Source organism: Bidens hawaiensis, unplaced genomic scaffold (genome assembly GCF_021521415.1).
Source record: "Bidens hawaiensis isolate Kalapana, Puna unplaced genomic scaffold, B.hawaiensis_p1.1 tig00012279_1, whole genome shotgun sequence".
Taxonomy (NCBI): domain Eukaryota; kingdom Viridiplantae; phylum Streptophyta; class Magnoliopsida; order Asterales; family Asteraceae; genus Bidens; species Bidens hawaiensis.
Window position 1 is genome coordinate 457,508 of NW_027491998.1, and position 72,089 is coordinate 529,596.

General features: G+C 37.0%; 2 protein-coding genes and 1 pseudogene across 3 annotated transcripts; 2 read left to right on the top strand and 1 right to left on the bottom strand.

Moving 5' to 3' along the window:
• The first annotated feature begins 21,867 nt into the window (after positions 1-21,867).
• Positions 21,868-25,555, top strand: LOC143540562 (temperature-induced lipocalin-1-like). The gene is made up of 3 exons (XM_077033587.1): positions 21,868-22,281; positions 22,570-22,640; positions 25,399-25,555. The coding sequence occupies exons 1-3, from the start codon at positions 21,910-21,912 to the stop codon at positions 25,526-25,528; spliced, it is 573 nt and encodes a 190-aa protein (XP_076889702.1). The 5' UTR covers positions 21,868-21,909; the 3' UTR covers positions 25,529-25,555.
• A 13,282-nt stretch (positions 25,556-38,837) lies between these two features.
• On the top strand, positions 38,838-40,251 carry LOC143540563 (uncharacterized). The gene is made up of 3 exons (XM_077033588.1): positions 38,838-39,044; positions 39,770-39,793; positions 39,892-40,251. The coding sequence occupies exons 1-3, from the start codon at positions 38,867-38,869 to the stop codon at positions 40,191-40,193; spliced, it is 504 nt and encodes a 167-aa protein (XP_076889703.1). The 5' UTR covers positions 38,838-38,866; the 3' UTR covers positions 40,194-40,251.
• Positions 40,252-40,751: 500 nt separating this feature from the next.
• On the bottom strand, positions 40,752-43,533 carry LOC143540568 (uncharacterized; annotated as a pseudogene). Its single transcript, XR_013136612.1, has 8 exons — positions 42,571-43,533; positions 42,407-42,491; positions 42,200-42,295; positions 41,943-42,095; positions 41,635-41,742; positions 41,313-41,558; positions 41,132-41,215; positions 40,752-41,053 (listed from the first exon to the last, which is right to left on the bottom strand). The product of XR_013136612.1 is annotated as an uncharacterized LOC143540568 (transcript).
• Between the last annotated feature and the right edge of the window lie 28,556 nt (positions 43,534-72,089).

Consider the following 72,089-nt stretch of genomic DNA (forward strand, 5'->3'; position numbering starts at 1 on the left):
TACAAATAATTCACAAGTCACATGTATTCCAATCATAAGGTGAGACTGAGGTTCTTAACACACCCGACTCGATTAAGGAAACCGAATTATGCATTGATGATAAAAATCGGGTCTTTTGATCAATATAATGTCAAGGAATTGGTGAGGAGTGAACCTAGACATTATACTATACTAGATTACTTTTCTTGGGGCTCAAATTTCGTGATTTGGGCTCGATTAGGAATGATTCAACACTTAAAGCGAATTAACGAACCAAAATAACAACCAGATATGCACATGTACCAAGCCGCGCTACTTGACGAGGTTGGTCCACTCTCCCCAAGCGGTGTGGCGTGGGAGGGGTGTCCAGCACTTTTCCAAAATGTCATTTTTAGTCCTTGTGGTTCCAAAAATGCATTTTTAGCCATTTTAAGCAATTTTAAAGATTTCTAAGCATTGTTTGACAAATTTAAAAGTTATTAAAATATAAAATTAGTTACACAAAGTTAAATACTGACATATACAAGTTTTAATTTTCATACGAAAGATCCAAAATGTTACTGATCAGGTGTGGGGAAGCCACAAGGCTGGTTGGAGTCCAGAGTTTCCGGTAAGAAAGATATCAAGTGAGCGGATTCTCATGCTCTTTTGCATTGGTTGATTCAGGTACGTGTATATTATTTTTGAATTTGAACTTTTTGGGTGTACTTCACTATAAGACCTCACGAGACCTTACTCGTCCACCTGGGCTACCGAGGGGTTTAAAGGGCTTGTTGCATACGCTAAATGCAATCGTGATTCCTGCAAAAGTGAGTTAGGTCTTTTAACATTTGTACTCATTTAAAAAATTGAATTATGAAATTTATTTAACTAGGCTTGGTAATTAAAATTAACAGTTTTGCAAACCGTTTAAAATACCTTTTCAAATAATCGTGAGAAGCATTCTTCAACATTTTTGAGAGTTTGCATATATTGTTGAGTGATTTTAGGAGATAGGTTCGTAGGCCAGCCCGAGTGTATTTCAGTTACCTTTATTTGGTGATTTCATTTTCATAATTTGCTTTGTTTTGCTAGTTTCCTTATTAAAAGTGTAATTGCATAATTGTATAAATTAATATGACCACTACATTAAGCCCAATTTTAAAATTAATACACAGTAAATTTTAACCCCATCCTTCTTATTTTTCTTTTAAAAGCTAAATTTAGACATTAAGAACAATGTTAACCTCAAGTGTGGGGATGGGGGAAAGTTTGAAAATTTTTTCCTTAGAGTACCTTGATTGTGCGCAAAAGCCAAAATTATAACTTGCTAATTGATGTTATTAATGCCAAGTAGAGGTCTTTGGTCATAGTTAGTTTTTAAGATTCTCGAAAGTCTTCTTATCGAATGTTTTTCAAAAAGGAAAACTAAAATGGATTGTTTAGATGGGGATAATGAGTCATAGGTACGAGTAGAATTGTTTCATATCAGCAGCCCATTTCCTCCCGTGCTTGTTTGAGAGTTGCCTTATATATAATACACATATAATATATAGATATATGCACATGTCATTTGAGTGATATTAAGAGTGTAACCAGTATGTTCATGATATCTAGAACGTGTTTATCATATGCATGTCGAGATCTTAATACCACCACCTATGTGAAGAAATAGGATTGTAGAAACCCACATATAATGGCCTTTACATAAATAATACTCCCTACCTACATTATCCCCCTAGGAGCCAAATTTATGCATTTTCCCTTTCATTCGTGAAACCTACATTACAAGCTTTATTAGCCATAGCCTTTTGTTTTAACCATGTGTGTTGAAACCCGGTATATTAGAGATGTATATAATTAGTTGTTGAGCATAATAAACAATGTACATATGTCTCGAGTCAGTTGTTTGTACATATCTTAATTTACAAATAAAAACTCAAAAATAGTCAATGTTTGAAGTCAGTATTGGATGTAAATAAGAGTCAGGTTAGTAGTACGATTTTGGTTTAGTTGTTTGAATACATTGGGTTTCATCCACCATAAGTCACTAAATATATCCTATTGCATACCCGAACCTAAGCCACAGAAAAACCCGTAGTCATATTCTTTATGCAACCGATAGTTAATGGGTGGAGATATGACCGGCTCGCAAGCTTATTACTTTATGTTCATACTTGGTATAGGGCAGAGAAATACTAGCACACTTTTTGCAAGTCTGGATATTAAACCAAGAGGAGCGATATATGTTTGTGAAAGATGATATCATGTGTGTCTTAACCAGAAACAAAGTCACTTGTTTGGGTGGTTTCATTGTTGTTAAATTGAATCAACAAAATTATTTGGTGGGTTATCAATATTGAAAGTGTTAGTCTTGGGAATTGGGTATGATCTTATACTTTGCTAGTATTAATGATGATAATTGATGAACCATCAATCGAGGTCTATGTGTTTCATGATCGTTTTCTTGAGGGCAAGCAAAAGATAAGTGTGGGGATGTGATGTGTGGTTGAAATCATGTGTTTAAAGTATTTAATATCATGTGTTTTACTTGTTTAAATGAATCGAACACGATTACTTTGAGTGGTTTTATGTTTATCGGTGATCAGAGCTTAAAGGAGCTAATTTAAAACATTTAGGATGGAGTGAAAATGAAAGTAATGATATATTATATGATATAGAATTAAAATACGAAGACGTGGCCGCAAACGGTGAGGAAAACGGATTTGGAATGATGATTTTGTGAAGAAAATGATATATTGGTATTGTAGCCACCGTAGCTTATAGTGGCACCACCGTAGCTTACGGTGTAATTGGGAACCGTAAGGAAGTGAGTAACAACTGTATGCTACGAGTAGGCCGTATGCTACGGTGGCCAGGCCGTAGCCCAGACGTGAAAGTCATTTTTTCTTGTTTTTCTTCCATATTTAAGCCCGAAATACCCTACAATCGATTATCATTCATTCTTTATCATCTTGGGGCGATTAAGGGGTCGTCACACACCATCCTAACAACTACCAATCACCACAATCATCCATTTTCTCATCATCTCAACCAAGAATCAAGATTTCCAAGATTCTTATGCTAAGCTAAAGCTTCTGTGACCATCCCCGGGCGTAGGGTTGTGTTTGTGGTTAGACTTTTTGGTATATTGAACCTTAATATTATATTTGAATTTGGTAAATCGTTCGGTTAGTTGAATCTTTACATTTGTTTGTGTGCTTAAACATTTTTTCATAATTGAAAGCTTAAGATTGTTTCAGTTAATTGGTTTGAGGTCATCAACATTTGAGGTCATCAACATTTAGGATTGAGTTCTTATTATCATTGACCCATTTATCATTAACCATAACATTGATTTCATTCATCAGAACCTAAAAACCAATAATCAATTAGATTATTCAATTATGCCAATTGTTTGGATTAAGTTCTAATAAGCAGCAAAGCCAAATAATTAGTCTTTTTCTTATTGATTCAAACAAAGATATTTCCAAATAGGTTTAATTACATGTCCAACTTGCTTCACAATCTAAAACATGGAGATTGGTTATTTTCTCATAATTGTTTAAAAATCAAAGTAACATTGTTTTCAATTAACAAATATGTCGAATTGTTGACATCGTCTCTCCATTTAGTATAATATTCATAAATTATGAATTTTATTAGCACTTTCCATTGTTTTCTTGTGGATTCGACACCTTATTTTCCTTTGCTAATAAAGGCATTTTATAAATGTTTTTGATTGACCTTTCGACATCGATCAATAGAGTATTGGAATTATTGTGATCGATTAAGTAAATAAAAGAAATAGACAAGCACACAACTAAAAGAGGATTCCTATTACACGCTGCCACATCAAATATTTATGAGCAACCAAGCAAGTAGGTGAATAAAACTCATGGGAAGAAAAAAAAAGTAAGATACGAACTCAACCTCATATAGTTAAACCACCAAGCAAGCAGAAGAGTTAAGCAACTGAATTGAAGACAAAAGCTTCAGGGAAGAAGATTGAACCCACCTAAGAGGATGGTCGTATCATTGTGAATGATCAGCAAGAGGAAGATGGTTGCATATGAGTGAACGATCAAGAAGAGAAAGGCGGTCGTATATGTGTGAACGATTGAGAAGAAAAGTCAACGTTAATCTATGTGATTCATTGAATAAGAACAAAGTCAATATGTGTGATTCGTTGAAAAGAGAAGAAAAACGTCAATCTGTGTGATTCGTTGATATAGATAGAAGCAACATCAATCTATGTAATTCGTTGAAAGAAAATGTAGGAGCGTAAATCTGTGTGATTCGTTGTGATCGAATATGTGTGAGCGATCAAAGAGGACGATTTGTGTGACGTTAAGAAGATTCAAAGAACAGAATGGGTGATAATCCAAACAATGTTGGGAATGGCCCGGTTAGAGAAAACATCAACACATTTTTTCAATAACCAAGGTTGACAGCAACGAACTGCAACACTTGGAAAATTTTAATGGAGTCCGTTTTGGATACACAAGGGTTGTGGGAGACAATTAAGACGGTAACCGGTGGAGTCATTGATGAAAAGAAGAACAAGATTGCAAGGGCGATTCTCTATCAAAGTTTATTCGTAGTCCTTCAACTTGATAGGAATCGAAAAGCAAAAGACATATGGGAAGCTTTACGTGTAAGATTTCTTGGTGCTGACAAGATCCAAAGGGCATGTTTAGCAAGTTTAGGAAGAGAATATGAGCAACTCCGAGTGAAGGAGACTGGTACAATTGAAGATTTTGCTGGAAAGTTAGACGGATGTGTTTTAGTATTTACGAGTCTTGGTTCAAGTCTCGAAAATGAAGTGTTAGTGCGAAAACAGTTAGATTCAATGCCAAAGAGGTATCTTTACATTTTTGCTTCTATTTAGCAGTATTCGGATCTCGCCACCATGCCATTCGAAGTAGTAATAGGTAGGTTGAAGGCCTACGAGGAACGAATCAGAGAGCAAGATAAGATGGGTGATAACGCACAAAGTAAGTTGTTGCTTATTAAAAATAATGTACAGGAAAGTTCGAATAAATAAGAGGATATTTTTGAATGTTGTTGACGAGGGAAATGTGGCCATGGACGTGATCGAGGTAGAGAACATGGTGTTGGAAGAGGTAGAGGTGATCGGTTACAACCCAATAAAAATCAAAAGGAGAAAGGTATGGGTCGAGGTAAAGCTCATACCAGAAGCTATAATTGTCTTGAATATGGCTACTTTGCATATGAGTGCCCCGGGCCGAAACCGAAAGAAGAAGCTGCTAATTTGGTTTGTGAAGATTTGGATCCAACCCTATTTTGAAGATTATCGAGTCCATATCAAGATTAAGGGGTGAATGAAGGATTAATCTTGATAACAATTTAAAGTTTAAAGAGTTTGAATCTGTTTAGTTTTTTAATTAGGAATAAGTTTTGGTTGTTTTTATTAATTTATTTGGTTTCCTAGTTTGAGTCTAATTGGTTTCTTTGTGAGCAAGTCATAGTTTTAGTATAAATAGATGGTTTATGGTCATTGTATTGTGTGTGGTTTTCGTTCTATAATATTGAAAGAATCGTGAGAAGTTCTCACAAAATTATAAGTGTTGTTTGTGTTGCTCGACCCAATTAAGTCCAACATTTGAGAGATCGAGGGTTAATCAAAAATATGATTTTGTCCCTACAGGTGGAATATGCAAGATCGTTTTCCAATATGGAAATCAAGTTCCATATACCCGACATAGACTTTGAATGGGGTAGAATATGCCAAAACTAGAGGTGGCAAATGGGTTATGTTGGGTCGAATGGGTCATGGATCGAAATGAGTCATAGGTCGAAACAAGTTTGGATTAGAATTGGTTAGGGTAAGAACGAGTCAATTAAAAAAAAAGTTGTTTTGGTTTGGGTCGGAATAACGAGGATAACGGCGGAAACATTTTAGTTTTTTTAGATCTTTTGTTTTTAATTTTTATTTTGAGTTATGAATTTTTTTATTATTATTTTCTTTAACTTTTTTCTGAGCGGTTTTCTATTAAGATCGAAACCTCCTCAACAAAATATTCAAAAATAATAATAAAAAGATCATAACTCAAAATATAAATTATTAAAAAAACATATAAAAACTAAAAGTTTTCCTCTGTTGTCTTCGTTCCATTAGGAAAACAAAACCCGCCAAAAAATTGAACCGAAACCGAAAAAATCGACGAAAATGAAACAAAAGCCAAAACCTAACAAAAGCAATCGAAAACGAAAAAATTAATCAAAGCGAAACTAAAAAAATTGAAACCGAACAAAAACAAAAAACCAAAAACGAGTCCGGAATTGACCAAAAAGAAACCAAAACCCAACTCGTCCTGTGTGAAAACCCGTGTTAGCTTGAAACCTGAACCTAACCCGTTCTAATCTGAAACCTGTTTCGTGCTGAAACTTGTCTCGTGCAAAAACCCATTCCGATCTGAAACCTACCACATTTCCTTATGACACTAACCCACATCGGCCCATTTCTTTGAATTTGTCGACCCATTTTGACCTAAAAATAACAAGATGGAATTTCAAATGTCCCATTTAGTTAAAATCTTTGACCTAAACCAACCCATTAAATTTTTAAAACAACCCAAACTGACTCATTTGAGATGGTTTGGGTCAACATTGTCACCCCTAGCCAAGACATATTACAAGAATGTAAAGCCATAATCACCCTTCTATGTAACGCTGACGATTCGGACTTGAACCTCCACCACGACTTGGTGAGAAGTGTGATATTTGCATCTCTAAGTAGGGTACGACCCTAACTGCCACCTCTCGTACGCTGTGTTTTCGAGTTCCACTTAAGGAAGAAACAGAAATGAAATGAAAGGAAATGTAAAATAAAGTGTGTTTCTAAGTTTTTTTTTTTAAGGAAAGTAAGGAATTATAAAAATATTGTGTTCCCAATATTAATTTGAGAGGAGATAATAGAAAAAAAAAAAGGACAAAATTTAAGGTTTTAAAGAGTAAGTGGTTCCCTTTCAATTTGGAAGGAACTTGATTGAAAGAAAAGAAAAGAAAACCTTTCTTTTATTATGTCAACTCAGGAACACAACGGTAAAGTAGTAACCGGATTGCAGCTAACAAAAATTATTTTCTTTTTATCTTCATTAGCTTCCCGAAAGAAAATTCTTCATATCGCTTCTAATTGATCAACGATATTACTCGGGCATTAAAAAGATAGAAGAAATAAACAGGGAGGGTTTCCATCACCAACTTAAGAAGCATCAATCTTCCCCTACCAATAAAACTAACGCCTTCCAATGAGATAGTCTCTTATTAAACGTTCCAAAAAATATTGTCGATTGGAAAAGTGTTAAAATAAAAATACATAGTTTTGTAGGAAGAGTATAAAGGGCATAAAATTTAGAGTTAGGAAACTATGTAGCATAAATCCTTGATCCTAGGAAACTATTTGCTATTTTGAAAACTATCAATCTCAACCACTAAATCCTAGATCCAAGGGCCTAGATTTATTCTTACTCTTCCTAGAAAACTATTTCTTTTTATTATAACCCACCCATTGTTGATTGAAAGCAAAAAAAATCTCATCGGAATCCAAAAAAAAAATCTCTTCGGATGTCAAAAATAAATTTCGTCTGACAACAAATTAAACAAATCTCGTCGGAAACCAAAATATAATCGTTGGACGTCTAAATAATCTCGTCGGCTCCAACGATTTTTTTTCTTGAAAATAACTAGCGACCCGGTGGTTTTTATATATGACAAGCGACGGAATCTAGTTGATTAAAAGTTTCATTGAGTACTGATTAAAAAATGATCACATGAGAACTTTGGGTGGATATTTTCGATGTTGATTGATTAAATGAAAATTTTGTCAACATTTACCGATAAAAATGAACAATTTAAAGAAAAAAAAACAAGCTCTCATTTATATGGGAGAGACATATTTTATTTCTTTGTAATGTGTGAAACGTCACCATATATAATCAAATATAGTCTCACCACGAAATAGGGGTATCCAAATCGATTAGGTCAGCCAACTGGTTACTCATCTATGGTGGATTTTCTTCGGAGGGTGGTCTCCGGGTTACTCGGGGAATGGAGATGATCATGTAGTCAGTTCCCGTGACACTAGTTACCACAAGTTTTCTTTTGAAATTTGGATAACAAAAATGCTCATCTGTACTTTGAACATGAAGATATAATGTTGTTGTATATCAATGTACATCAGTATACAACATGTAGATAGTTCTAACTGAAAATGAAAGTTTTTGAATAATATGCAATAATTGGAAGGTAGTAATTCCACACACACTTTCTGTATCTCCTAATATTTCCCAGCTAAAGTAGGTAGCACTGTCTCCCTCATTGTTTTACTGCTTGGTGAATCATCATCGCACTCATGTTTTAATAGTTGACGGGAGGTTGACAATGGTTTTATGGACGGTTTTTTTGCATATGATATTATTATTCTTTTATGTAGGAAACATGCTATTAGGATGTCACCTTTTGGTTTATGCAAAGCACATCTGCAGTTTCTATGGTAGGGTCTCCGGTCCTTCTCTATGTCCGATACCGATAGACTTTGATGCAGCGGTATAAACAAAACGAAGATCGAATAATGTTGATTCAGTGAATACCCGTGATGAACTTCAAAACTCCCAAATCCCACCCAAAGGTCTAGGGAAAATGAAGAGAAAAACGAAATTTATTAATATTCAAGTCTGATTGTTCATCTTACATCACCAACATATAAATAAGAGTTCTAATACGAAATGGGCCTAAAACGGGTCATGGGCCAAACACAAACCCAAAAATAAAAACATAAAAAGTGCTGAAAAAACAATAAAAGGCACATAACTTTATTTAGGAGTCGTTTTTGGGCTTCAGACAGGGGCCAAACCGCCGTAGGCGTTTGCCACAATATGCTCCTCGTCTCAAGCTTCGATTCGACTAGTAATGGGCCTGAAACGGAGCTTCGTGGGCCAAGTTATGGCCGTTTTCGTGGGCCACCCTTTGTTGCGCGATCTTGGGCCTCCAGAAACATAATAGCCCGGTCTTCAATACTTGGGCCCATATCATTCCCCCCCTGGATAGAAAAAATTCGATCTCGAATCCGCAACATCTTCATCCTAGAAGTGTCCCCGTAATAAGGTAGTAAATGCTTCACATTCAACACATCAGAACATCGAACGTGACTCGGTAGTTTTAAACGATAAGCATTTGAGTTTATTTTCTCCACAATTTCCACGGGTCCAATCTTCTTAGCCGATAACTTGTTGTAGTCCCCAACAGAAAAACGATCTTTTGTCAAAACAGCCCAGACAAAATCACCTTCTTCAAATTCAACATGTCTTCACTTTTGATCAGCAGCTTGCTTGTACTTTGAATTGGCTCGAACCAGTTTGTCATGCACATCTTTATGAATATCATGTAGCCCTTCAACAAAATCCTTCACCTTTTTGGGTACAGAACCAGGAACAGGGGGTGACATCAGGTCAAGGGGACCCCGTGGCTGAGCAGAATAGACCACCTGAAAAGGACTAAACCCGGTACTTCTATTGACAGCATGATTATGAGCAAACTCAGCTTGACATAGCTTTTGATCCCAAGACTTCACATGATCACCCACAAGACAACGTAAAAGATTACCAAGTGACCGATTAACAACCTCCGTTTGCCCATCCGTTTGAGGGTGATAGGAACTACTGAAGTTAAGCTGAGTGTTCACCATTTTCCATAGGTTGCGCCAAAAATGACTCAAGAAACGAGTGTCCCGGTCAGAAACAATAGAAGTTGGCAAACCATGCAAACGATAAATATCTCGAAAGAATAATTGAGCCACATTAGCTGCATCTGTCGTCTTCTTGCAAGGAATAAAGTGCACCATCTTGGAGAACCGATCAACAACAACAAAGATCGAATCGTTACCCTCTGAGTCTGAGGTAACCCCAACACAAAATCCATACTAATGTCAGTCCAAGGCTTTGAAGGGACTGGTAAAGGCATATAGAGACCCGCATTAGTGGCAGTGCCCTTTGAGACTTGGCAAATTCAAAACCTTTTAACATAACGATCTACCTCTTTCCTCATAGTAGGCCAAAAGTAGGAAGACTGCACCAAATGTAAAGTACCGTCACGACCAACATGACCCTCCCCATGTAACTCCTGAATAATTTTCAACCGAAGACTGGAGTCAGGAATACATAGCTGATTCCCTCTGAACAAAAACCCATCATGCAAAAGAAAGTATGACTTCTGACCCGCTTGCACATCATGCAATACAACTGAAAAATACGGGTCAGTGGTTAACTGCTCACGAATAACATCCAACCCCAACACATTGATCCTCACAGCAACAAGCAGATTTCCCCTCCAGCTCAAGGCATCAGCAACACGGTTTGAAACACCAGTTTTGTGTTTGACCACAAAAGTAAAATTTTCAAGAAAAGCTAACCAACGCCCGTGCTTATGAGATATCTTGTCTTGCGTGCGAATATTCCTTAGAGAATCATGATCAGTGAATAAAACAAACTCTTTATGAAACAGATAGTGACGCCAATGCTTTACAGCTTGGACCACTGCATAAAACTCCAGGTTATAAGTACTATATCTCAACTTTGCCCCTGTTAACTTCTCACTAAAATAAGCAATTGGTCGACCCCCCTTGACTGAGGACCCTGCCAATCCCAACCTTCGAGGCATCAGTATGAAGTTCAAAAACTAGTGAAAAGTTAGGCAATACTAGAATTGGTGCGGTAGTGAGTTTTTCCTTGATAACCTGAAAAGCTAACTCTGCTCCCTCTGTCCATACAAACTTCTTTCCCTTCATGCAATCTGTCATTGGGGCCATAATGGAACTGAAGTGTGGAATGAACCGCCTATAAAAGATGCAAGTCCATGAAAACTTCGGACTTCAGTAATGGTGGTAGGAGTTGGCCAGTTTTGAACAACTGCAACTTTAGATTCATCCACCTGTATCCCATCACCTGAAATAACATACCCTAAGAACAAAACTTTAGGGGTCATGAACACACATTTCTTTGTTGCTGCATAGAAATTGTCTCTACGAAGCAAGGCCAAAACCTCCTAGACATGCACGACATTCTCACTGAAAGAAGCACTATAAATAAGAATGTCATCAAAATATAACACCACAAACTTCCCAATAAAAGGCCTGAGCAACTGATTCATCACACGCATAAAAGTACTAGGCGAGTTTGATAAACCAAAAGGCATCACCAACCACTCATACAACCCTTCACGAGTCTTGAAGGCTGTTTTCCACTCATCCCCAGGTCTAAGACGAATCTGGTAATAAACACTCTTCAAATCCAACTTTGTGAAAACAGTGGCACCACTAATCTGGTCAAGTAAATCATCAAGTCGAGGAATAGGAAACCTGTACCTCACAGTAATCTTGTTAATGGCTCGACTATCAACACACATCCGCCAGGTACCATCCTTCTTTGGAGTTAACAAAGCAGGAACAACACAAGGGCTCATACTTTCACGAACATGACTCTTAGAGATCAACTCCTCAACCTATCTACGCAACTCTTCATGCTCTCTCGGGCTCATCCTGTAATGTGGCCGATTGGGAAATTGTGAACCAGGCTCCAAATCAATATGATGTTGGATGTCACGCAAAGGTGGCAGCCCATCAGGTAACTCATCAGGGAAAACATCGGAAAATTCCTCAAGTAAAGGAATCATAGCTTCAGGAATCTCAACTTCCTCGGCCACTGGCTTCCCTATCAAAACAAGCACATTTTCTGCCTCCACCAACTTATCTTCAAACTGACTAATGGTCAATAGGTTACCCGACTGCTTTGTGGCTATTTGCTTGGGCTTGCTTGGAACAAGCGTTATCTTTGCCCCCACCAAACATGAAGCTATAAGAATTTGACCGTCCGTCATGTTCTATACTTCGATCATACTCCCAAGGTCTACCCAGCAACAAGTGACACGCATCCATAGGAACCACATCACACACAACATCATCTTTATATGTGGTCCCAATAGAAAAAGAAACAAGGGCGTTTTTAGAGACCGTTACCTCTCCCCCCTTTTTAAGCCACTGAAGCTTGTAAGGCTTGTGGTGACTCTCTGTCTTCAAGGCTAACTTTTGGACTGCCTCTTCAGAAATCAGATTGTCACAATTCCCAGAATCGATAACAAACGTGCAAACATTCCCCAAAATGGTACATGTGGAGTGGAAGATATTATGTTTAAGCCATCCGTCTCCATCAGCCTTTGGTGTATAGCAAGAACGCCTAACCACCAAATTCACCCCCACATCACCGGTCACAAACTCCTCCTCGTACTCAGGTTCTTCATCATACTCTAGGGCCTTTCATATTCTTCATACTGTTCATCTTCGGATTCAACAAGCAGATGACTCTTACCGTTTTTTTCAAAGGTGGAGAGAATGATGTGGGGAGATCAAAAGTTTACCAATTAATGACGACATGAGTTATGGAATTACAAGAGTTTATAATTAATATTTCATGTCTTTTGGTTTAATTATTAGAAGCCCAATAGTTTTCTATTGCTTTTAAATAGTTGAGATTTTGTGATGTAAAGAAATAAGTTTTGGAAAATATAAAAAATCATTTCCTCTCTATCACAGTGTGTGTTAGTGTGCGAAGGACCTGATTGTCGGTATTCTTTATGAATCAAAAATAGTTGGAAGAATTGATCCTGGTATTCGTGTGAATCAACAGGTTCAAATATTTATCTTATTTACGATCTACGTCTTTTTTTGAGAGTTTTGGGAAGTACTTCACGGGTATTCTTAGAATCAACGTGTTTGACTTCCAAACTTTATCACCACGCTGCATCAGACTTCCTTCAAGAACACAATGAAGCATCATCTAGCGGAGGCTCGTTGGTTTATTTCGACACTGAAAATCTGGTTTTAATGTTTATGTTTGTACGAGCTGGTTACGTTTGATGTAAGGAGATTCTTGTGTGAATTTGTTTACCCAGAGTTAACGTGACTATATAGTACCAGAATATGAATATTTGGTACGATGTGTAGGAGTTATCTAGGTAAGTTATAAAAGTATCTCGAGGATTACAAGAAAGATTTGGCAGAGATTCTACATTTTAGTGCAGATTCCGTTCAAAAAATAGCGGTTTCTTCTAAGAATATTTGTGTTTTTGTAGTTGTACCAATGGAGATTCTAATAGACATGTTTGTTTTTGGTTGCTGCTGCGACTGTAAACAGAGTCAAAACAAACACAAATTCTTGGCTTTAATATATTTTACTAAAAGTCCATCCTAAACAGCTTGATCTGGTTGATACTTTCTAGAGGAATATTGATGAATCACTAAGGCTAAGGGTATGGCTTATTTTAGCCATTTCTTCTCATTTATATAGCTTTTTTTCTATTATTAACTTGTTCTTGAGTTTTTTAACCAAGTAAAGAAAATGAAAGGAGAAGGAAGGATAAGAAAGGGAAGGAATTTTTTTTTAGTTAGGTGTGTTTTTGAGTTGGAAGGAAATTAGAGGAAAGGGAAGGATAACTATTTATCCTTAGTAATTAGCCCATTTTTTAGAGGATAATTTATTGGGAAAAACATCAATTTAATCCCTCCTAACTTCTCCTACTCATTTCCTTTTCATCCTAAAAAAACTCAAGAACACCCATTTTTTAACTATCCTTAGTTTTCATTTCCTTTCTCTCCTTTAAAAAAACTCAAGAAAACAGAGCGTTAAACTTCACCCTTTAACATCTGGTATGGATCATTCTCCTCATTCTTCATCATTCTTCACCGGTCAATAATATAAATAAATGAAAGGGAAAATAAAAAAGTACAAAAAACTATTGGTTGGTTTAAGGGGGAACGACCGGTGTGACTGTCCTCTTGTTGGTCGCGTCACACGTTAAAGGAAAGGGTGGTCCTCTAAATGAGGCAATTTCATGAAATTCACTCCACTTAGACCATTTTCATTGGCAACCCAATGACGGGTTGGATTGCCGCATAGCATTATAGAAAATAAAATATTAATTTTTATAGGTGATTCTTATCAAACTAGTTCATCAAAACAAACTAGTTTGCAAACATTTTTTATGTCATGTGTCATGCATTACTAGTTCATGTTGTTTTTATCCATTTTCATTTTTTATTTGTTAACAATTAATGTAGTATATAATTTGGTTTTTGTTTAGTAACTTAAATTGTTAGCTTTAAAATCTAAAAACACAACCATGTTTTTTTTTCTTATTAGTTTTCAGATGCAACATTATTGTTTCGTAAAATTATTATTTAAAGTTTTACTTTTTTTATATTTAAATAATCATAAGTTATATATCTATATATATATATATATATAACAAAAATGTTGGCTGATGTTGGGTTGTACATGAGAGTGAAAATTTAGATTAGGTTAGATTATGTTTGTTGATAAGAGAAAAATTAGTTTTTTATTAAAAGTTTGAGTTAAGTTGGATTGTCAACGGGAATTGCCTTAGACCGTCCCCTAATGCCCTCGGATGTAGTTGGTAGTAGTCGGACCCAGATAATCATTAAATTCAAGCCATTAATTAGCGAATCATTTTATTTTATCCATGCTTTTAAATTGTGTACGTCTTCTATTCACGTAGTTAGGTTATGTATAAAAATAATCATCAAACCAATTTATTTATTTTTGTTTTTGTATTGGTTTAACTATATGTTGGTAATATGATATACACATTTGCAGGTAACCAACATTTAAAATATTTTTTTATTTTGATAAATATGATTATAACATTTTATTTTAAAGATTTTCTGTTACAAGTTTTATTGTTTTACCTAAACCTCTCCCCTGTATAGGGAGGGGAAGAGACTAGGCAATTTCATCTTAAAATTAATAATATTTTAGCAAATGTATAATCCTCATGTAGATTTATATATCAAATAATCAAAAATATTGAAAAAGAGAAACAACAGTGTTAACCTTATTGTCTTATTGTCTTGTATACTTGTGTCACATTTTAATGCAATAACACATTGTGCGCATCATAAGATCGTCACATGAGCCATGTATGAACACGTCACAATCGGCAAAAATTAGCAATTAATGTAACTGTGATTACGTAAATAAAATAATATAATAAACAAAGGATATAATTTTAGTACAAAAACTCCAAAAATATTTGAGATATATTTAATTAAGTTTGAAAAGTCATATTTTGTCGCCTAGCGAACACTGCACAAAATGATCTCTGGTGACGACTTAGAAACGGATAAAATCCTAAGCATGTTTAAATGGTCTCGAAAAATCAAATTTTATATTAGAATAATAGAGATAGTATATAAACTTAATTTTAGAATATTCGAATCACGAAAATTTGAAAATAAGCGAACAAAAGCCAGTGCAGGGCACCGTATGAGCCCGAAATCAACTATTTCCCAAAATTAATTTATTAGGCTTCTATTAGTTGTAATCCAATTTCGTTCAAAGTCTGACAAAAATTATTAGAAACGGGATTCGTTTGATTAGCTAAAGTTCGTTGGACGTTAAAACGAAAACTTAAGATTATTGTTTAAACACCCACTAACCAACCCAGCCCAAAACCATCCCACCCATTGTTTTTCTCAAAGCCGGCCACCCTTCCCATGGTTTACCAAAACCATCCTAGCCCCGTCATTACCTACCTTGTGTGTTGGTGAAGCCATATTATGTCACCACATCACCTAGGGTATTACACATCAAGCCTACTACCCACCTCACCACCCTACCCTCCTCCTTCCTTCTCTTTATAACCCACGGCCACCACCACCTACAATCCCACCACCATTCTCACCTACACTACATTATTGTCAAACCATCTAGAATCCATGGAGTTCTAAAGCTAAGCTAAAGAAAGATTTGAGCACCATACAAGCAACCACCCTCAAGAACATCATCATCTTCCCAAAACCCACCTAAACCTAAGATAATCAAGTAGTAGGAATGCTTATCTTTTTGTCAAATCCTTAATATTCAACCTTAAAATATCTCACACAAACACGTAAAATGATTAAGAGGGGATGTTTGATAAATATGTGTATGTGTGTGATCAAAACTATGAGTATGTATGCATGTGTATAATATTACATTATACATATGCATACATATACATACTCAGATAATGTTATATATAGATGTTTGAAGGTTCATGTGAGCATTCTCGATTGATTATTATGTGATATTAAAATGGGTATAGTTTGCTTGTTGATGATTTCAAACTGTTGTTGTGCTTAACTTGAAACTTGATGTTTGATGTAATATGTTCATGTTAGAATAACTAAACATGTTTATAAGCATGTTAGTTATGTTAAAAAAAATAAATTAAAATGAGTTAATATGTGAAGAACTTACTAATAAAGTAAACTTTACGAATTGGTGTATATTGTTTAAATAGTTTGACTTGATTATTGAATACATGGGTATATGATTTATTAATGACTTATGATTAGAACTGTATTAATAAAACATTATTGTAAAAATTGTTGAGTTGATAAGATAATCATTAAGTTGTTGCTTGCTAAAAATAGAAATTTTGTGACTTGAATAATAGAAAGTTCTAAAATTTAAATAGCACAATAGGATGCATGAAACCCTATCAAACTAGTTGAATGAGATCAACATGAGCCATATTTGATTGTAATTGAAAGCTTGAATTGAATGAAAGTTGTGAATATAACCAAGTTGCTAATTATGGAAGGTGTGTTGTTTGAAGTGTTAAGGATGCTATTATTAAATGATGATGATAGGATGAAATGACCATGTTATAAGTTGCTATGATCTGGAAAGTTTGATGCATGAACACCATATTGACATCTTGATGACCGTCGTTCGAGTCAATCAAAAACCTAATTATTCTAAATAGTTATAGCAAGTAGGGTATCATATCACAAGGAGTATGTGATCAATGTATTCGTGTAACAGATTTCTAATTATGAAGTGAATGATTTTTAGTGCTGATCACACAAGCAATAGTTTGAATTTAAAGAAATAAGCAACGAACAAGTAAACGAAAATTAAGCAGTTAACAAACAAATCACACCCGGGAATTCAAGTAAGCAACCAACAGTTATCTCATGCAACCTAACAGATTAATTATTAACGATTAACTGAAAATTGATCAATCAGACAAAACCTTAGACATCAACAATCACTTTACACACGACACTGGTTATCAAACAGTCCTTGTCAGTGTGACTCAGTTAAGGGCAATCGTATGTTTTATCGTATTTAATCTAACCAAACAGTTATATGACTAATTATCTAGCAACTGGTAACAGATCGTTCAGACCAACGTAAACCTAAACCGACCAAACACTCAGAAATACCAAATATCAATAATCATATATCAATCATCAATAATAATACACAAGTATTCTTAATCACATGAGAAAAACAGTAAAGATTACAAACTATACATCCCGGGCATGATTCGGAGAAGACTAGCCAAGCATCGTCATCGATATATCTTCAATTATGATGAGGAAGGCCATTAGGATTGATCAAGAGATGATTGGTAGCCCTGGAATTCACCCAAAATCGCCTAATAGCTGCTGCTGGTCGTCAATCTCGATTAGGGTTCGGAAAATAGAAGATATAGGTCAAAATCCGTTTTTTCACGTTTTTTAAGACCATCGCGTATCGCGATGGCCATAGACCCTACCCGTCGCGTACCGCGACCTAAGAAAACCTCATATTTGGATTCCTCTTGTCGAGAAACCCAAAATTCATATATTATAGGTCCCGTAACTCATTTTCTAGCTCAATATATGCTCGTTTTACTTCATGGTCGCATTTTGTCAACCAATCTTGTTCAGTTTTAGCATCGGCTTATGATTTCTCATCCATGCTCCTCCCGAATCCTTGTAACACTTTCCAATACATAAAATCATGCTTCGGTATTCCCGAGATATCATTCCATGCACGTATAGGTCTCCCATTTAGCATCTTTAACGATCAATTACCTGAAATACAAAAGCACGTATGAAGTACCAAAGTTCTAACAATATACTCAATAAAACTACATAATTAATACACTAATATATATACAAAATACCCGACCATCACATATTAGAAATAACATGCTCATGTGTTGTAGAAACTTGAAGTTAAAGCTTGAGCATGTTTAGTTGAGAAATTGGTTTAGTGTGTATATTTGATGCTTTATGATCAAACATGAAGGTGATGGTGAATTACTTGTTATTATGTGTATATTTGCTGTATAAAACGATTTAGTTTTGATATTATGACTTACATAGCTTGTTGGTAACATTAACGGTCGAAAAATTTGACTTTTAACGTGAACCGACATGAGTTTTCGGAACTGTTTTGAAACAGCTCCTAAAGTCATAAAATTCTTATATTTAGCATAAGTTAAAGTATAAAAAAAAAGGGTCAAGATAGCAAAGCTTGAACCTACACGGTTCGTGTCGCGAAAACCGACACGAAAACGTTAAAATTGACGTTTTTAAGAAAACAATAACTAAAATAAAAACCGTATCATTCTTATTATAAAACTAGTAAAACTTAGTTAAAATCATAAAAAGTGTTTTTAATAATTTATAACTCCAAGTTTTCACGAAAAGATAACTGGTTCGTTTTAAAAACACGAAACTAACAAAACCAGCCAAAACTGACAAACGACACCATAATCATAATAAGAATAAAACTTATAGTTTTATAATATTCCAGCAACTAAAACATATTTACTTAAATTTATATATATTATTAAAGAATATAATGGTTTGCTAGAATAATATAAAGTATGATACTCCCTCCGTCCCATTATAAGTGTCCTAGTTGATTTTTCAAGTCTTTCTTATTTAACTTTGTCCGGTAATATTTTTGTTTGTGTTATATAATACTTGATGTAAAATATATGAATGGATTGGGTTTCAAATGTATTTTACATTAATATAATTTTCATCAAGTATTATATGGCACGAACAAAAATATATACGGTCAAAGTTGCAAAAAAAAGACTTGAAAAGTCAAATGAGGACACTTATAATGGGACGGATGGAGTATTTGTTAATATTTTGTGTTTACTTGTATACATGTATATTTGCTAGTTGTTAATTAAGATAAGTATATATATAAGTTAGGGCCTTGCGTGCTTGTGTAAAAACGTAACTTGGACTTTAACAAACTAAAAGTCGTCAACGGATCGCTCGAACTTGAACAAATAAAAAGATAAAAATAAACGTTAAAAGAAAACTAAAATGTTTGTGTGAAATATTCTAAGTTGAGCAAACAACTTAAAATATACATATATATATAGGGGGAGGTTAACGTACAAATGAAATTAACGTGCTAAAAGTGAAAATAAAGTATAGTAATTATATATACAAGTAGAGTAATTATCATAGAGTAATTACATAATACTCTACTTGATTCTCACGTTTAGCACGTTAATTTCATTTGTATTTGATCCTATATATATATAAATATATACACACACACACACATAGAGCAAGGTTATAATAAGAAGTTAATAGTTCCTTAGAAGAGTATGAAGTGATTAGGACCGTTAGATTAAATAAAACACACAAGGGTATGATCGCCCATACAATTCTTTTATATATTTGGAGTTAATGTATTTAATTGTAACTTCCCTATATATATTGTATCATATGTAACCTCTTTACACATACATACGACGCATTCAACATAACCATCTCCACGCAGCCACCATTTTGATTTTCAAGGAACTACACCGCTTCCTGAAGACATCGACGGCCTAATACGTAATTGACCCGCGTTGGATGGCGGTGGTCGTTGACTCGATTGCCGTCGACTAGGTTATCAGGTCCTGATATTTTTGCTATATTGACGAGAAAAGTGGAGATCATATTTTTCATCTGGTTTTTCGCAGGTAGATATTGTGAACATGGTTAGAATTGTATAGGGGTGAAGCTTGTATTTCGTCTCCGGCCAATCAAACGCCGGTGACTGCACAAAAAACAGATCCGGGGCAGCGTCTTTTTCGGTCTTGGCGGCACCAGAAGCCATGGTGGTGAAGGATGAGGGGGTTATAGTTAGGTTTTATGATGGATATTTGGGTAGTTATATGATACTTGGTGGGTTTTAATTTTTTGAAAAAATCATGACGAAGAAATCGGAAGTGAAGAATTGGGAAGCTAATTGATAAGATTTGTGCGTCACTTATGTTTTCTTTTTTTATTTAATTGGTTGACAATTTACTCTTATGATAGAATTTTAGTGTGTTAGTTTTTGATTAAAAAGAAATACATCGTGTTTTCATATTACAGTTTGGTTATGCCCGGTATGCAATCATTGTAAAAATTAATCCTTTTCAAAGTATTCATTTCACTTTGATAATTGGATATTGTGTTTTTTTAAATAACTGTGTTTATTGTTCTTGAATTAAAAACGGAGTGTGTTTTAGTTCTTGGTGTTTTTGGTGTCGTGTTTTAAATTTGGATTAAAATTTGGTCTTGTTTTTTTTAATTTTGATTAAAGTTTGATCTAAAACACACTGTAATATACATTATGATGTTCTTGTTGTTGTGTCTAAATTTGGATTAAAGTATGATAATTATAGATTGATTGTGTATCCATATATAATATAACACACTAGACGCTTATGCCTCTAGAGAGTTATAAAACAAGTATAAAAATATAGCACATCATCAATTCAGTCAACCTTACATCTTAATCATTGATTGACAAGATCCAACCATCTAAATTTCTTCCTACACGTTTTAAACATTCTCATCTTTTTATAATAACCCCTCCCCATATACATACATACATATATATATATATATATATATATTATTAAACACGTCTACTATAATAATAGGACACGAAGTGTTTGAATATATCGGACGTTGTACCTACCGAAGGTGAGTTTCTCTTAAAGCCCCTTGTTTTTAAATATTTTAAATATTGTTTTGAGGGAAATGCATATTGTATTTAAATGTATATTATTTTACAAACTGTATTATAGTGAAATGATTTAAATAGTTAAATAACTGTTAACAGAAATAAATAAATGCACGAAAATATTGATAGATTTATTGGGGGTGACGCCCCCCACTTTCATTCGCGTTGGATTAAAAGTGGGAGTTTTTTGAGTTTGGTATGTTTCGAGTTATCGATTTGATAGTTATGCACGCATTGTAAGCTTAGCTAGTTTACAATTAGTATAATTTGTTTAAGAAATAATATGTAAAATTTTAAAGGTTTTTAATTACCATTGTTAAAGAACGGTGAAGAATAAATACTACCGTTGCTTATGGTAACAAACTGGAATTTAATGGTCGCTAAACTATTATACCGTGAAATTTTTATAAATGTATATTTGAGAACTCACCAACATTCGTGTTGACAAACGTTTTTAATATGTTTTTCAGGTAAATAAATGTAGTATTAAAGCTTCGTGAAGAGTGCAGGAAAATAGTGACGTGTGTTTAAATGAAAAATGTTGACTTTATACTGGACTTGTAGTTTTAATCGTGTACTATGACACGTGTAATGACTCTGATGGTTAAATAAAGTTCAATTTTCATTTGAAATATATTTTTAAATGTGATTGGCTGAAAATGGCGTTTGTCATCACCCGAATGATTTAGTCAAAGTCTTCCGCTGATTAAATTAAGATTTTCTGGGTGTGACAATACATAATTACACATCATTATTACGGGTGTTCTAACAAATGGTTGATCGACGACATTGTTTATGATCTTCGTAGTTCTATGAGTGATTAAGCTAGCTACTCTAAGAATTATAGATCATCTTTTCAAAATCAATATAAATAAATAAAGCTAATACGTACATTACATCAACATAAATTATTGATGCTGCTATCCAACAAAACATTAATCTGAGGCTAGAAATTAATTCCCCATGTCAACCTTATCCACACCCCAGGATTATATCATACAACATGACTGGCCTATATATCTTTACAAAACAAAACACTTAAAATTCAGATTTCATAACCACAATCATGGCCAAGAATGAGCTTGAAGTTGTGAAGGGCCTGGATCTAGCGAGATACATGGACAGATGGTACGAAATAGCTTCATTCCCATCGAGAGACCAGCCCAAAAACGGGACCAACACTAGGGCTACCTACACCTTGAAAGATGATGGCACTGTCAATGTGCTGAACGAGACTTGGAGTGATGGTAAACGAGGGTTCATTGAAGGAACTGCTTATAAAGCTGACCCTAATAGTGATGAAGCTAAGTTGAAGGTCAAGTTCTATCTGCCCCCGTTTCTGCCTATCATTCCGATCACAGGCGATTACTCGTTGTTGTATACTGATGATGATTTTCGTTATGCTCTTGTTGGTCAGCCGTCCAGGAAAAATCTCTTGGTATGTTTCCATTTCTTCTTCTTAATTAATTTTCGGAAAACATTTGTCGGAAGGAAGCTGTGTCTCTCCCAAAGGGTCATAAATAACACATGTCATCCTCAATACCTAAGTCTGAATTCCCCTTAGAGTACTGCTCATATTTCGCATGCACATGAGCCTGGAATCGAACCAGGGATCCCAAAAGAAAAAAACCTCCTTACCACCCACCAAAGTGGTGATAATTGACATTAACTTTGTGTAAAATATATTGGTGTTTAATATTGTGTAATCTAGAAATTGTGCATGTAGATTCTATGTAGGAAGAACCAAATTGATGAGGAGTTATACAATCAGCTGCTTGAGAAGGCAAAGGGACAACTGTAAGGCCCCGAACTCGGTAGCCTTACCTTAGCGTCGGATTTACTCATAAACACAGTTCTTACAAATCAGAGCCCCGGCGTACCTTTGATCCGTTGAGCGAGAGCCCTTCCACACGGGACTCCCGGATCACTATGGCCGACTTTCGTCTCTGTTCGACCAGTCGGCTTCATTAAAACTTTCGCGGAATATAAAAACTTTCATTAAAGGTTACAACAATCCAAAACTTGCCTTGTTTAAACATTCTTGTCTTTCAAAATAAACGTCAATTACATTAAAACATCTTGAGTCTTCAAATGCCAGTCTCCTATTCGCCCACCATGTGCCCGCTCAAGCTAGTTGTCTCATTCTACTCACTTGCGTGCATACTAAAAGTCAGCTACGCTGAGTGAGTTCTAGTTAATCGGACGCCATACAATACATACACATACATACATATCCGAAGATACATATCCATACCTAACTAGTTACCCTTCTGTTCTACATACATACTTACTACCATACATACATACATATCTACAATCACTAACCTCAGTCTACCGAGAGTACGTTCATAGTCCGCCGTCTATACCTGTACTCAAGGTCGTGAACACGTAAAAGGTCCGCAGTCCTTACCTATGTTCACCATTTATGGTACGTGCAAGGTCCGCAGTCCTTCCCTATACCATCCTACATCCACAACACGTACAAGGTCCACAGTCCTTCCCTATGTTGCAACCTAAACCATAGCACGTACGAGGTCCGCAGTCCTCCCCTATGCTACCACAATACAAATACAGCACGTATAAGGTCCACAGTCCTTTCCTATGCTGATGCCTATCTATAATACGTATAAGGTCCGCAGTCCTTAACTACGTTGTCGTCTATTATCTGTAACACGTATAAGGCCCACCGTCCCTATCTACGTTTACATCTATCATCTACTTTACGTATAAGGCCTGCAGTCCTTAACTACGTTATCGTCTATTATCTGTAACACGTATAAGGCTCACCGTCCCTATCTACGTTTACATCTATCATCTACATTACGTATAAGGCCCGCAGTCCTTAACTACGCCATCACCAGCCGAGTCTATGTCCGACAAAAGCTAGAGGGATTTGCCATCCTAACTTACTATGTCGAACGTAGAACTCACATACCATTCGTGTACCTGTATACACATACTTCACATATACAATAATTACATTATAGCATAAGAACACTCTAGGCGTTCTTTACATCATTCATTTAACAACCATACCTCTTGTCGATACGTGCAATATCCGAAGATCGTTCACGCCCCGACAAGTATTCATTTGTAATGTTCATACATCTTCGATATATAATATTCGTACATTTTTTTGACCTGACAGTACGCGCAATATCCGAAGATCGTTCGCGTACCGACAAGCAATCATTCATATCCATCACATATATCACATATGGCATACACTTATCACTTAGGATAAATGTATTAACAACACATCGAGTATGCACACAGCCCCGAAAACATAACACATAATTGGGGCTAGAAACTCACCTGAATCCTGTTACGCTCTCCGTTAATCGTTATTCCCTTCTTGAGCTGTGCACGGCTAACTGTATAATATTTACATGTATCAATTAACTACTACTACTCATGTTGTATTTCTATCTTTATACAACCCACAACGAACGGGGGTCCGGGGGCAGCGCCCCTGGCAGCGGGGTCTAGGGGCGGCAGCCCTTAGCAGGGTCCAAGGGGCAGAGCCCCTGGCTGGGGTCGAGCTGCCAGGTCAGCTTGGAAAAATTTTATTTACATTAACTGTCTTAACACATTTTCCATTAGGTTTTTAATTTATTTTCTAATCGAACTTGACTTTAGGCGAAGTTAAACCTTAGGCGAACTTAGCTTTAGGCGAAGTTAAACCTTATGCGAACTTAGCTTTAGGCGAAGTTAAACCTTAGGCGAACTTAGCTTTAGGCGAACTTAAACCTTAGGCGAACTTAGCTTTAGGCGAAGTTAAACCTTAGGCGAACTTAGCTTTAGGAGAAGTTAAACCTTAGGCGAACTTAGCTTTAGGCGAAGTTAAACCTTAGGCGAACTTAGCTTTAGGCGAAGTTACCAGCTAGGCGAACTTGGCCGTAGGCGAAGTTAAGCTTTGAAGGTGAAGTTAAGCTTTGAAGGCGAAGTTACCAGTTTGCAGGCGAAGGTATCAGTTTGCAGGCGAAGTTGCCCAGTTCGCAGGCGAAGTTGCCCAGTTCAGCTACGGGTTTGGTTTTTATCAAGCATTTTGGCGATTTTAATACCCTTGTTATGGTTCGACATCACCCACTAACGTTCCCTAACTATTTCGTTCGTATATATATCCCGTATATACTATAAAGCTTGGATCTTTAAGCTTAAGGACATTCAATAAAACATAAACTTTAAAGGTCAAGAACATACCTTTTGTACTCGTTTGGATCTCGTTTAACTTGTTTAATCACAACTAATCGTTTACTCTCTCTCGGATCTTGCTCGTTTCTCTCCCTCGGCCGCCGGCCGTATATGGCGGTGTGTGGTGTGTGTGTGTTTTGGAGTGTGTAGAGATTATGATGGAAATGAAATTAGGGTTTAGGGTTTTAGGTTGGTTTAGGGGATATTTATATCCCTTAAAGCCCATGGACCTAAAGCCCATTCTCATTTAACCCATCTCAATTAATCTAAATCCATGATCCGTTCTTTTCTCGATATTAATTAATTAATAACGCGGAAATCACTAAACGTAACTTTCTTTATTCAACATTATAAATTTTAGGATGTTACAACAAGGGTATGACGTGAGCAAACTGAAGAGGACAAAACATACAGACCCGCCGCCGGAGGGTGTCAATGAGCAGACTGACTCTAAAGGGACTTGGTGGTTGAAATCGATATTCGGCAAATAAACCCTCAGAACAAGAACTCGTAAAGCGAAGATTGATGTACGTGGTAACCATTTATGTAACTGGTACTTGTATTTCAGTTGGTATAGTAATGAAGGTTTTGGTCTAATCCATCGTAGAGGTAGTTTGGTCTAAGGAATTTTTGAACTAGAAAGGAAACCCTACAATATATGTCATGAAACCAACATGATTATAAGTAGATGGGCTTGAATATAATGAAGTGCGAATACGTAAATGTGTCTACCCGTCTAAATGGTTTTAGTAGATGAGGCGTATGTATCCGTATGATTAAACCATTAAACCCATTACAATCCATTTACCTTGATGAACATCTTTGGCCAGTATTCACATTACGGGGGTGTTTGGGATTGTTTATTTTTATCAACTTATAACTTGTTAACTTTTTGAAAAGTAAGATGTTTAGGATTGTTTTTGATGTGAGAGGGAAAAATAATAAGTTACAACCATTGTAACTTATTAACTTATTGAAAAGCTATAAGAACTTTTCATGAGAAATCACGAACACCCCTTACATTTAAGTATTGGAATTTATATAGCATGGATATCCACTTCTATTCTTGATAACTAGAAATCACTTGTCAGCCATAAATAACAGACCGGCTCAAAAAGGTTTTCATAATTCAAACGAAAATAACTTTTAACAATAAGATGGCCGGTAAATGCTTCCTAAGATCGTTAACCACTTAAACAGACACGCACCTCGGACGAGGCTGCAGTATGCTTGCTGCTTACCAATGTATGCGTGGATCCATCAAATGAGTATTTTAGCCTAATTGTTGGTTATTTCTTTGTGTCAAAACACTAAGGATTATGTATCCTATGCAAACAATTTCTAAGTTAGATACGCATATCCATTTGTTTATTTATGAAGACTAAATAACTTTGTAAATGGTTAGATGCATTCACCTTATCAATGGATAATCTTGGTCCTTCAGATTCTTCGATATCCTTAACCAATACAAAGTCTAAATTTACATGATGTAATCTCATACCATTACAAAGTCTAAATTCATAGTTTCAAACCTTGTTTAAAAAATGTTAATGTGTTTTATAGTTTAAAAATACTTTCTTCAAAATATTCTCGATATGTTATCATAACAGATAGGCCTTCGTCCTTCAATTTAATAAATCGTTATACTTTTAAAAAGAGATGTTTCTTCATCATGGAGAGAATTACATTTCTCAAAAAACTTTATGTACTGTAATACCAAAATTAGTAGTTTAAACTTTTATTACATTGACTATAACCCAGTCTAAGATCTTAGCATAGGCAATATTTCACTAAAACAATAACTATTACCTTAGCAAGCTTAAAAAATAGCTAAAGTGAAATGTTACGACTTCGGGTGATTGGGTAGAACCTTCTTTTGAACAAACGTCAGGATTTCGAAATCAACACGAACTTTGAGGCTCGAAAACACTATTCAGGGTTCTAGAAGGCTTATCGAGAGAAAACGTCAGAAAAAAAATAATAAGTGTAACGCCCCGTTACCGGTAGCCCTACTTTGGTGTTGGATTTACTCATAAACACAGTTCTACAAATCAGAGTTAATTAAAACTTTACGCGAAATATAAAACTTCAACCATAATATCTTACATAACCTCCAAATCTTGTCTTATAAAATATTCTTAGTCATTTAAAACAAAACATAGTCTTTAAAACATCACAACATTTCTTCGAGATGCCAGTATCTTCGATTCCATGCCATGTGTCTTCAATCACGCAAGCTGCCTCAACCTATTTGCCTGCGTGCATACTAAAAGTCAGCTACCCTAAGTAAGTTCTAGTTAATAACATAACTTACTTTACATACACATATACGTGCCCGGAGGTACGCATTACATACTTAACCTGTCCATCATTCCTTCATATATATATATATATATATATATATATATATATATATATATATATATATATATATATATAACTAACCTTACGTTATAAAGAGCATTCGCCCTACATACCTCGGATATTATTAGGGTCCGGTACCCTCCATCCTCGAATATTATAAGGGTCCGGTACCCTCCATCCTCGGATATTATTAGGGTCCGGTACCCTCCATCCTCGGATATTATTAGGGTTCGGTACCCTTTCTTCCATACATTTATAACATACTTTTCTATATACATAATCGTAAGTTTCATACATACATCATTCATTATTCATCTTACAACATACATATAACATCAGCTATTTCCTGGTAGTACATGCAATTCCGAAGATCGTTCATGTACCGACAAGAAATCATTCATACATTTCATGTAATACATATATGGCATACACTTATCACTTAGGATAAGTGTATTAACTAATCACATCAAGTATGCACACAGCCCCGAAAACATAATAAGGAATGGGGCTAGAAACTCACCTGAATGCGGTTACGTTCACCGTTTATTGTTATTCCTTTCTTCAATTGGGCGCGGCTAACTGTATAATAATTACTCGTATCAGTTATCTATCACTAGCCATACCACGTTTCTATTATAATTATAACCCACAACGAACGGGGGTCCGGTGTGACATTCGTCAATTTCGGGTCCGAATAGTATTCGTTTTGTAAACTTTTATTATGTAAATTGACCCGTTTTGTAAACCGACCCTTTGGAAATAATCAAAATGATGAATTTTATGTTACGATATTGTTTTACACTTGTTGGGTCTTGAAAACATTCAATTTGGTCTTTAAAACGCTTAAAAATCACTTAAAACGAACTACAGGGACCAAAACTGCCATTTTTGAAAAATCAGGAAATAACCCCTTCGCGGGGCGTGATGGGGTGGTCCTGGGGCGCGAAGGTAGGTCTGCAGCTGCACGTTTTTTTTGTTATTTTTATGCATACATGTGACCAAAACACCCCATTTTCATGCAAGACCCTTTATGCTTGACCATTTCAACTTACCTTGTATATACACCATCATTTCCATCCATTAATCTCTGCTACAACTCCAAATTCTCTCTCAAATTCAAAGATTTAAAGGTTATTTTCTTTGTGTTCTTGAAGGTTTGACCTCTAAAAGTCAAACTGAGTTTTCTCTTTAATTCTAACTTGTTCATCTAACATTACTAACTCTTGAATATGGTGGTACAACATATATATAATACACACCCCTTGTTTCCTTTATTTGTTACTTCACCGACTCCGGTTGGTTAAGTTTCGAATGTCATAAGGCAAGGCTTCATGGAGGACTTCGTGTTCTTGATATATACATACACACACATAACTTATTATACATATCATTTATGCCTAACTTCTGCTCATTTTAGTTTGTTAGTCACACTTACAAGTCTTGGGTATATGGAATCCGTCTATGAACTCATTGTGAGATGAAAACCGAACCAAATCGAACTTTTGTTAAAAAGACTTGTTGTTGACCTTTTTAGTTGTAGAACTTAAACGTTTTCATTTGTACATTTTTATACAAGATCTATGATATATGGGTATGTAGAATCCATCTATGAACTTGTTATGAGATGGAAACCGAACCGATCCGATTTTACTCGCTTAAGACACACAAGTGTGTTTTTAGCTATCAAGATTTGTATATTTCTTTAAAATAGTTTACAAACTGATTTAATAATTTTCTTAAGTACTTGGAAATGTTGGATCCAACTTGGTCTCATAACATAGTTAGGCCGACAAAACCGAACACTCGATTAACGTACGTTATTAGTTCTAAAACAATAGATCTACATACTTGGTTAAGTGTTATTATGTTTTAATGAGTTATCTCATAATAATTATTATTTTGGAAAGTTGACTTTGGGTTTGACCAGTTGTCAAGACCCGAACCGACAACCCGAACACTCGTTTAAAAAACCCGTTTTAGTATCTTTGTGCCAAAGGAACTTGCATTTTAGCATTTTTCCCACCTTATTACTTAACATTGGTTAAGTAAATATTAAGGTTAGATACTTTAACCCGGTTTCGAGCAAACTTACATTTTTTAAGGATTTTTATTATAAATTCTTAAATAGTTACATTTTAAACATTGAACTTTAATTGTTTACTTTTTGCAACAATTATTTTATTTAAAGATTTTCAAGATAACCATTCTAAATCCAAGATTTTATTGTCATTTAGGCCTTGCTCGTTAAACTTTATCCATCCGGTTATTCATCTTTTACCGATCAAGTTTTATACTTGAACGTGAGTAACTTCATACCCCGTTTTCTATCTTTTGTTTTGGGGTGACATTTCATACTTATTCAAATCAAATGCTTTATACTTGAGTCTTAAACCACAAACGTTGTTGTATACTTTACTTGAATAATTGTTCGATTTGGTGTTCTATGCTTATATGCCTATGTGTTTATCGCTTTCGGTTGGTGGAATCTATAAATCCTAGACTACTTGGCATCCTCTTGTAGCAAGGTGTCGTTAACATAATGCAATTAACGATATTCTATTAAATCCTATACTACTTGGCAATCTTTGTAGCTAAGTGGCGCTAACGTAATTCTATTAGCGATTGTCAATTTATCCAAGTTGTTGCTTTTATTTATGGTTTTGTATACTAGATTTGTGGCTTTTCATACTATATATCTATTGTTCAAACTTATGAATTGCTCACCAACCTTTGTGTTGATAAACTTTATTTTATGAAATGTTACAGGTTTGCATCTAGGTTGATTTTGGAGTTCGGTGAAGAAAACGTCACAAATACCATTAGGATATTAGCAAAAATGAACAATATTTGATTTGCTATATTTTGTTATATTTTGTTGTATTTGACTTATGAATATTTAGTTATGTGACATTTTCGATGTTGTGAAATGAAATGAGTTTGTTAAATATTGTCGCTTTAAATAGTGTCATGCGTTATGAGTAATCGTTGCACCCCGGCATGTTCCGCCGCCTTTGGTAGGGGTGTGACATCGGGGGGCAGTGCCCCTGGCAGCGGGGTCTAGGGGCGGCAGCCCCTAGCAGGGTCCAAGGGGCAGAGCCCCTGGCTGGGGTCGAGGGGACTATTATGTCAAATTGTAATTAATTCATTCTTTTCTAAGTCCAGGGACTATTCTGTCATTTTATTAAACTTTCTAGTTCGTTATTCAGTCTTTAACGAATTTGGGTTATCTTGGCGAACTGGTCCAAATAGCGAATTGAACCTTTTAAAGAACTGGTTATTAAACGAACTGGACCTTATAACGAATCAGTTCATGTAGCGAATCAGTCCATGTAACGAATTGGTCCATCTAATTCGCTGTCTTTTCTAACGAACTGGTTATGGCGAATCAGGGTAATTCGTTACTCCTGTCCCTTAACGAATTCGATACGAATTAGAGCTAGTTCGTTATGCTCCCTTATACGAATCAACTAACGAATCACCTATTAATTCATTAGGCTCCGCTAGCGAACTAGGGTTAGGTCAGAAAATGTCAGAACATTCTCTGACATTCCCCTTAACCTCGTACCACTTTCCGGTGCCGCTTTGCCGGAAAATCGGGTTTTCACCGGAAAAACGAGATCTCACTCGTTTTTCCACCGTTTTCATCGTTTTTCGTCCTGTTCGATCCAGATCTGAGCTAGGGCGATCCCTAAGCTCATCTTAGGTTCAGTTTATACCCGATTCCACCCGGATCTCGTGATTTAAACGGTTTACGGTGTCGGCTCGTCGTTTCGTGACTATATCTAACGGGTTAAGCTCATACAATATTTAACTATCATTACCTCGGGTCGGTGCTCGAATTCTTTCTTGGTTTCGGCTAGAGAAGGAGAGAACTAGAGAGAAAGCTTAAGTGTGTGTTTTGGGTGGTGTATGAAATATGTGTGAATGAGGATTAAATGGTGATTAATGGTTTATATAATTATGGATCATGGGCTTAAGCCCATGGTCTTTTCCTTCTTTCATCCACAACCCAAGTCCATAACCCATATCCATTTACCCAACACTAGCCCAACTTATATTCTATTTATCCAAACCGATAATGACCCACTATAAAATTGACGAAATTTATTTTATTAATATAACCGAAAGTAGGATGTTACAATAAGAATTCTCAACACTGGATGCTATTATTTATAGCCAAGTCCGTTAGCCTATAGCAGGCGGCTAAGGAAAATGGTGGCAGTCAGTCCTTAGCAGACCACTAAGGGGCTGTTTGGCAAGTGTTGAACCATTAAGTGCTGAACCAGTAAGACGTCTGAATGGTTAAGAGACTATAAACCAATAAGTGTTGAGCAAGTAAGTGCTGTTTGGTTGGACAGTTAAATGATTATGCAAAATGACTATTTTATCCATTTGAATTATTTTGTGCTAAAACTGAATTGAAATGAAATATGACGAACGAGTAAAAATATGATGCATCAAAATGAAGCATGTCAAACGATTACAAATGGTATATTTAATTACATGAGTCACTAATAAGAGTTACAAGTACATGAGTTAATAAGCAAATCGACAAAAAGAGTAGTTATATGGGAAACAAAATGCCCCCATTAGAAGATGTCCAACAAAGAGTAGTTATTTCTTTTTCCTCCAAATCATTTTTAGGTTCATCAACAACTTAACCCTTTAGTTGAAGATCCTTATCACCTCTAACCAGGACCACTTGAGCTTCAAAAATATCCCATAATGTAATTAAGCCACTCTCATATGCAATCAAAATTCTGCATAAGAACAACCAATCAGTATTATTTACTAAGCATTAACAATTTAATGTATAAGATTAACTAGTATTGTTACCCGCGCTTCGCAGCGATCTACCACCACCCAACAGATCCTCGTCATTAATACGTGTTGATCTCTAACATGTGTCAGAAAAATATATAGCCTTCATGGACCGTGTAAGCACCGCTAAAGGCTAATCATGCTCGTGAGTACGTATCAAAACCAACGAATAGTCACCTGCGACGTCTCACGCCGAGGTTGATTGCTTAATCGGGTCATCTAACTTCGTAATGAGTCATTATGCATACCGATGGCGGTCCCCCATACATTGGAAAGTCTTGACGAACCGTTAAGGATTCAGATGATGACCTTCGTCATCTATACTTTGCTTATTTGCACTTCAGTCCCTGAACTTTAACTTTGTGTAATGACTATTTAGCCCTACTAATCCAATAGTTGGCCAAACTAGCACAAAACTTTCAAGATGTTACACGTCATGACCATCATGGTGACATAGTTGGCAATAAGGTGTGCATCTGCCCCCACCAAGTTAAGAATAAGAACCCGGTTTATAGTTTGACCGACCACATAAGCTTTGCTACCATATAAGCAAGGATTTTCATCACATGAACTATTCTTTGTGTGGATGCAAAATGTAGAATACAATGGGAATATAGAAATACAAGGAAACCACCCATTTAATGAAGAAATGCTAGTATATAACAAATTTTGACTAATTATAAATCTCTAACTGATATCTCATATACCAACCATATAATATTTGGTGAGATGGTGATGCTCACAAAATGTATCCATGTGATTTGTTTACTTCAAAAGCAATATATATGCTACTAGATTAAGATTCATTATTATTGTTATTATTATTATTATACGAGACCACTGGGACCTCATAAAGATCTGGCCACTCAACTTCTAGAACTAAGCTTCTGATGTTTTGGAAAGTTTGTCGCTGAATCCAGGGATGAGTTGTGACTTTCCTCAAGTTGTCTAGTTTCTTTGCCATTGTACTTTTTATAAATTTCAATGCAAAAAGGGTCGGCTAAAACTTAGCTGAGTGAGCTTAGTTGTCATGAGATGATTGGTCCAAAATGGAGATATCTATGGAGTTGTAGGCTAAAACTCGAATGTTTATTTTTGATAAATGTTTAACCAACATGTATGTTTTGTTAAAATTTTCTTTTAGCGAAAAGTATTTGTGAGTTCGACCCAAAATTGAACGGGAACACATTTAGACTAGACCAAACCCCGTAAAATTTGTGTTAGATTTGTGGCGTGTGAACTGCAATCCGGTAAATTACTTTCTAAATGAATCCATGAGTGTCAATGACTCAATACACCCAAAATTAGTAATGGAAAACAAATACAACTTTGACTTTAGAAAAATTATACTTGGAGGTGCTCCAACCACTTTAAAAACCCTTTACAAGTTTTCATGGTATAGAGCTCAGAAATTATCAAATTAACAAACTATTATAAGCTGAAAGCTCTGCATTCGGAAAACATTAAAGACAACAATATAACCTTACTAATTGTAATTGGTAAAAACAATTTGGTGATGCACACAGTCCACACTATAAGAAGAATAAAAAAAGTTTAACGTGGTTTGTTTTCTTCAAATGGCATGTTCGTGCTACTCGAGTAGGATTCCCCTATCATTAGCACCATACGAAACTAATGGAACCTCGTAAAGGTCAGATTGCTGAACCTCTAAGACTAAACTTCTATTGTTATGAAAAGTTTGTAGTTAAATCCAAGGATGAGTAATTAATTTCCACAAATTGTCTAATTCCACTATCACCTCTTTCATTGTAGGCCTATCCTGACCTAGTGCACGCTCACGCTTCGCTGGCCTATCGCATGGTAAAGAGAAAAAATTATGTCATTTCGAAAGTTACTTTGTTTAGTCGATAGATAGGTTTTTATCCCTTTGCCTACATCAGCGGAAAATGGGAATTCATTTATCATGAGGGGGGGGGGGGGGGGGGCTACTCTTCTAGAGTACAGGGATGACCATGGATCAACTTCGTTCCACGAAACAGATTGCTAATGAAATCTTCATTTTAGGACGTTTGATTCCGTGAAATGGCGACCACAAAATATTTTTTTATTGCTGTGGGTGCTTGGCCTTTTTCTTGTGATCATCTAATTCGCTCCAACAAACAGGCATGGTTCTATAGGATCCTCGGATGGAAAAATGGACTGAGTTGGGTAATCACTTGATGACCCGGTGGAGAATGGGAACAGAGAGTGGGAGGCTTGTTGCCACTTTATTAGTAACTTTACCTCAAGAACAGCAAAAACTTGCTTAACTATGACTACTATCCTGACCTAGGGAACTAAGGCATATCTTCAATAGATTACCCACAGCTTGTATTTGCTCAAACGTCCCTTCATGCAAAACTCGAGGTTCAACAATTCCATAGAAACAGTATTTTATAATTCAATTGACAAAATATGCTGATAAATCATTTTTTACATTGGAACTATCAACAATAATTACTTTTTTCCCAGTTATGAGTTTCGCAAGAACCACTCCAAAGCTTTATACATCACTTTTCCCCGTTAGTTGAGTTGTGTTAAAGTACCTTGGATCCAAATATCCTAGTGTTCCTTGAATAAGAGTAGTTACATGTTGGTGATCTAATGGGACTAACCTTGATGCACCAAAATCTAAAATTTTTGCGATAAAGTTATCATCTAATAGTATGTTTGTTGATCTGATAACTCGGTGTACAATTGGCATTATAGCTTCCTAATGAAGCTATCCAAGTGTGTTAGCAGCTTCAACAGCTACTCTCAGTCGGTTTTCCCATGATAACCAACTCAGTCCACCCAATCGAGAATGAATGTGATGGGAAAGAGTGTTATTAAAGTTGAATTCATAAACTAATAGAGGGACTTCCTCTTCTAAGCAACACCCTGAAAGTTTTACAACATTTTGATGGATGACTTGGGTAAGAATCATGACTTCATTTATGAACTGCTCTACTTGACTTCCATCAACTATTCTGATTATTTGTTTAATTGATCATCAATCAATCAATTTCCTTAAAACTGCCAAAATAATTCAACAACTGGTTGCGAATTTCAAGTAATGGCAACGATTCTTGGTTATCTCAATTAGCGATTCAAGAATAGTATTTGAGAAATTGGGGAAACAATCATCATCATTAGTAGAACATCAACAATTATGATTCCAAACAATCCACAACATCAATCTAAATTCACAACAATATCAACTAATATATCGTGGAAATAGCTAGGGAAAGATTATGTCAATATGGCAAGAAGGTACGGTTATCGATTATTGTGATGAATTCCAATTTCTGTTTGATAAGGTAAAAAATTATGAAGAAATTAATGAATATCATGCAACATATCTCTTCATAATAGTTCTATTATGTACTTAAGCGTAGTCAATGAATGGAATTGGTAGCTATTGATGTCACACCCCCATCTTAGGCCTAGGAGTGCGACCCAATAGTTGGTATCGTAATTGTAAATAAATCAGAGTTGCGTTAATTTGCGGAAGACTTATAAAACTTTAAGGATCAAAAGTGTAACTTTTATATATACAATCAAAAGACGGGATTGTAAAATACCCATTTAGAGTTGTTAACAAAAGATTACTTGTTTATGTTTACAAACCACCATATTAAGTTTATACAAAATAAATCCGAGCCATCGGATATCATAGTACTTCGTCATTCCAAGTGCTAAACTTGTTCACCTGCAAAATGTAAGAAAATACGTCAGCAATGAATGCTGGTGAACACGCTGACGCAAAATAACTTCTTTTACTTTATTACCCCTCGAGACTACACCTGCTTCGGCCCAACGTGGCTTAGGAATAACAAAGTCAAATAACACATTATAAACTAGAGCCACTACTCTAGGTCACCTCAGCAAACACCGCAACGTTCGACTTAGTTAAGCACTTGTAAATATACACATAAGGTCGTACTCCCTGCAGGAGAGCGTCCTACGGCCAAGGGTGGTGCGATCATGCCCATATATCGCATAGTACCACCCATGTAAGGATCCAGACATACGTATACCACAGCCTGAGGGCTAGGTTCATACCCATAGTTATAACGGTTTTAGGAACACATAGTTCCTTGTAAACAATTTCATATAACAAGTTTGACTCATTTGAAAATAAGTTTAAAAGTTTGGGGACATATTCACCTTATCTCTTTAGGATCGGCTTCACTTACCGTCCAAGGGTCTTTCCCTTCTTTATCTCGCACCTATAGTAAGAGTATAAACATTTGTTAGTCGGATACACGATCCGACTTAAGACCTTTAGTCTTATCTCAATCCTCGATGAACCTTTAGTTCATTTCTTATTTACTTGAAAACCTTTAGTTTAAAAGTAAATTATAAACCTTTAGTTTATATAAAAAAACCCGACGTTTCTTCTTCTCCAAGAAACGTAATCATTTTCTTTTATTATTTAAGAATACTCATTATTCATTAAATAATATTTTCATAACAAAGATTATACATACATACTTACACACATATGTATTTAACAATATTCAATAATCGTACTTTCATTCATTTCTTTGTTATGTTTATTCTTCTTTTATCGAGGTATCAAGTATAACCTCGACTTAAGGCTTAAGCCTTTAATATAATATTAAATTATATTGAATTCATTATTACGCCTAACCTTAGTGGCGTATAGAAACACTAGGGACTTGAGCAGTACTTCGACGCCGCTTTTCTTTTCTCGACACGCAAATTGAGGGACTCCAAGTCTTCAACACTTGATGACACGACTTTCGAGACTCCTCGCCATTATAACAAACACCTTCTTGATATGTGGGTGGAGGGTGGCACGAACTACGAGGAAACAGTGTACACAAACGAAGGATCAAGGTACGCTTATCGAGGCAAATTGTTTATGTGATTGGGATTTTCTAGAGAGAGGCTAGAGAGAGAGTTAAGTGTGTGAAATGTGGTGTGGATGAACTGAACTCGTAGCCTTCTATTTATAGGCAAAATTTGGTTCCCATCGCGGTACGCGATGGGTCCCTGGGCAGGCCTATCGCATACCGCGATATAGGCCTAATGACGCAGAGGGTAGGTCTGCCACGTGTTGACACGTGGTAGGCGCCGCTCCACGTGGCGGCAGTGTTGCCACGTGGCGGCACATGGTGCCACCGTGTGCCACCTGGCACACGTGTCACACTTTTTCAGACACCCCATCGCGGTACGCGATGGGTGTCTCTTTTGATCCATCGCGTAGCGCGATGGGTCAAGAAAATAAAATTTTTATTTTTAACCCTCAACTTTGAAATTTGACAATTTTAGTCCCTAGACTTTTGGAAAGTTGATACTTTGAACTCGAAATTTTCATGATGTTACAATTGATTTGAGAGTATCTTCTCCTTCTCGCGTGTTCTTTTACAATTCTTTAGCTCGATTACCATTTTGTATTGTAGCAAAATAGACTACCGGCTAAATTTACCATATTGAGATACACTCGTCTTTCATCCTGGGAAAACCTTCACCTAAGGCTAACGTCTATGAACACTTGTCCAAAGGCATGCCAATGCGGTAAGATAAAACATGTTCACTTCAAGGATCCAATTATTAAATGTCACCAACTCATTTAGTCTCCTATCATTACCTAGTGTAGCTAAAACTAAATGATGGAGACAGAAATCAAACACGGATTACATGAAACGCCAAATCTTTCCCTTATGACTCCACCATCTACTAAGGGGGTGTTTGGGATTCCTTATAACTTTTCGTTAAGTTAATAAGTTATAAAACTGTAACGTATGAAACTTTTCCTCTCACAACATAAGCAATCCCAAACACTTTATTACTTATCAAAATGTTTATAAGTTATAAGTTGATGAAAATAAGCAATCCCAAACACCCCCTAAATTTTAGATGTACTCACATTTTACCAGTTATTCCCTAATAATAGGGAAAATTCTCAAAATAAGTGTTTATGAAAACGTTTTTCACGTTTTAGGTGTCATTTGCAAGAAATTCCCAAAATAGGTATTATAATCTAGTCGTGATGAGTAGTTTGTATAACCAATTAAAATTTGACACGTGTCTTTAAACTAACCGTAACGAGACGATTTACTAACCATTTACTCGTCACGACTAAATAAGTTTTATGCCTTGTAATCAATGCCCACGAGTAATCATAAGTTCTTTAGTCGCGACGAGTATATTGTAAGGTTAAACTAGTTGCGGTGAGTTAACTGCTAATAAACTACTCGTGTGGGGAATGTAAACTAGTCGTCGCGACTAAATGACTTATGAATTACTCGTGGACGTTGATTAAGAGGCATGAAACTTATTTAGTCGTGACGAGCAAATGATTAGTGAACCTACTCGTCACGGTTAGTTTAAGGGTACGTGGCAAGTTTTAATTGGTTCAACAAACTACTCGTATGTAATCATAAACTACTCGTCACGACTAGTTTATAATACATATTTTGAGAATTTCTTGCAAATAACACCTAAAACCTATAAAATGATTTAGACGCTTATTTTGGGAATTTTCTCCAAATAATATTATGTGGTATAAAACGTTTGTTACAATTTTTTGTAAAAGGGGTCTGCTCTCGAAATACAAACTCGCCTTTCATCATCCCAAATACACTCTCATAAAATAAACACTGTTCCTCCATGAGATCTCAAACACTCTGGAAATGACAAGGAGATCCGGGTCTTGTTTGATAATAATATTGGTAGTGATTTCAGCCTTGTGTGTATCTATATATTGGAAGCTTAAAAGTGGCTTTGATTTCAAACCCACTTTGATCTCCTCTTGTACTCCATGCATCTGTGATTGTCCACCTCCTCTCTCCATTCTCAAACTTGCCCCTGGTAATAATTTTATCAATTAACCCCTTTTCTTGTCTTTCTCTCATTTTATTATTACCAGTTTCATATTCTTTTTACCCTATTCGATTTAGGTTTTTTTTTTTTAATTATAAGTTAAACTTGATCAAAATGAATTGTTGTGATCAAATAATAAATGAAGTGTTTTATTCCATCAAAATTAAGTGTTTTTAGTGTTTTATTGTAGACATTATGTTATTAAATTATTAACATCTAAGAATCATGATTGGTTTGATTGGTGCTACGCATTTTGGTTTTTTAGTGGTTCGGTTCGTTTGGTTTTTTTTCGTTTTGCCATTTGGGTTTGACAATTTTGGGCCGAAAATACAAAAGTTAGCAACAAATAATTAATTTAGGCCTAATGTTTTATGTTAGTTAATAATTTATTTGATTATTATACATTTGGGCTAAAATATCTGGGTTAAACTATTTATTAAATTAGTATCAATTACCTAAAATTCAATTTAAAAATTGAAAATCTGTATGTTCAGTTCGGTTAGGGTTTTTTGGTCGTAGTTACATGCAAAACCAAAACGAACCGAAAGTTTGGCTTTTACAAAAACATAACCAAACGGTCGGTTTTTGTTTCAGTTTGTTTTTTTTGGTTTTTATGCACACCGGCATGAATATCGCTATTCATGAAATTAGGTATTGATTATTTGATATGCATCTTGAAGTTTGACTATTCTATCTTGTTCATTTTGTTGCAGGCTTGGTTAACCTTTCTGTAACAGGTGATAGTTTATTACTGCAGTAAAAAAACAACTTTTTCGTTACACAACTAATCATCTGTTTCATTATAGTATATAATGATTTTGTTGGTGAAATACAGATTGTGGGAGAGATGATCCAGATTTGAAAGAAGAGATGGAGAAGCAGTTTGTGGATTTACTCTCGGAAGAACTTAAATTACAGAAAGCGGTTGGTGAAGAACACATACGTCATATAAATATTACATTTGGTGAAGCGAGAAGGGCGGCTTCACAATACCAAAAAGAGGCTGAAAAGTGTAACACGGCTACTGAAACATGTGAACAAGCACGAGAGCAAGCCGAGGCCTTGATGAGACGGGAAAAGAAGGTGACTTCTTTGTGGGAACGACGTGCTAGGCAACTTGGTTGGGAAGGCGAATAGAGGAGCTGTTTCTGAAATAACATTGTTGTTTTCTATATGTTAGTGTAGCATTAATGTCTCTATTGATATTGGTTTAGTTTTAAAGAGCAGTTTAATAGATGCTCTCATGATTTAGTTAATAGGTCATGAGTGATTCTCCACTTTTAATTACTTGTGTTTCTTTACTGCCTGTTATAAAGTTCTAATAGATCTGTTTGAGCTAATATTGAGTAACTGCTAGCGATTTTTTTTTAAAAATCATCTGGAACCTAAACCCAAGACTTTCCAAACTCTCCTAGCTAAGGTGTTTAAAGGCTTTGTCTTTGCCAATGGACCATCACCCAACCCATTGATACAAAATAATAATTGTTTAGTCGTGGTCGTATGCGTTTCCAAATGGGCCGGTGGTTAACCTTTGGAACTGTCACCAACCTCGGATCAGAAACCTTTTGACCCATCTGGGTTATTTTATAGTTTTTTTCATTTTTGCTCACTGTTTGGTCAACTCACCATATGACCTTCAATAACAATGTTGGTAATTGTGATGTTAGAACTAAAACTGCCACCAAGAACAACTGTAGATTTCACCAACTGAAAGTTGATTACCAACTAAAACACAAGATGTTTTAACACAATACAAGCAGCATAGATCACAAAGATGTTCACCACACTGACAAACTCTTATCAAACCAAACATGTGTTAGATGCAGACCCAGAAACCAAATCACAACACCATTGACTTGAGATGTACACAGTCATTTAAGCAGCGTCTTCACAATAGCCTTCACGTTCAGCTTCTTCAAGTCAGTATAGGACTGTCCACACCCGCTAAACATCACCGGCGCTCCCGATATGTAAACCATCGATAGTGCAGCTCCAACCTATATTTATATATTATCATTATAATTAGAAACAAATTAACATAAAAAAGGCGAGCCTGATAGCTCTAGTGGTTTTACCTTATCATCAATAGTATCAAACTTGGATAGCAAAATTCCATCAATCAACCTTGGGCTCGGTGAGGGTGACAGGTCAGCTAGTTTCTGTTAGTCAAAAACAAAATGAGCAAGTTATTATACAAAATATATAGAAAATAATAATAAATTAATCTACCCTATGAATTATGATTATGATGTTGACCTGATTGAACTTTGATAGTTGATCAACTGCATCATTACCGACCAACGCCTCACCAACAAAAAGTACCAGGTCTGGACTATTAACATATATAAGCTTAGATAGTGCACGCATCAAAGGTTCATTATCCTGCATTCGACCCGCTGTGTCAACAAGAACCACGTCTGACCCGTTGCGGGTAGCCTCCTGAACTGCTTCCTTCGCAACGATTGCAGGATCTTTCTCATAACCCTTTTCAAAAATAGGGATCTGAAAGAATAATGAAATTCAGCATCATTGTTACAAGGCATGACAACATTGTGATAGAAGAGGTCAACCGTCATACCTGGAGCCTACGAGCATGAGTACGCAGCTGCTCAACTGCCCCTGAACGGAACGTGTCACATGCAGCCATCATGACATACACATCATGCTGCTGAAGCCAGTATGCCACCTACACAATTGCATTCTGTTAATACACTTTGGATGGCTTTCGACTATTTGACCCGTACGACCCATTTCATATTTAGTTAAGGTTTTTAGCTTAGCCCACTTGACCAGTTAGAGATAAAGCATAATCCATATCAACCATTTGTCGGTCAACAGATCAAAATTGCCACCTATACCAAAAATAAATGATTGGTTGATAATTACCTTGGCAAGATTAGTAGACTTTCCTACTCCATTAACTCCCACAAAAACCACAACATATGGTTTACGCAGTTCCTTGGCAACATGAACATCCCTCAAAATGTCAATAGAGCGTCTTGGAGTTAATATACGAACAAGAGCATCTTCCATTGCAGCCTGCAGTAGTTAGTTCAATTAACTAGTGATTACATATTATCTTACATCAACTAATTAAAAATGAATCATTAATGACAAAAATAAACTTATCAAGTCCCACTCACCTGAACCGTTGATGATATCCTGGTAAACGAAGCACGCCTTTTGCCCTCGAGGCTGACGGCTATAGACTCGCACAGTTTCTCAGCAATTTCTTCAGCCTGTAACATACAGCACAACCCACAATTTATCCAAAAAAGCAATATATATATATATAATAAATAATAATAATAATAACAAAACAAAAAGGAACTTATATTGACACAACACACCACATTCTTAGTCATAAGCCTGTCTTTTAGAGCCTTCAAAGCTGGCTCTAGATCTGCCTACTCCAAATTGGCCTTCCCAGCAATGCTGAAAAGGGAATTATTTTATTAGCTGATACTATTATTAAAACCAAACAAAATTTTCATATTTCAAGAAAAAAATTTACCTCTGAGACATGGACGTAAACCACCCGTTCTTCTTCGAAGCTACATTCTTATCAGTCACTGCTTCATCATCATCCTCTTCGGTTTCACTATCACTACTAACAACCTCATCTTTGTCCATCATACTCTCGCCTTCAACAACGTGTGCAACCACCACATCATCATCACCATTCTCACTCACCGGATCCGTGAAATCCAGTTTGGTTTCTGGGGGTGATTCATCCCAAACTCTGTTCCTTTTTGCTGGTTTCTTCTTCAGTTCCTCTTTGGAAACCTTGTTAACAGCAACATTAGATTTCTTCCCACCTTTAGACCAGAGCTTATGCAGCTTATTTACATCAAAAGCCCCGTTATTAGTATTGGTATAACCGTTTTCTTTTCCATTTTTATCCCTACTAACTACTACCCTATCGAAACTCCCATTTTCCAAAACACCTGTTTTTACATTATCGTCATCGTCTGCACCATCTTTGCCACTCTTTTTTTTTATTTCCACCATCAAACCCTAGTGTCTGCAACTGATGTCCTTGCTTTTTCCCCAAACTGCTAACCGGTTTAATCATCACCAGCTTTGACTTGTTCATCTCCTCGGCCCGAGCCTCTGCCTCTTTTCTGAGCTGCTTAAACGTCTCATCAAAATCATCATACACCATCCGTTTAGGATCATAGATTTCAGAAAACTCCCACTTCACCATACCAAGTAACTCGTCCACGTACAACAGATGAAGAATCTTTTGATACACTGCAACAAACACAAGTCCTAACTCGTTTTGGAACGTCCATTTGAGAGTGTATGATGCATCATAGGTGTACGATGCAGCGCCGGATCGTTCCTCCAAAAGGCAAGACCGGATCAAGGTGTCGATGGGTGATCCACGGTTTCCAAGCTCTTGACATGTCCAGAGAATTAACCTCCCTCGGGTGAATATCAATAACTGCTCTAACATTTGGTACCCTAGTTATACACACTGCATCTCAACAATATCAAACATCACAAATAAATCAATCGAAATTCGTTGACCTTTTTTAGCGTTCGAGTGAAAGAGGCGACGCTTATGAGTAGTACGGTTAAACGTATCTAAAACACCTGATTATCATTATTATAGATGCAAATTACCTAGATTTGTATAACTGATGATTGATTCTGGTTCTTCAATTGCAGTAATATCAATTAAAATAAAAAAATTAAACATATAATCATTTTCAAAAAGGAACCAATTATAGAGACCCTTTTGAATTGCAAAACTGATCCAACTGAAAACAAAGTTACGGTTCTTCGTTAACATTTTAAAGTTCAAAACAATTGAAGCCCTAAAAGTTAGTAAAACTATATGTATAATATTTGGAGCAAATAAATAAACAACACTTTAAATTTGCCTATCAATAACATGAATTCAACATCCTAAAAAATAAAGATGAAACCGAATTTTCAAATTGAAATTAAGATTTGTTCATCGTAATTTCAAATTAATTTGCACTTTTAATTAAAAGACAAGAGATGGTTAATGTTTGAAATAACAGAATTGCAGGATTAACAATCGAAAGTACCTGTAAACTGATTATTGTTATTATGTAGATTGAAGAACAGAAAGAAACGGTGTGTTTGTTTGGTATATGTATGTATGTATGTATATATAGTGGATCGATTTCGTTGCGAAACAAAGGTCCAATCACGTTTCGTTACGTTACGTTACGCGGTGTTGATATGTTAACGTCTAGTTCTATAAGTGCGTGTGAGAAGTAGAGGTGCACAAATAGTGTTTTTTCTGATACCTGGTTCGGGTATTGAATCGGTTTCGGGTATGAATGATCGGGTATTGAAAAATCGGATATTAAGAGAAATCGGGTAGGGTTCGGATAAGGTATTGAGGAGACAAACTCAACCCTATGTACCCGGGTAGGGTATGATCGGGTTCGGGTATAAGCGGATATTGAAACCGGGTATGTGTCTGGGCAAGACCGGCCCAACCTTTTTGGAGGCCTAAAGCTTAATGAAATCAAGGCCCCTTTTTTTTTATTTACCTGACTTGCAAAATAATGTTATTTTTTGTGTGTAAGTAGAAAAAATTGATTGGATCCTTAACTGTTTAAAATTGCTAATAAATTGTAAATTACGATTTGTCATAACTCACAATAACAGTTTCCATATGCAAATGTAATACTTTGAAAATCAAAGTTATTATTTACCATAGATATGTTTAATACATATATAAGAATATAAAGGCTAAGACTTATCTATGGTGTGATACACCTACAAATGAACATTTAGGTGAAATAAACTCCTAAAATAGAAATGATGATTTTTCATATTGATTATGAATGGATATATTAATACTTTGAAATATAATTTGAATTTATTCTTATTTGTTAATAGTCATATCCCAAAAATAAAAAAAAATATAATTTCCTATGAGATGAAATGATGAAAATACACTATTATTTCCATTAGCATGGCCCATACATATGTGCTAATTCACAACCCAAATTTAAAGTCAAGTTGACTATTTTTTAAAATTTTGGGGTCTTAGAAAACAGGTGGCCCAAAGACCTTGCTTAGGTTGTCTACACTGTTGGGCCGGTCCTGTGTTCGGGTATGACCGGGTATTAATACAAGGTTTTGAATTTGTATTTCTTTTATACATTTTTAAATTTGTTTAAAATTTAAATTTGTTTTGTAATTTATAAAAATAATTAAAACTATATTACAAAAACCGTAATACCACTTAGTTATAAATTATTATACTATATATTAAAGGAAAACTTGCTGCTACAGTAAAAAAGGGTACTATCGGAATTTCAACTTTGGCCCTAATCACTTGTGTTGGTTGCTGCATCAGCGGTGCTTTCTTGAATCACCGACGGCAGAGTGATTTGATGGCAAAAGAGAGACAAAGTGACAAGATATAATTGTGCTACCCTTTACCGGAGATGGTGTCGTTGGTTCAACGGCGACAAACAACTGACGCCCTGGTTACCTGCAAATCTATTTTTGTTCCCTCTGCACCGAAAAATACACAAATCAATGAATCCGATTATTAGCACTGTAGCAATCTACAGTAGCCGGGGGCTTCTTAGGAATTTCACACTATATTTAGAGATATCAATTGCAGGAGATGAGTATGTCATGGTTGGTAAGTTGTAGCGCTTTTGGAGTTTACCACGTCGTCTCTTCGTTACGTTTCCTGATAGGGTTAGAAACCGTAAGGAGAAGAAAACTAGGAGATAGAGAAGATTTACTCAAATTCGGGATATCCTCAAGTTGGTTACGATTCATTCATTATATAAAAACTAGAGTTACAAATATAATCCTCAAACAAACAGAAAAAAAACCATATTACCCCCATAGAATGCGAAGTACTTAAAACCCTAATAAACTAAAACGACACGTAACAATACACCACCCTTATAATATTCTTGACCCCAAGAATCAAATAAAATAAACTGCAGCATCCATGTACTCTTTGGTTTGACCCGCTCCATGGTTCACGCCACTTAATTCTTCTGATAACAATAGATCAAATTGTCACAAAGTAACACGGGAGATGCCATTGAAATGTTTTGTTGGAAGTCAGAGCCGTGTTAGTGTCATGCCACGGTGGGCGCCACTCGCGTTCCCTAGCTACACCAATAGCTTTAACATTCATCTTATTACTATTAGATACTTCATTCCTTAGCTGGAAGCATATTATCAATAGTAATAATGCATCCCAAATTTCAAACAGTAGGTCTCCCACCATAAATATAGACACCACTCCAACCAAGAATACAACTCCAATATTTGCCCTAAGTTGTTTATCACCAATTACTAATTGAATCTTACAATGAGTAATAGAAAGTAGATGGCGATGGGCAGCAGTAACCTTACGTTTAGTAGTGCAATCCACCTTCCCTTTACAAACATGAATCTTAAAGCAATTAACCAACCCATGGGGTATAGAACATACCATTGTCAACTTGATGTCAACAACCTGAGTATTGCCCAAACCACTAGAACTTTGACCAGATGGCCTAGCCCACTTTGAAAAGGTACCATGTGTTGGGTTCTCTAAGGCGAGGGTTTTAATAATAAAATTGTCATCACAAGCAGTATATTCAAGCTTATGATGCATAAATTATGTTTTCACAACCATAATATTCTGAGCAATTTCAAGATGCCAGCCGTTCAATCTTTTCTTTGATACTATAACACAAAACATTATATTTAAAACATCTTTTCTTCCATCTTAAGATGCCAGCCGTTCAATCCATGTCATGTGCCATCCTCATGCTAGTTCTTTGGTCTGATTACATGTGTGCATACTAAAAGTCAGCTACGCTGAGTGAGTTCTCTTTAATCAAGCAACTTATCATACAACCACTACATGCATCATATACGTATCCGAAAACACGTAGTCCACTATCTAACATGCTCACCTTACCACTTAGCCTCTTATTTACACCTACCACTTTTCCACTTTGCCACTTTAATAACGTATAACGTTATGCCACTTTGCCACTTTAATGACGTAGTCACGTATAGGCTTACCCTACCACGTATTATCGTCATGCCACTAACACTCTTACTAGACTCTTGCCACTTCTAACAAACTCTACCTCTACTTGTCTACAACACGCTTCATATCATTTACATAATAAGCAAGTCACATCATAGCATTCATACACACTAATAACCACTTGGCAATCACTATCCTTGGCGATGCGTGCAATATCCGAAGATCGTTCACGCACCGGCAAGTATTATATATTAGCTACCTCGCATAACATCTATAGCATACACTTACCACTTAAGGTAAGTGTATTCACACTTCACATCGAGTATGCACACAGCCCGAAAACATAACAAGGAAAATGGGGCTAGAAACTCACCTGAACTTGGTTACTTCTTCTGCTACTGGTTATTCCTTCCCGAGCTGTGCGCGTCTAACTGTTTAATAATTGAATATCAAATACTACTCTAGCCATTCTCATTACTACTTAATTAGTCTTACGTGTCTAAGCCGATTTTACTTCATTGAATCATTACCCGGTTAGTTAATCGTTACTCGTTAATCCTTTAAGGGCATCTTTCATAAATTATCAAAGTCCAAGGGCTACTATGTAATTATCTCATTCCTTTCTAAGTACAGGGACCATTCTGTCATTATGCTAAACTTCTAGTTCGTTACTTTGGTCTTAGCGAATTGGACTTTCTAATTCGTTATCTCTGTTAACGAATGGTCTTAACGAATCAAGGGTAATTCGTTACCCTTTTCCCTTAACAAATCGGATAAAGAATCAAGCCTAGTTCGTTAGGCTTCCTTATGCGAATCAGCTAAAGAATCACCCTCCGATTCGCTAAGTTCCCATCGCGAATCAGCTAAAGAATCACCCTCCGATTCGCTAAGTTCCCATAGAGAACTAGGGTTAGGTCAGGGAATGTCAGAACATTCCCTGACACCTCTATCCTCATATTAACTTTTCCGGCGCCGCCTTTCCGGCGCCGTCATTGCCGGAAGGCCGCCGGAAATACGTAAACTCATCGAAAAAACGAGTTTTAACTCGTTTTCACCGTTTTTCGCCCCGTTCGATCCAGATCTGAGCTAGGGTGATCCCTAAGCTCATCATAGGTTCGGTTTATACCCGATTCCACCCGGATCTCATGATTTAAACGGTTTAACGGTGTCGGCTCGTCGTTTCGCAACTATATCTAACGGGTTAAGCTCATACAATATTAAACTATCGTTACCTCGGGTCGGTGCTCGGTTTCCTTCTTGATTTCGGCTAGAGATAAGGAAGAACTAGAGAGAAATATTAAGTGTGTGTTTTGGTGGTATATGGAATATGTGAGAATGAAGATTAAATGGTGATTAATGGTATTTATATTTAGGGATCATGGGATCAAGCCCATGGACTCTCCTTCCTTCTTTCATAACCCAAGTCCATAACCCATATCCATTACCCAACACTAGCCCGACCCATACCAACTCCTACTCTATTTATTTATTTCCCGATAACCCGAGTAAACTTTTCCTCTATTATTAAATAATATAATTAATATTATTTTGGAAATTTCGGGATGTTACAATCGAGATTTGAGTTTTCCTGGGAAAAGACGTAAACGAGCGTTGTATAACAGTACACGGTCGCCAATTTGAAATTTTTTGTTTCCTTTCAAGTGGGCGTCGTGTAGGCGTTTAGTCTTTTCCTTGTAAGACCAGGAATTTTCATAGGCCAATGTCCTCAGTTCCTCAAGCTCACGAATTTGATCTTCCCGGTTACTCCGGCGGACGTTAGATCAAAGTTTACTGCTCTTAGGGCCCAGTAGGCTTTGTGTTTTAATTCTACTAGCAGATGACATGCCTTCCAGTAAACGAGCTTGAAGGGTGTCGTTCCTATGGGAGTTTTGTAGGCCGTCCTGAGGGCCCACAAAGCTTCATCTAACTTTTCTGCCCAATTTTTGCGATTCATTCCTATAGTTCTTTCTAAAATTCTCTTAATTCCTCGATTCGAGACCTCTACTTGCCCACTAGTCTGAGGGTGATATGGTGTTGCTAGTCGGTGATGAACCCCATATCGTGCTAAGACTTTGTCCATCAGAGTGTTACAGAAGTGGGTATCTCTGTCGCTGATTAGGGCCTTTGGAGTGCCAAATCGTGAAAATAACCTTTTTAGAAATCTTTCAACCACTCGAGCATCGTTAGTGGGAAGAGCTTGTGCTTCTACCCACTAAGATACATAATCAACTGCTACAAGGATGTATTTATTTCCGAATGAGTTAGGAAATGGGCCCATGAAATCTATTCCCCATACATCAAAGATCTCACAAATTTGAATTCCCTTTTGAACCATCTCATTTTTTGATGAGATGTTCCCGGCTCTTTGACAAGCATCGCATGCTTGGATCAAAGCATGTGTATCTTTGTATATGGTGGGCCAAAAAAATCCTGCATCAAACACTTTCCTGACCGTAGTGGCGGTACCATGGTGTCCACCTGTTGGTCCTTCATGGCAGTGTTTGAGAATGTCTAAGGCCTCCTTGCCTGCTACGCACCTAAGAATAACTTGATCCGCGCCTATCCTAAACATGTATGGATCTTCCCAGAAGTAAAACTTAAGATCGGAGAAGAATTTCTTCCACTGTTGATGAGTAAGCCATTTTCTTAGGATTCTACAAGCTAGGTAATTTGCAAAGTCGGCATACCAAGGACTTTCGTCTTTTTCCTCTATGACTGCTTGAATGCGCATGAGAATCTCATGTGGGAAATTATCTTATCGTTGATAATTTCTTTGTGAAGTTCTTCAGGAGTTGGACATTCTAAGCGCGAAAGGTGGTCTGCGACGGCATTCTCTGCTCCTTTTTTGTCCTTGACTTCAATGTCAAATTCTTGGTGTAATAAGGTCCATCGGATGAGTCTGGGTTTGGCATCTTGTTTGTTGAAGAGGTAACGTATTGCGGCATGGTCGGTGTAAACTATGGTTTTGGAAAGAACTAGATAGGATCTAAATTTTTCAAAGGCAAATACTACTGCTAGTAACTCTTTTTCTGTTGTGGTGTAATTTTCTTGAGCTTCGTTCAGAGTTTTACTTGCATAGTAAATTGGTTGAAAGTGTTTTTCTTTGCGTTGTCCGAGCACGGATTCAAATGCAAAGTCACCTGCATCGCACATGATTTCGAATGGAATGGTCCAATCGGGTGTAGTCATGATTGGTGCGTTGACAAGTTTGTCTTGAATGTGTTGAATGATTCAATGCATTCTTCAGAGAATACGAATGGTGCGTCTTTTTCCAGAAGTTTGGTCATAGGTCTAGAGATTTTTGAGAAGTCTTTTATGAAGCGGCGGTAGAAACCTGCGTGACCTAGAAAACTTCTAATGGCTTTGACTGAAGTCGGTGGTGGAAGTTTGGATATGGTTTCTATTTTGGCTCTATCAACTTCTAGTCCGTTTTGAGAAATCTTGTGTCCGAGAACAATGTCTTCCTTTACCATAAAGTGGCATTTTTCCCAGTTGAGAACTAGATTCACTTCTTCACACCTAGCTAACATTTTGTCTAGGTTTTTCAGACAATGATCGAATGAGTCTCCGAAGACTGAGAAGTCATCCATGAAGACTTCCATAGAGTTTTCGATCATTTCATGAAAGATGGCCACCATGCAACGTTGGAAGGTGGCTGGAGCATTACATAGTCCAAATGGCATTCTTCGGTAGGCGAAGGTTCCGTATGGACATGTAAAAGTGGTTTTCTCCTGATCCTCAGGAGCAATGGGAATTTGGAAATATCCGGAAAATCCGTCAAGAAAGCAGTAGAACATTTTTCCAGATAATCGCTCAAGCATTTGATCTATGAAAGGAAGTGGAAAATGATCTTTTCTTGTGGCGTCATTAGGCTTCCGGTAATCAATGCAAACTCGCCAGCCTGTGATGGTTCTCATTGGTATCAACTCTTCCTTCTCGTTCATTACAATAGTCATTCCTCCCTTCTTGGGTACTACTTGAACGGGACTAACCCAAGGTGAATCCGAGATCAGGTAGATTAATTCGGCATCAAGGATTTTGATTACTTCCTTCTTCACCACATCTTGCATGTTGGGATTGAAACGTCTTTGATGTTGGACCACGAGTTTGTATTCTTTTTCCATGAGAATTTTGTGAGTACAAAAAGAAGGACTGATGCCCTTGATATCCATGATCTTCCATGCGATAGCCTTTTTATGGTTTTTGAGAACCATAAGAAGTTCTTCTTTCTCTTCTTTAGAAAGGTGAGATGAAATAATTACTGGGAGTTGAGAATCTTTTTCTAGAAAGGCATATTCGAGATGTTTGGTAGTTCTTTTAACTCTAAGGCTGGTGGTTCTTCGATTGATGGTTTTGATTTTTCATTATTTTCAGTGATTTCATATATAATTTCTGATTCTTCGTGGTAGTCATTATTGAGTTCTTCGTTTTCTAAAATGGGTTTGTTGAGTGTTTTGTCTAAGACTTGTGTTTCTAGTGGTGTATTGATAGAGGAATCTCGCATATAGCAACTTACAATGGAATCTATGATGTCAACACAGTACAATGTGTCATCGTGCTGTTGCGGATATTGTATAGATTTCCTTATGTCAAAAGTGATTGCCTCGTCATTGACCCTGAGAGTGAGTTTCCGTTGCAAACATCAATAATAGCCTTTGCGGTGGCTAAAAAGGGTCTTCCTAAAATCAGAGGTACATTTTTGTCTTCCTCCATGTCTAGAATTACAAAATCTACTGGGAAAACAAACTTGTCAATTTTGACAAGCATGTTTTCAACAATGCCCCGAGGATATTTAACAGATCGGTCAGCTAATTGAATGCTCATGCGGGTGGGATTTGGTTCTCCTATCCCTAGTTTTGCAAAAGCTGCATAAGGCATTAAATTAATACTAGCTCCTAGGTCAGCCAGGGCATTGCTAATAGACAAATTTCCTATGAGACAAGGGATAGTAAAGCTCCTTGGATCGGTCATTTTCGTTGGTAGCTTGCTTTGGAGGACAGCTGAACATTCTTCACTTAGGGTGACATGCGAGAGCTCCTCCAGCTTCCTTTTGTTTGTCAGCTCTTCTTTGAGAAACCTGGCATATTTTGGCATCTGAGCAATAGCCTCGGCAAAAGGGATGTTGATATGGTGTTGCTTAAAGAGTTCTAGAAACTTCCCATACTGAGCCTCCAATCGTTCCTGCTTCAATCTTACGGGGTATGAAATAGGTGGAACATAAGTTCGGACTGGCTCCTTGGGCTGTACTGTGCTTGTTGGGGTCAGCCTTTCCTGTGTTTCACCAGGAAATTTCTTTTCCAAAACTGGTTCTGAAGTTGGTGAGACAACAGTGGTCGTACCGCTTCTGAGTGTAACGATGTTAGCTGTTGCATTCGGGTTGGTTATTGTGTTGCTTGGAAGAGTGCCATGTGGTCTTTCGGATAATTGTCGGGCAATTTGTCCGATTTGAGTTTCTAGGTTCTGAAGTGATGCTTGTAGACTTTTGAGATCGGCTTCATGTTTTAATAATACTCCGCTGATATCAACAGCTCTTGATTCGGCTTTCTTTTCGACTTCATTTGTTTTGGTCATTAGTTGGATTAGCATTTCTTCGATCTTAGAGTAGCCTGGGTTTTGATGGCTACTAGAACTCTGATCTTGAAATTGAGGTTTAGGCTGGACGGGTTAATTCATCGGTCTCTTTTCGAATCCGGGTAAAGTTTGAGTGTTACCTCCGTCTTTCCAGCTGAAATTCGGGTGGTTTCTCCATCCTGGATTGTAGTTATTGCTGAAAGCGTTGTTCTGTCGAGCAATGAAATCGACTTCTTCCATAGCCATGATGAATTGTTTACAGTCACTCGTCTTATGATTTCCTCCACAAGTGTCACATGTGAGTCTGGTTTTTGATAGCTCGGCTTGAAGTTGTTTGAATTTTTTAGAACGGGCTTCAAGCTGTGCTGTGAAAAGAGTGTTGGAATCGACGTGGTGTATTCCTTTATGGGTAGGTGTAGATCTTGGTGGGTTGTAAGCGAAACTCTTCTTTGCGGCCTTCTCCAAGACTTCAAATGCTTCGTTAGGTGATTTGGATCCCAGGCCTCCACCAGCGATCTGGTCGATGGCCTGTTTGTTTTGACTGGATTGTGCGTCAAAGAAAGTTTGTACTTGTAGCCATACGCTTAGTCCATGGTGTGGACATATTTTTAAAAGACTTTTGTATCTTTCCCATGCTGCGTGTAACGACTCATCATCATCGATCCGGAATCCGGTAATGCTGGCTCGGTACTTGGCAGGTTAATCGAGCGGAAAATATTTGAGGAGAAACTGTTCAACCATCTGGTCCCAAGTGGTGATGGAACCAGAGGAAATAGATTCTACACATTCTAGGGCTTGGCCCCTTAGAGAGAAAGGAAAGAGTTTGAGTTTGATTCGATCGTCTGAACAGTTTTGGATTTTAAAGGTTCCGCAGATTCGTAAGAATTGAGATATGTGAGAAAGAGGGTCTTCGTCGAGGAGACCATGAAATTGTACTGAATTTTCCACCAAATGAATGGTGCTTGATTTGATTTCGAAATTTTCGGTGATTTTGGGTGGGGCCACTCCATTGCCATAGCCTTCGAGAGATGGCTTGGCATACTGGTTCATGTTCGGCTCATTGTTCTGGACCGCCATCACTTCGGTTTGATTTTCTCCTGATGTGGTGGCGTCTACTGATTCGTCCTTGATTGCTTCGGCAGTTTCTGCTGTCCGTTTACGTGCTCGTCGACGGAAGTGTCGTTTCGGTTCAGAAATTGGAGAAACAAGCTCAGGCTCAAAAGTAGAGGACATACATGGGACTAAATCAAAATTAAACACTAAAGTAAAAGTTAGTTAATGTTAGTACTAAAGGTTAGTCTAATTTTTTAAACTACGAGTTATGCTATGCTATTTTAAACTAAACTAGGGTCTAAGTTAATTAAGCTAGAGTAAAGTAAGGTAAATAAAGGTTAAAATTAGGCCAGCCGCAAAATTATATAGTTTAATAGTTCGTAAAAAGGAAATAGAAAATACAGTAAAATAAAAGATAAAAATTTGTACAATTGTAGTCAATGATTAAATTAAAACTTGGATCGTTCTTAAAACGTACCGTGTCCCCGGAAACGGCGCCAAAAACTTGATGTGGTGTGCGAGTGGCTTGTATAAATATGATAGATTGGATATTTAGCTTTTGCACAAGATCGTGTTTTAAATTTATAAAAGTGATTTCTACAAAGACTAAACACACACAAAATAGGCAAGTGTACCTATCGTATATGTAGAATAGTATTGGTAAGAACCAAGTATCGATCCGTGGACACAAAGGTTTCTAATAATAAATCGTTGTTTTGCTTTAATCGGAGGTTTTAATCATTTTGGGGTTAATTTTGAACTTTTTATAAAATGTAAATACTTATATATAATATATAGGTAACCAAGACAAGAAATTCTAACGAGTTGTTCAATTATGCGAAGGTTACCATCTAAGATCAAGAATCCACTCCATTTTAGCATTGATAATTAATATTTGGACATGTGATAAACTTGCCATAGAAATATATGATAGATAGCTCCTTAAACCTTAAGTGAGCATCTTTGGCACTAAGGATATAGCATGCGCATTTTAAAGTCCACCCTTTCCTAATGTCATGCCATCTCAATGATGTCAATTTAAGTTGGCAAGTAGTTTCGTAAGGTAGAAAGATTAGGATTGACCTTGATTTCTCAAATACCAATTCTAACAACTTCGGGTGGTTGTAGTTCATCACACAACCTCCCATTGGTTGATTTATGTAGGTTATAATTACACATTCCGTTAACATATGATTCTTTAACTAATTTGATATCCTAAGCAAAGCCATTTTCGGATTACCAAGGTTTAGAGAAATACATCATAACTTATATCTCATCATTTCTAAGTACAATATAAGGATCCATGTTTCAATAATGTATCAAAGTATTTCTATCTTTCAAGAACATGAATCGATCATGAACGATTGCCAATAGAATTGACAACCACCAACTTTGAATTAGTGATTTAAGATGGTGAAACATTTCTCATCAAAAGATAATTGTAATATAACCATGTACTTTACTAGACTACACCACATGTCTTGATTAATTATCAAGTTAAACAAAGCTTCTTCATAGATTTTAGATGGTAAAAGGAGTTTAGCTCATAATGAGCATGATGATAAACATTAAGATGAATGATGATAACAAATACATGATTAAACTTGGAACAATCTAACCAAATGTAGATGAATCTTCCTTCTTAATGATGGTAATGATGGTTGATGATGATGGTTGATGGTAATGACCTCCAAGCCTTCAAACTCTTCACTAGATCTTCAATATGAGTGTTAGTGTGTGTTTTTATAAGAGAGAACCGGATAGAATTCTTTTCAAGGCACACCAAATTAGTGCAACATGAGCCACTATTTATAGGCATTCTGGAGTGCGAGGCACGGCCCTGTGCTTGATGGGCACGCCCCCGTGCATTTTTATGACATGTGTCAGATTTGCTTTGTCTTTTCTGAAGGGTGACCACGGCCCCGTATTTGGTAGGCATGGCCCCGTGGTTTTTAGTGACATGTGCTAATTCTTCTTTGTCTTTTCTGTGTTCTTGTCCTCGGCCACGTGTTTGGTAGGCACGTTCCCGTGCTTTTGTTTCTGGATTTTGTCTTTTCTTGTGTTCAAAAGCATGGGGGCGTGCTTCTTGAGGCATAGGGGCGTGTTTCTTTAATTTCTTGTGTTTTCTTCTGTTTTTCTTCATCTTTTTGCTTGTTTCTTTGTTGGGGCATGGTTTCACCTGAAATTATGTTTTATTATGATAAGTAGTATTTTATGCTATGTTATTTGATAGAAATTGCAGTTTTTAGAGATTATTTGATACCGAAATGATGTATATTTCTATGTACATCATAAAGTAATTATTATGTATCTTTGGATGCATAATTGAAGGTAAGTGTACGTATTGTATGATATGAGATTAACTAGAACTCACCCAGCGTAGCTGACTTTTAGTATGCACGGATTGCACGCAGGTGAGTAGGATGAGACAGCTGGCTTGAGCGGGGACACATGGCGGAAGAATAAGAGTCTGGCATCTGAAGACGCAAGTTGTTTTATGTTTAATGTTTTAATGTCGAAAGATAAGAATGTTTTAAGACAAATTATGAATTATTATTGTCATGTTTTGAAAGTTTTATATCCCGTGTAAAGTTTTAATTAACTTTGATATTTGGACCTGTGTTTATGAGTAAATCCAGCGTCCAATATAGGGCACCGGTAACGGGGCCTTACAAGTTGGTATCAGAGCAAAGTTCATGAGATTTAAGTATCCTACATGCTTAGACTCGAACAGAGAATGGGATTTAAGAGAGAAAAGAAAGAAAATGCCAGTTCAAGAATTTCATGTGTCACTTAAGCAAGCTCAGTAAAGGTAAAGTGTATGGTTGAATAAGGAATGTTAACGTTAGCTTAAGTGCTAAAGAAAGGATATGTGAATGGTAGGGATAGGATTAATTGATTGATTGACTGTTTGAAAGTCGAACCAACACAAATAGACTAATAAGGGGAAGTGTATAGGACACGGAAAGTAACGTGATCAGCTAATCGCAGCTGGCCACTGTTATTACCCGTTAGCCTTACTATCCTTGTACTAAATAGTTCATTTAGTGATGACGTTTGTGTTTTCCCTTTTAGACTACGATGGCCGGAGCTAGAGAAGTTGTGAGAGCAGGAGGTCGCATTGGGAGTCGTGGCAGGCCTCGTGTTGTCCGAAAACCTTCGGTAGAAACAGCTTCCAACACAGGAGACGAAGGAAGCGCAGCTGGATGAAACCCGAGCAACAACGAAGGGTATCAACTCGACCCTGCAATTCAAGCAGCCATTGTTCAAGCTGTAGCCACTGCTGTGAAGAACTTGACTCCTGAAGGTTCTGTTAGAAGCCGTGAAATAATTGCTGAAAGGGCGGGAGAAGATGGTAATAAAGATGATAAAAGAGAGAGGGAGGCCTCGAGTGTGGTTAAGTCAGTGAAGGTTGATGATAGGAGAAGGGGCCCATGTGGGTGCAACTACAAGTCAATTAAAGGTTGCAACCCACCGAAGCTGACTGGTTTGGGAGACGCAATCGCTACTCTCCAATGGATAAACACGATGGACAAGGTTATCTGCATCAGCGAGTGCCGTCCCGACCAAGCTGTGGGTTATGCTACCCAATCATTCGGTGATGAAGCAATGTACTGGTGGGATTTGATTGAGTAGAGGAAGAGCCTAGAGAAAATTAAGACAATGAAGTGGGAGGACCTGAATGAGTTGGTTATGATGAGATTTTATGCTGACGCCGAGGTTGAGAGGGCGGAGATGAAGTTTCTAAACTTGAAGGCTGGGACGATGACACATCGTGAGTATACTACAGAGTTCAACCGAGTGTCTAGGTTGGTGCCTGATATGGTTAACACTAAGGCTAAAAGAATCAAGTGCTACGTGAGGGGATTGCCACAGAAGGTCCGCACGTTAGTTAGGGCGAATAAACCTGCTACTTTTGACTCTGCTGTCGAACTCGCAGAGATGATTTATGAAGACCTGGCTGTGGATGATGTTGTGGTAGAAGAAGAGAAGAAAGATAAGAAGTGGGTCGTCCGGTTAAACGACCCGGTACTCAGTTATCGAATACTAAGAACAAGCAGCCGAGAGTGTGGGAGAAGAGGTCGTGTAAGACCTGCGGAAAGATGCACGGGGGTGAGTGCAAGTGGGGTAAGGGATCAGATGTTTGTCATAAGTATTGTAAGGCTCACGGAGGAGAGTGCAGGCTAGGGTCGAATGCCTGTTATAAGTGTGGAAAAGTGGGACATTATGCTCCCGATTGTACTGCAAAACCCGCAAGCTTCAAGTGCGGTAAGCCGGGCCATTTTCCCAAGGAATGCACCGATGGTGGAGCTAGAGGGAGCGGAAAGAATGATGCCGATCGGACTAGGCCGAGGACCAGAGCTTAGATGTTAACCCAGGAACAAGCCAAGCAGATTACAAATGTTGTCACAGGTACGTTTCTAGTAAACGGTATATCCGTTTAAGTATTATTCGATACGGGTGCGAACAAAAGTTTCATAGCCACCCCATTTAGTAAATTAGCTAAAATGAAATGTTTCCGAGTGTCTGAAACTTTTATAGTATAAACCGCTAGTGACACCTCAGTTAAAATAATGAGAATGGTTAAGGACTGTAAGATAGAGTTAGAGGGACATGAGTTCCATGTTACTTTGTATGTTATGACCTTAGGAGGGTTCGATGTGGTTTTGGGGATGGACTGGTTGTCTGAGTATGAAGCTCAGATAGTGTGTAAGAGTAGGATTATAAGGTTAAAGTCCTTGGATGATAGTGCGGTGATGGTTTATGGTGATAAGGAAAGTTCTGGGCTTAATGTCATTTCGATGATAAAAGCCGAGGGTTTGTTAAGGTGAGGGTGCGGTGCATACCTGGCATATGTTGTAAACGCTACGGCCGAGACGAAAGAAATGAAAGATGTTCCTATCGTGCGTGACTACCCAGAAGTATTTCCTGAGGATCTTCCAGGGTTGCCACCGGAGCGAGAGATAGAATTCCAGATAGATTTAATACCAGGATCCCAGCCCGTCACGAAAGCGACTTATCGTCTAGCACCGTCCAAGATGAAAGAACTTATGTCCCAACTGCAAGAACTCCTCGACAAGGGTTTTATTAGACCAAGTGTTTCCCCGTGGGGCGCACCAGTGTTATTCGTGAAGAAGAAGGATGGAAGTATGAGAATGTGCATAGACTATCGCGAGTTGAATAAGCTTACGGTAAAGAATAGATATCCTTTACCAAGGACTGATGATCTGTTTGACCAACTGCAAGGTTCAAGTTGGTTCTCACGAATAGATCTCATATCAGACTATCATCAGCTGAATGTGAAAAAGGTAGACATCCATAAGACAACGTTTCGGACTCGATATGGACAATACGAATTCCTCGTGATGTCATTCGGTCTAACAAATGCTCCTGCAACATTTATGGATATGATTAATAGGGTGTGTCAGCCGATATTGGATAAGTCAATTATCGTTTTCATTGATGATATATTGATTTATTCAATAAGCGAGTCTAATCATGCCGAGCATTTGAAAGAAGTATTGGAGGTTCTGAAGAAAGCGAAGTTGTACGCTAAGTTTTCAAAATGCGCGTTATGGTTACGAGAAGTGCAATTTCTAGGTCACGTGATTAATCCTTAAGCGATTTCCGTGGACCCAGCTAAGATTGAGGCGATAACGAATTGGAAGACTCCACAGAATCCGACTGATATATGAAGCTTCCTAGGGTTAGCTGGCTAATATAGGAGATTCATCGAAAGTTTCTCCAAGATAGCCACACCGTTGACCGGTATGACCGGGAAGTCGGTAGTATTCGGTTGGGGAAAGTTTCAAGAAGAAGCTTTTTGAGGAATTAAAGAAAAAGACTCACGCAAGCTCCAATCCTTACTTTACCCGATGGTGACAAGGACCTGGTTGTTTTTACTGATGTTTCGCATCGTGGGTTAGGTGCGTGTTGATGCAACGAGGGAAAGTGATAGCTTACGCGTCTAGACAGTTGAAAGTCCATGAAAGTACTTATCCGACGCATGATTTAGAGCTAGTGGTAGTAGTGCATGCTCTCAACATATGGAGAAATTATCTGTAGGGTACTAAGTGTACTATCTATACAGATAATAAAAGTTTAAAGTACTTCTTCGAGTAGAAAGAATTGAACATGAGGCAGAGAAGATGGTTAGAATTGATAACGGATTACGACTGGGATATTAAGTACTACCCTGGTAAAGCTAATGTGGTCGCCGGCGCGCTAAGCCGTAAGAATGAGGAAGTCCTTGCAACAGTGAAGTCATACCAGCTGATTATGAATTCAAGTCTTTTTGAAGAAATCATCAAAGTGCAGTTAGAGGTGTTAGTAGATGGAGGGTTAGTGAAGAAAGAAAGGATATTTGGTCAGCAAGACGAGTTGATGGAAAGCACGCATGGTGTTAAGACTAGGTTTGACCGTATGTGGATTCCACGCCATGGAAATCTTAGAGATCGAATTTTAGACGAAGCTCATAAGTCAAGATATTCGCTTCATCCAAGAAACACGAAGATGTACCAAGATTTGAAAAGAGGCTACTGGTGGCCAGGGATGAAGAATGATGTAGTAGATTATATCAGTAAGTGCTTAACTTGTTTACAAGTCAAAGCAGAGCACCAGAAGCCTTATGGGAAGTTGCAACCTTTGGAGATACCAAAATGGAAATGGGAACACATCACCATATATTTCATAACTAAGCTACCTCGTACAGCTAAACATCATGATACCATTTGGGTGATAGTGGACCGTTTGACCAAAAGTGCTCACTTTCTGCCTATACGAGAGGCCATCTCGTCAGAATCGTTAGCAAGCTTGTTCATTAACGAGGTTGTATCTAAGCATGGAGTACCGTTATCGATCGTGTCCGATAGAGATACTCGGTTTACTTCGAGGTTTTGTAAGAAGTTCCATGAAGCAATGGGAACGAGATTGAACATCAGTATGGCGTATCATCCTCAAATAGATGGACAGTCTGAAAGGACGATCCAAACCCTTGAGGATATGCTACATGCTTGTGTTTTAGACTTTGGAGGAAGTTGGGATGATCATCTATATCTAGCAGAGTTCTCCTATAACAACAGCTACCATCCAAGTATTGGTATGCCACCGTTTGAGATACTTTACGGTAGACGATGTAGAACCCTGGTATGTTGGGGAGAGATTGGTCAGAAAGATATGGAAAGTTTAGAAGTTGTGCAAGAAACTTCTTCAAAGTTCGATCAGATCAAAGCAAGAATGAAAAATGCTCAAGACAGACAGAAGTCGTATGCTGATAAGCGGCGACGACCGATTGAGTTTAACGTTGGTGAAAATGTGATGCTCAAGGTCTCGCCTTGGAAAGGAATTATCCATTTTAGAAAGAGAGGGAAGTTGAGTCTGAGGTACATTGGACCGTTTAAGATTATGGAACATGTAGGTGAAGTGGCTTACAAGCTAGATTTACCCGAGGAGTTAGAAGGAATTCATTCAACCTTCCATGTTTCTCATATGAGAAAATGTCTAGCTGATGAAACGTCTCATGTGCCATTGGTGGATATTGAGGTTGATGAACAGTTGAACTACATTGAGCAACCGATAGATATTGTTGACCGCAAGGAAAAGAAAATTCGTAACAAGGTTATACTCCTAGTAAATGTGATATGGAAGCATCACAAAGGATAGGACGCTACATGGGAAATCGAGGAAGAGATGCGCAAGTTTTAGCCGAAATTGTTTATGTAATAGTTAGGTTTTGGGGACGAAACCTCTTTAAGGAGAGAAGACTTGTAACATCCTATTTTCGATCATAAGAATAAATAAAATAATTTCGTTTATTAAATAATGTGTCGTGTATCAGTTTAGATAATAAACTATAAGAGGGTGGGCTTGGACTTTAGAAGATGAAATAAGAGATGGAATGGGCCTTAGGTCCGTGGGCTTAAGAGAGTATAAATACCCCTTAACCCTAATCCTTTCCATTTTTATCCATCTCTACACCATAACCTACACCTTCCAAAACACACACGCCATCCTTTATCCCGAGCCAAGATCCAAATTTTAGAACCCGAGCTTGATAGTGTTAGAGAATTGTGACGAACATAGCAAACATCAAGACTAGACCGTATTCGTAGAACGAATCGTTTAAGGTACGTTTATAACGAAAACTTGTTCGTTTAGGCTCGGATTCGTTTAAGTAATCCTAGATTTATATGAATATGGTGAAAACGAACCAAATGAACTAATTCTCAGTGAAATCCATTATCAATTGATGGGTTAATCGATGGTGTAAAGACCCGGGTTTATAAATGAACAAATCGGACCATGTAAAACATGAGTTTTGGATGTTTCATTGATTGAGGTTTATAGGAGTTGGTATTACGAATCCATTGATACCAGATTCGTGTTATTTCAACAAGAAATGAGGATTTATTGAAAATCCTATGTCTGTTGACTGTTTGGTGTTCTTGACAATTTTGACCTTGACCCTGAGTCAAAGTTTAATAAGAACATATGCTAATTCGTTATGATAAACGAATCAGGTCATTCGTTATGTGCCCAATTCGCTATGATGAGATAACGAATCAGGTGATTTGTTACTCACCAATTCGCTATATTCAGAATAACGAATCATGTGATTCGTTACTCACCGATTCGTTATGTTAAGATAACGAATCAAGTCACGCAAAATAACGAACTAGGCTAACAAACTAGGATAACGAATCAGATCATGTAAGATAACGAACCAGATAACGAATCAGGTGATTCGTTACTCACCAATTCGCTAAGTTAAGGTAACGAATCATGCCATGTTCTGATAACCAATTAAGCCATGAATCAGGCTATGTTCAGATAACAAATTAGGCTTAATTCTTTATAGCGAACAAGTGGGCGAAGTATATAATAATTTAAAATCCTAATGGAAAATGTATTATCTCAGTTATTAAAAATAATGTTTTTCCAAGCTGACCTGGCAGCTTAACCCCAGCCAGGGGCTCTGCCCCTTGAAACCCGCTAGGGGCTGCCGCCCCTAGAACCCCCGTTGAGGTTTATAATTAAACTAGAAATACGATATGGATAGTGATAGTAATTAATAGGCGTAATTGTTATACAGTTAGCTGTGCACAACTAAAGAAAGGGATTACCATTAACTATAAACTTAACCGTATTCAGGTGAGTTTCTAGCCCCATTTCCTTGTTATGTTTTCGGGACTGTGTGCATCCTCGATGTGATAGTTAATAAACTTACCTTAAATGGCAAGTGTATGCCATGTATGATTTATATGTTAATTATGTATATCTTGAATGTGAACGAAAGCTTGTCGGTACGTGAACGATCTTAGGATATTGCACGTATTGACAAGGGAGGTATGTATGTAATAGATGAATGTGTATGATAGATATATGTACAACATATGAATATGTATGAATGAGTAAAGAGTGTATATGTATGTTACGGGTATGTAAAAATAGAATGTACGAAGATGAAGAAGTATGGAATCAGACCCTAATAAAATCTGAGATAGAGAAGAAAGGGATCAGACCCTAATAATATCTGAGATAGAGAAGTAAAGAGGGATCAGACCCTTCTAATATTTGAGATAGACAAGAAATGGATCAGACCCTAATAATATCTAAGATAGACAAAGGAAAGGGGGATCAGACCCTAATAATATCTGAGATAGAAAGGACAGTAAATATATAGTATGAAAGTAATAAAGTATGTACGTATGTATGAAGTTATGTAATGAAAGTTAAATAGTAAAGTAGTTATTATGTATCTTCGGATGCATAATTGAAGGTAAGTGTACGTATTGTATGATATGTGATTAACTAGAACTCACTCAACGTAACTGACTTTTAGTATGCACGCAGGTGAGTAGGATGAGACAGCTGGCTTGAGCGGGGACACATGACGGAAGAATAAGAGTCTGGCATCTTAAGACGCAAGTTGTTTTATGTTTAATGTTTTAATGTCGAAAGATAAGAATGCTTTAAGACAAATTATGAATTATTACTGTAATGTTATGAAAGTTTTATATTCCGCGTAAAGTTTTAATTAACTCTGATATTTGGAACTGTGTTTATGAGTAAATCCAACGTCCAATGTAGGGCACCGGTAACGGGGCCTTACACATAAATTGTTCCTTGTCTACTATGTTCAGATTTCTACCACCCTTATCTTCAGCAAAGTGTCTATGTGGGATGTTACCGTACCATACCATTTTAGAAAAAGCTCATTTTTATCATATGCAATATCATCAATCAATACCTTTTTGTTTTGTTGGTTTAGCTGAGTTACATTTTCAAAGTTGACATCAACAATACACCCATCGCGCATGGCCAAAATATCTCCACATTTGATAATATCATACCACTTACTATAAGTATATCGAAAATCCAAGCCCATTATAATATGAAAACAGCTCTCGCGTAGACATAAGCCATGAAAACAATGGTACATAAGACTTTGTAAAATCCCCTTTAAACCAAATTTATCACTTTGGACCCACACAACTAGAGAACCCTTATGACTTCTCTCAACCATCTTGTTTAATATTGAAGTCTATCAACAACCCACCATTGCCCATCCAAAGAAAAATGATTGTCCATTTGACCCAAAGTGAGTCTGATAATAAAAAAGTCATGCCCCTAATTATTACAGCCATTATCACTAATTTGGTAACCCCGCTTAACCTTTATTTTCATACCAGCTTTAAAAATAGCAGCCTCAAGTTTCTTAATCCTGATAATTAGTTAATTTTTAACAAAATAACTAACAAACTTAAGCCATGGAACCATCCAAATATCATAACCACAAGATAAGAAAGCTGATTTCTGTTGCATCCAGGTCATGCACTTCATGAACAGCTTATTCCAACATTGTTTGACATAAAATTTCATTTCCCATATTAGATCATCGCCTCCACTAAGCTCTTTTATCAAATAACCTCTTCAAACACGATAAGTTATACAACTGGCATGAACCTTTGGTCTTCCATTTATGCCACATACAAGACCATGCCTTCATCTTGAAGAGATCCTGGTCTGTTGCATCAAGAAACAACACAAGAAGTAATTCTTCTTTCATTATCCCCTGTTGAGAAGCTCCTAACTTGACACTCATATTAATATTATCAAAAGTACCCACAACTTGGAAACCATAAACATTCCTACACGAATTCTCAATTCGTCTCCAATCTGTATCAGTCCAATAACAATTTAAACGCTTCGTCAATTTCCATAAAACTAATTCTTTCGTTAAACCCAAGACTCCAACATTTTCATCAGGTTTAACCTGATTATATAACCGGAAAATAGACATATCTAGCCAGGGGCTGAATTGCACCTTCCTATAAACTGTATTTTGCATATCCTGATCTAAAAAACCAATTTCATGTTGAACATTCTTGTGTGTAACAACCCAATGTTCCTTATTAGTATCAAGAGAAACACCAATGGTTTCTTGAATCTTATCCCTAATATCAGATTCATCCATAGATTCTTTAAACTCTCCACCCACCCTTTTAGGCATTTCATAGAACACCTTGGGGGCAGCATTAATTTCGCTATCACTTTGATTACCAGTAGAGGCAACCAAACTATTTTTTTGTTGAGAAACATATGTGCTTACCTAAGAATATGTTGACACTTCTTGTTTTCGGGCTAAAGAAAACACCTATTTCAAAGTTTAATTGCTTCCAATATTATGATGCCCCTTAAGAACTTCAGAGATTTCCGGTTTAAGACCAGATATGAAGAGATATACCACATACACTTCACAGATGTTGACGTTATTAAACCTGGCCTCGAATGCATCGCAGTACTCTTGGACTGTTCCTTCTTGATTAAGGGATAATACTTCCTCCCAATCATTTTCCATTGAATTAATTTGTGATTCTTTTGCAATATATGTTGTTGATGCAGAAGAGCCGCTTGTTGCCCTATCGTGTGTAGCCCACCGGTCAGGAGGATAGATTGGCTCTGATACCCTTGATAGGGATAGAAACTGTAAGGAGAAGAAAACTAGGATATAAAGAATATTTACTCAAATTCTGGATATCCTCCGGTAGGTTACGATTCATTCATTATATAAAAACAAAATTTACAAATATAATCCTCAAACAAACAAAAAACGACCCATATTACCCCTATAGAATGCGAAGTACTTAAAACCCAAATAAACAAAAACGACACGTAAGATTTCCGGTACGCCTCAACCAGTGGATTTATAATACGATCTGGAAGTCTTCTCAATGATGTCTCAGATTCCGATGGTCTTCTCCGGTGAACAACCACTACGCTATATTCGGTCTCGGTAATTCAGTTTTCTTACCCTTATAAACTATACTCTGCATTTTAAACATCCAGTTCACCGTTTGAAACTGAAACTAATTAATAACTTTGCATCCCGATCACAACTTGCTTCGGTTTAAACCAATATACATGAAATAAGGTTTTTTTTATAGTTTGAAATAACATGTGAATTAACACATGTGTTTGAATAATTTGTTAACCTGCTTATTTTGCTTTATGAAGTTAGAAATTTAGGTTTTTAAATGTGTCCCGCTAAGAGGAGTGAAGATGTACATAATTTATCTATGATTTAGTAACACATAGTAATTTTTTGGGTTGTCTCGGGTTATGTTTTATATCTAAGGGGTAGCACGGGTCATAATTTAATTCTAACGGGTCGATCTCGGGTGCGGTTCATCTAACGGGCCATTTCGGTTGGTGTTTTCTCTCTAACGGGGTGATTTGAGTTCTGCTTTATCTCTTAACGGGCCAATTCGGGTTATTTTTGTTATCTCTAACGGGTCGATTTGAGTTAAGTTTGATCTCTTAACGGGTCGATCCGGGTTATGTTATCTCTAACAGGTTGAACTCAGGTCATATATTTTCTCTCAACAGGTAAAATGATATGGTTAAAAATATACATGTTTTTATATAAATATTTCCTACAGTTTCAAGTATTTTGAGCCAGTTTTCTATTGAATATATTTTTATTTGGGTCATAATTGGATTTTAAAAATTGAATTTTTAAATGAGCTAACTTAAAGTATTTATACTAAACTTGAGACCACAATGATATTAAAGTAATACTTGGTGGAATAAATGGCCACATATTTTATGGAGTTTCATGTTCACATGCTTAATAAAAGATAAAATTTCACGTTAACCATGCTCCAATTACTTATGATTTTTATTTATTTTTACAAAGTGTAGGAGAGCTCGTTGAACTATTGTAAATGGACTCCGAGGCTAAGTAAGTAAACAAAAAGAGAAAGAGAATTGGGCCTATGAAATAAAACTTGTTGGTGTAGTTTGGAGTGCTAAGTTTTGTTAGTTTTGGACAATTATTAAAAACCCTAGAATATATTATTATAAAAAAAGGCAGACGAGATCCAGAAGGAAAAAAAAATAAAAAAATTGGTGAGGGATTATAGTGGTGGTGGTCACGTGATCCATAACAAGAAAAGAATACACCACAATTTGTGGTGGGTGTTTGTTGTTTTTGTTTTTGTCGAGAGTCAACAGAAGGGTCAGCTAATATTCTTGTGGTGGAGCTCGCGAGAGAACAAAAGAAAGAAAAGAGCAATCAATAAAATCTGAGTTTTGTTCTACCTGTGCTACGACGGAAGTCAAACGAAGGAGAACAATTTGGTTTGTCTTATTAATTATTATTATGAATCATATTTGTGAACTCTATTTTATTTTTGTTTCATACTTTTATATGAGTAGCTAAACCTTTATACTACCTAGGTTTTGGTTGAATACTATGTTAGATTTGATGGTTTGACGAACTAGTATTTGACTTTGGTTGATTTAATATTATGGTAAAGTTTTTAATTGGTTTGGTCATAATATTGTTGCGTAATAGAATCTAGTTTATTACATTAATATTTATTCCACTTGTGTTTAATAGTTTTTTGGAGATTGTTAGGCGCTTGATTAGGTTGTCTACTTTGTGTTTTCAACTTGTTTGCGGTTTATGGTCGAAATAACCGTAGGAATTATTTATAAAAGTTTACTAGATTTTTATTGTTCTTTCGCTAGAGAGACCGGGAGGTGATTTAGTGTTGTGTCATCTTTGTCTTTTGCGGGTTTGGGTAGTAATTGCACGGGAGTGAGTTATCCTAGGTCCCTTAGATTATTGTGATACAAGTTTTGTTCAAGTAAATTAAAAATACCCCCTTTATATTAATATATATTGTATCCGAAGAGACCGGGAGGTAATTTGGGTTGTGGGGTACCATAGTATTATTAGGTAAGGTGAGACTGGGAGGTTATCCAACCCTTTAACAATTGAGCTTCACATGTCATTAGAGTTCTAGGGTGTCGTTGGTGAGGCCGGGAGGCGATCTAGCGTATTTTAGTGGTCTTTATTGTCATATTTTTTTAAGATATTGTTTTTCAACCAAGTCAAGTTCGTTAGCAATTAAGTTTAACTAGTAGGATTCCATTACCTAGGTAGTCGTTTCTCATATTTGTTTTAAACCCAATTTTTATAAAGTTTTATTTTTAGTTTAAATTTTAATTAGTTAAGTTTTATTAGTTTAATTAACATAAAAAATTTATAAAAAAAATCAAAAGAAAGTATAGGTTTGTAATCTTTTAGGTTTAATAATTAGAGTTTACCCATAGTGTCCTAGGTTCGTTATCCGTTCTTACTTGCTAACTACATTGCGACCGATACACTTTCCGATTGTGTGTTTTTTTAGGTGAATTCGGTAAAACTTGGTTTTTAATATTATATACATTTTTCACACATCATAAAACTTACGTAACACTTATCTTGAACTAATACCGACCAATTTCCGGACACGTCCCTGCTGCAACGCGTGCGCTAAACGACACTTTATGGGCTTGATGGTTGTTGGTTGTTCTATAATCTCTTCGAGTTTGGAGACGGAGGAGAAGGAGAAGTTGATGGTTGTTCTAAAATCTCATAAGCATGCCATCGCATGGAAGCTAATGGATATCAAAGGTATAAACCCTTCATTCTGCACACATAAAATCTTTATGGAAGACGAGTTTAAACAAGTGGTGCAGCCGCAGAGGGGGCTAAACCCAAACATGCAGGAGGTTGTTAAGAAGGAGGTTATTAAGTTGCTCGATGCTGGTTTGATTTTTCCGATCTCTGACTCTGCATGGGTTAGTCCAGTCCAGGTGGTCCCTAAAAAGGGCGGTATGACTTTTATCACGAATGAAAAGAATGAGCTCATACCGACACGGACTGTAACAGGGTGGCGAGTTTTCATCGACTACCACAGACTTAACGAGGCCACACGAAAGGACCACTTCCCGCTTCCATTCATCGATCAGATGCTTGAGCATTTGTCAGGACAACAGTTCTATTGTTTTCTTGACGGCTTTTCTGGTTATTTTCAGATCCCCATCGCCTCGGGTGATCAGGAGAAAACCACATTTACATGTCCTTTTGGTATATTTGCGTACCGACGCATGACATTTGGATTGTGTAACGCTCCAGCCACGTTTCAGCGGTGCATGGTGGCCATTTTTCATGAGTTAATCGAGGATTCCATGGAAGTCTTTATGGATGATTTTTCCGTCTTTGGGAATTCCTTCGATGATTGTTTACATAACTTAGATCGAGTGCTCGCTAGATGTGAAGAGACGAACCTTATGCTTAATTGGGAGAAATGTCATTTTATGGTTCGTGAGGGTATAGTTCTAGGTCATAAGATTTCTAGTGCGGGGATTGAGGTAGATAGAGCTAAGGTAGACACCATTTCAAACTTCCACCGCCCACGTCTGTGAAATATATTCGTAGTTTATTAGGTCATGCGGGATTCTACCGCCGATTTATAAAAGATTTCTCGAAAATCTCTCGTCCAATGACCCAACTTCTAGAGAAAGATAGGCCGTTCGATTTTATTGAGGAGTGTTTGAGGGCCTTTGAGTTGATTAAGGAGAGGTTAGTGAGTGCTCCTATTCTTGTTGCTCCCGATTGGACTCTTCCGTTTGAGATCATGTGTGATGCGAGCGATTTTGCTGTTGGAGCCGTGTTAGGGCAGCGTCGAGAGAAAAATTTTCATCCCATCTATTATGCTAGCAAGACCCTTAACGATGCTCAGGAGAATTACACCACGACGGAAAAGGAGCTTCTTGCGGTTGTTTTCGCATGCGATAAATTCCGTTCATATCTCGTGCTTTCTAAGACTATCATTTTCTCTGATCATGCGGCTCTGCGTTACTTGTTCGCCAAGAAAGATGCGAAGCCTCGACTCCTTCGTTGGATCCTTTTGCTTTAGGAGTTCAATTTGGTAATTAAAGATAAGAGAGGAGCTGAAAATGTTGCCGCCGACCACTTGTCACGACTAGAAAATTCCGACTTGGACAAGACCCGGGAACAAGGGATTGGTGATGATTTCCCGGATGATACTTTATTATATGTAAAGGCGAGTGATGAGGGGTTTCCATGGTTTGCTGATCTTGCGAATTATCTATCCTCTGGGGACTTAGTGCCCGGACTGACATATCAGCAAAAGAAGAAGTTCTTTGCAGATATTAAGTTCTATATTTGGGAGGATCCATACTTATTCCGTATTGGTTCGGATCAGGTGATTCGACGATGTGTTTTTGGTGATGAAGCTCGTAGTATTCTTCGACATTGTCATGAGGGCCCGACTGGTGGCCATTTTGGTGCGACTTATGTCGCCAAACGCGTGTTTGATGCGGGATTCTATTGGCCGACTATTTTTCGTGATGCGCATGAGTTTGTTCGTTCGTGTGACGCGTGTCAGAGACCCGGTAACATCTCATACCGAAATGAGATGCCTCAAAACCCCATCCAGGTGGTTGAGATCTTCGATATATGGGGCATTGATTTTATGGGTCCGTTTCCTATGTCTAGAGGGAACAGATACATACTCGTTGCTGTCGACTACGTGTCCAAATGGGTAGAGGCTCAAGCCTTACCTAGAAATGACGCGCGGGTTGTAGTGGGATTCCTTCGAAAACTCTTTGCTCGATTCGGTACTCCTAAGGCCCTAATCAGTGATCGGGGTACCCACTTTTGTAACGCTCAGATGGATAAGGTTCTGAAACGTTATGGGGTAACCCATCGACTTTCTACGGCCTACCACCCTCAGACTAGCGGTCAAGTGGAAAACACCAATCGTGGCATTAAGAGGATCTTAGAGAAAACAGTTGGGAACAGTCGCGGAGACTGGGCTGAAAAGCTAGATGATGTACTCTGGGCATTTCGTACTGCATTCAAAATGCCTATAGGGACCACTCCCTTTCGGCTAGTTTATGGAAAGGCGTGCCATCTTCCTAGTAGAGTTAGAACATCGTGCGTATTGGGCTTTAAGAGCCGTAAATCTTGATTTATCCACGGAGGGAAAGAGTCGGTTTCTTCAAATTCACGAGGTTGAGGAGTTACGAAGGCGTATGAAAGAAGTTGGGGGTATAAGGAGCGGACAAAGGAACGTCATGATAAACATATTAAAGGGCCCAAAGAGTTTAAGTGTGGGGATAAGGTGCTTCTGTATAACTCCCGGTTGAAGTTGTTTCCGGGTAAATTGAAATCCCGATGGGCTGGTCCATTCGTTGTGAAGGAGGCATTTCCGTATGGGGCGGTTGAGATAGAGGCTAAGAATGGACATTCTTGGAAAGTGAATGTGCATAGACTGAAGCATTATGTTGGAGGTCCACTTGGTGATCGCGAGGAGGAGGCGATCTACCTTGATCTGCCTGGAGAGTAGAGGAGAAGAGCACACTCGGGACTTTGCCCGAGTTGTATAGTTTGTATAAAACTTAGTTGCATTATTTTCTTTTATTTTTCAACTGCTTTATTTTGTTTTATTTTCCTTTGAGTCTTTTAGTCCTTAGAGTCTGTTTGATGTCTGCTTTGGGTTGTTTTGAGTTTTATTTTGCAGGATTAGATTTTCTTGTTCGTACGCAATCTCCATTTGGATGAAGATTTTCTGAGCCTATCATATTGCAGAGGACACCCGGAAGTTGCGACCACGAATGAAATGCTATACGGTCGCCTTGGAACGAGACTTTTGAAGATAACTGCATTATTACCAGGGGAGTATGTTCTAATTTATTGTTTTATTTGTTTACATTTTTTTTATTCTGCTTTATTTTCTGCCTTTTTCTATTCCTACATTGGGGACAATGTAGAGTTTAAGTGTGGGGATGGGAACTGACGTTTTCTTTTGGTAAAAAAAAAATTTTAAAATAAAAAATAAATAAAAATAAAAAAAATAGTTAAAAAAAAGTCCCGAATTTTAATGAATTTTTTTGCAAATAATGGAAAATGATAGAAAAATTTGAGATTGGTTTTTAAAACTACTATTATATATGAGATTAAATAAAAGATAACGCACTAAACTTGGGATGTGTCGGTAGACCCAACTAGTTTTGATAGTCCTCTTTAGCAAGTTTTTTTATAT

What these genes read in the sequence shown, in the direction of transcription:
- LOC143540562 (XM_077033587.1), top strand. Translation starts at nt 21,910, where the DNA reads ATGGCCAAGAATGAGCTTGAAGTTGTGAAGGGCCTGGATCTAGCGAGA. An exon ending in CGTCCAGGAAAAATCTCTTG is followed by an intron (nt 22,282 to 22,569) that starts GTATGTTTCCAT and finishes TTGTGCATGTAG; the next exon opens with ATTCTATGTAGGAAGAACCA. An exon ending in GAGAAGGCAAAGGGACAACT is followed by an intron (nt 22,641 to 25,398) that starts GTAAGGCCCCGA and finishes TATAAATTTTAG; the next exon opens with GATGTTACAACAAGGGTATG.
- LOC143540563 (XM_077033588.1), top strand. Translation starts at nt 38,867, where the DNA reads ATGACAAGGAGATCCGGGTCTTGTTTGATAATAATATTGGTAGTGATT. An exon ending in CATTCTCAAACTTGCCCCTG is followed by an intron (nt 39,045 to 39,769) that starts GTAATAATTTTA and finishes ATTTTGTTGCAG; the next exon opens with GCTTGGTTAACCTTTCTGTA. An exon ending in GGTTAACCTTTCTGTAACAG is followed by an intron (nt 39,794 to 39,891) that starts GTGATAGTTTAT and finishes GGTGAAATACAG; the next exon opens with ATTGTGGGAGAGATGATCCA.